Source organism: Dromiciops gliroides, chromosome 3, assembly GCF_019393635.1.
Source record: "Dromiciops gliroides isolate mDroGli1 chromosome 3, mDroGli1.pri, whole genome shotgun sequence".
NCBI lineage: Eukaryota > Metazoa > Chordata > Mammalia > Microbiotheria > Microbiotheriidae > Dromiciops > Dromiciops gliroides.
Window position 1 is genome coordinate 563409280 of NC_057863.1, and position 60948 is coordinate 563470227.

The following is a 60948-nucleotide window of genomic DNA, read 5'->3' on the forward strand; positions in this document are numbered from 1 at the left end:
CAACTATTAATGATTACTTCATGAGTGCTATCTTATAACAAAGGGAAATTATGGAGTAGAATTATGTAAAAATATGGAGTAAAATATAGTGACCTCATCTGAAAATGTATGCAACAATTCACATCTGTAGCATTCCCTCCAACATCTATTTAAAAGTTAAAAGAAATCTATTTCCCCTCACACGCCCACCTGAAAAAATCAATTTCTTATAACAAATGTCCATAGTCAAGCAAAACAAATCCTTTCAATGGCTATAGACAAATCTATCTAATCTATCATCTATCTATATAAATACATACATATAAATGTCTATATGTAATATATATATATATATATATATATATATATAATTTTTTTGGTGAGGCAATTGGGGTTAAGTAACTTGCCCAGGGTCACACAGATAGTAAGTGTTAAGTGTCTGAGGCCAGATTTGAATTCAGGTCCTCCTGAATTCAGAGCCGGTGCTCTATCCACTGTGCCACCTAGCTGCCCCTAATATATATCATTCTTAACTCTAAATCTATTAATGAAACCCTATTAGAAGTGATAGAAACAGGGGCAGCTAGGTGGCTCAGTGGATAAAGCACTGGCCTTCGATTCAGGAGGACCTGAGTTCAAATCCAGCCTCAGACACTTGACACAACTAGCTGTGTGACCCTGGGCAAGTCACTTAACCCTCATTGCCCTACAAAAAAAAAAAACAAAGAAAAAAAAAGAAGTGATAGAAACCTATGTTCCATTTAAAATTACTACAGAATGTGGTCACCTTATTAATATAATGGTGGACTAGACCTTTTCTCTGATAGCTATGAACTCTCAAACCTCTGTAAAACAGAAATGCTGTGTCAAAGATAAAGCAACTTCAGCTGTCTCCATGGTCTAGGAGACCAAGAAACCAAAATAGGGTTAAAAACAAAGAAAAAACATAGCTACCCTGAGCTCATTTAGCACACTCACTCATGCACACACACACACACACACACACACACACACACCACCCTGTCCAATGTGTACTGAATGAAAGGCTGTGCTAGTTGACCCAAAGACCTAACCAAAGGCCTTGCAACAAAACTCAACCCCAACCCTGATCTCTCTTGGGGATGTACCAAGAAAGGCACTCTTGCCAAATGCAGTGGAGATCTAGGCTCCAGGCTGTAGAAGATTACTAGGGCCTTAAGAGACAGCCAGTGCCTCAGTGGTGGCATTTTATGATACAAAACATCTCTGTAAGAGAATGGAGGAAAAGAAGGAGAGGGCCAGGACCATTATCATGCACTTAGGAAATTGATTTTTTTTAACCCTTTAGGATTTTATATTTTTCACTGTCATATTTCATCTTATTTGATTTATTGAGAATTTTTCGACTCCTTTAACAGTGTTAGTTATTCCTCCAAGTTTTGTGTCATTCTCTGATCTAGTAGAGATTTTATTATCCCTCATTTTGATTGATTGTTTTTTCTTCTAAATTGTTTCTTCAAGTATAACATATGCCTGTTGCGGGTAGGAACTCATATCTTATACCTACTTTGTGCTAACAGCGAGGGCAGCTAGTGGTAATTGGCACAGAACAGTAGCTGTATAACTATATAGTGATATGGTTACAGAGAGTTTTCTTCTCCCTCAACCATCCTGTAATGTAAGTCATGCAAATATCATTACTTTCATTTTATAGTTGAAACTGAACCTCAGGGAGGTTAAGACACTTGGCCGACCCCACAGCTTGGAAGCACCAGGGCCAATCTTTAAATTCTGACTTGACTGAGATCAGGGATACCAACATCACATCTGTTCTAACAGTATTTTTAAAAGTGTAGCTCATAAGATGAAACAAGATGAAATACTGCTGAGGATGTAATATCAACTCTTTGAAGTACAGCATAGAAAGCCAAGTATGTCCTCCAAAGATTTCATCATAGCTCTTGAGAAAGTTCTATTGTAAGAAAAAGACATAATCTGTTCCATCTGGAAGTTTTAAATATCAGTGGCTTGTTCCCCACATGCAACATTCAGCGTGTATCCTAAACTTACTAATATTCCTTATGTGCCTAAAAGTGCATTAGTTTTAAAAAGGAAACAGTTTTGTGAGTATTAAAAAAAAACATTAAGTCATCCTGCAGACAAATCCTGGGAATGTCTTCATCCCCATCCAAGAGATACTTAGAGCCAGGGATGTGCTAACTCAAACTGATTCAAAAGAGCTGGTTGTTAAATTTTCAGTTTATGAATCTACATCTTGGAAATGAGGAGAAGATACAAATCAGGGCTTGATTTACTGTTTTGTCTTTTGACTAAACTTAGCAAAGTGATGGAGAAAATATTAATAATGAAGATTAAACTTAAAAGTGTTCTTCTCAGAACACATTCATTTTTTTTTCAGAGGCAGTAGGTAAACATTTACCAGCACACCCCTGCTTAGTGTTCACTCTGGAAGCTCTCCTCCAGCTGTATTAAGGGACCTTATCCCCTTTGCAGGTTCCCTATTTCTCTTTCTCCTCAAAATTTCCTGGTGTTTATGGATTAAAGAATTCCATAAATAATTTTAGAATGGTTGAGCCCAGGAGAAGCAGGATTCAGCTCCCAAATAGAAGATAGTTCAGTACATTTAGAAAAGTGTGACAGAAAGAAAATCATGTATATTTTAGAGCATTGACCTGAGTTCAATGAACTTGAACTTTTAAAAAAATATTTGTGAATGAATGAATAAATAATTTATTGAGTGTTTACTATATACAAAATAAATATATATAACACATATAGATGTTTGTATAATCTGGGAGCAGCTGGTAACACAGTAAATAGAATTGGGCCGGGAGTCAAAAAGACTTTAGTTCAAATGTGGCCTCAAACACTAGCTTTGGGATCCTGGGCAAGTGATTTAGCCTCTTTGCCTCAGTTTCCTCAATTATAAAATGGGCGTAGAAACAGCACATATCCATTTGGGCTGTTGTGAAGATCAAATGATATGTTAATTGTAAAGTGTGTAACACAGTGCCTGGCATAGTAGGTGCTATATAAATGCTTATTCCCCATCACTTCTATTGATTATTTCAAATTTATCCTGCATATGTTTGTACATATGTGTTTGGGTCTTATCTCCCATGTAGACTAGAGATAATTAAAAACAAGGCCATTGGGGCAGCTAGGTGGCGCAGTGGATAGAGCACCGGCCCTGGAATCAGGAGTACCTGATTTCAAATCCGGCCTCAGACACTTAACACTTACTAGCTGTGTGACCTTGGGCAAGTCACTTAACCCCAATTGCCTCACTAAAAAAAAAACCAAAAAAACCAAGACCGTTTTTGCCTTTCTTTAGATCTCTAGTGCTTAGTACAGTGCCTGGAATATAGTAGGTACTTAATAAATGTTTACTGACTGGCTGGTAACTATCTCAATATAATTGGTTTCCTTAGGAGATGGGAAATCTGAGGCCCAGAGAGGTTAAGTTGGCTTCCAAAGGTCACATAATAGTAGAACCAGGATTTGAACATAGGTCTTTGGACTTCAAATCCAGAAATCCAGCATTATTTCCACTATACAACACTGACTTTGCTAAAGCCTAATGGTGTTTTTTCCCCCTGAGAGTTAGAGATGAGGGGATCCATTCCAGGCATGGGCCACAGCTGGTGCAAAGGCAGAGGACAGGCGCTGGAGTGCCCCGTATAAGGTATAGCCAGTAGGAGAGTTTGGTGGGAAGAGCATTAATTGATTTGAAATAGTCCAGAAAGGACCAGCAGTTCTCGATTAACATCTTGGCCCTGATATTTATTAATTGTTTGCCACGGGCATTTCTCTCTCTCTGCCTTTGTTTTCCCATTTTAAAAGGAGACAATTGAATGAGAGGAATTCAAAATGTCTTTGGACTCAAAAACCTATAAACCACAAACACTTATGTGTCCAAAACCCTGATCCCCCCTCATGGTTAGAAGATACTATTCCTTTGGGCAAATTCTGTGAAGGAAAAATTAGCTTTCTTATGTTCAACATATAAGATGACCGCTTTTTTTTTAAATTGATGATTTGACTACATGCACATTGTTCTTCTGGTGAGTTTTCTTGAACACTAGATATTCCTTGTACTTAGAACCACCCTGCTTATATAAAGGAAAAACTGTTCAAGCTTTTCCAATGACTCTATCTTTGGGGAGACCAATGATTTTTCATGAAACCACCACGATTGCAGAACAATCTTAAGCAGCAAACTGGCCTCACCATGGACTAAATTAAAGAGAAGTATTTCAAACCCTACAGTATGAACAGATTAATAAGAAAATCTGTGGTTTTAAAATCTCAGGAGAAGTATATATAATCCCTTGTTTGCTGGGATCTAGTAAACCAATGAAGAGTAAAAATAGAATTTAGAAGGTAGAGAAGGAAAGAAACAAATATCCATTAAGTACCTATTATGTGCCAGGCACTTTGCTAAGTGCTTCACAAATATCTTATTTAATCCTCACAACAGCCTTGAGAGGTGGGTGCTATTGTTCCCTTTTTACAGTTGAAGAAACTGAGTCAAATCGACATTAAGTGGCTTGTCCAGGTCACATAGCTACTCAAGTATTTGAAGGCACATCTGAACTCACCCCTTCCTGACTCCAGGCCCAGTATTCTACTCATTGTATCACCCAGCTGGCCCAAATAAATGAGAATATTAAAAGATAAGTGAAGAACAAAGACAAGATGAAAACATATGGTCATGGATAGAGAAGGGATGGGATTCAGGTAAACAAGATGACAATGGATGACTGTGAGAAGGTTTAACTACTCAACTCTTAATTTGCTCATTTTCTCTTCTAAAGAGAATGATCTTAGAACTGGGGACCACAGAATAAAAACAGTTAATAGGGAGTGGAAACCCAATGTAAGTGAGTTCTCAGGAAACAGCACAATTACTTAAAGTCACTAGGGACAGAAAAACTAAATCCTAAAGGACCCAAAAGATTGACAGCTATTATTGCAGAGCTGGAAAGGCCAGTGATCTTTGAAAGATCATGGGCAAGTGGCAGGACTAGGAGCAAATGTACCAATTTTCAAAAAAAAAGGGGGGAGATGGAGGGAAGAGGGTGAGTTTTGCAAATTATAGACCAAAGAGCTTGGATTCTATTCCTGGCTAGACTGTAAAACACATCTTTTGCCTATATTCATCCATTTTTCTGAAGTTTTCCCCCCTTAATCCTTTTTTAAAGGGATATTTTGTTAGATCTGGATACAAAGTGGATATCCCTCAATTAGAGAATAGCTAAACAAATGTGGCACATGCATATAATGGGATACATATAACTGTGCAATAACAAATGATGAATATGAGCATGAACCCTAACAAAGTGAAGTAAGCAGAGGTAGGAAAACAATATACGCAATGACTAACAGTGGAGAAAGAACAAAATAATTTTAAAAATGAGTAATGCAAAATTACAAAGAGCAAACTTGCCTCCCCCCAAAAGAGATATGAGACCACCTCCCCTTCCTCACTCTCCTCATTCCTTCTCATTGAAGAGTAAGGACACAAGTGTGGAACACTGCATATAATATTACATTATTTTGATGTATTAATCAGTTTTGCTGATTTTTTATCTTCCTTTTCTTTTTAAATCTTATAAAGGATGGTTCTTTTCAAAAGGGTAAAGGGTGAGAGATAGGGTGAAATCTAGGCAATATATAAACAAATGATATGAATAAAAACTTTTAAAATTTTATTATAAGGAATGGCTTGCTGAGAGAACTAGGAGGAAAATCTAGACAATGTAAAAAGGACATATTAAAATAAGAATCTATTTTAAAACTTCAAAAAATTCTAGAACACATTGTTACTGAGATGTCTTGTAATACTGGATTAACATAATTTCTTTTTTGACAGTATAACTAGACTGGCAGACAGATTAGGGAACTGTAGACTTAGTATACTTAAATTTCAGCAAATCATGGAATAAAACATACTATGTTTACAGTTAAAATGAAGAGATATGGGATAGGTGATAGACAAATGGAATTAGAAGTTGAATGACTGGTCTCAAAGAGTAATCATGATTTGTGATTCTTTCATGGAATGTCCAAGATCTATCTTTGACCTTTGGATGTTCAACTTATTTATTTATTTTTATGAGTAACTTGAATGAAGGCAGTTGCTATGATTGTCAAATTATCATATACCAGCCTGGTACAGTAGATAGGATGCAGACGTTGTAAAATTGGAAGATTGTGCTTCCTATCTCACCTCAGACATGTGTTAGTTCCTTGACCTGGGTGAGTTACTTAATATTTCTGAACCTGTTTCCTCATCAATAAAATGGGGATTAAAAATAGTATCTTCTGGGGCAGCTAGGTGGTGCAGTGGATAGAGCACCAGCCCTGGAGTCAGGAGTACCTGAGTTCAAATCTGGCCTCAGACACTTAACACTTACTAGCTGTGTGACCCTGGGCAGGTCACTTAACCCCAATTGCCTCACCCAAAAAACGAAAAGTATCTTCCTCACAGAGTGATTGTGAAGATCCAAGGAGATAATGTTTGCAAGCCTTAAAGCAATGTACAAATGCCATTTATCTTGGCGATGACCTTGGTCCAAAGCTTAGAGGAAGAACCATTTTAGAAAAACTATCTAGTTCTTATAGAAGAACTATTTCATTATAAGAATCATCTCACTAATGAACATATCTTATGCTTGAAAAATATTCATACCTGACTAAGGATTAATATAAAACTCTACACTTGTATCAAAAAAAAATTTCACATATAAAGAAGGGGAAAAGGTTCCAGTAACAAGGATCTGGAAATTAAAATGACCTGAAAATATAATATGCCATCCTAGGTCACATGAAGAAGGGTATGACATTCAGAACAAAAGAAGTAACTAACATAGGTCCATTAAACTCTGTCCTGTTCAGGCTATATCTGGAGTAGCATTCCATTCTGGCGCTAAATTCTAGGAAAAACTTAAACAAGCTAGGATGTGTCCACAATAGAGTAAATTGAATGGTGAAAGAACTGGAATGCCATTTAAGAACCAGGGATGGTCAGTGTAGAAAATAGAAGATTTTGAGTAGATGGTCTAGTTGTCTACAAATATTTGGAGGGTTCTCAAGTAGAATCAATTACACTTGGTCGGGTGTGCTTGCTCCCTGTATAGTTGCTATCTGTTCAGGGCAAAAATTCTACCTAGACTGTCTAAAAATCTAATGAGTGGTACCCATAAATTATAAGCTGTAGCAAGAGTTTAGACTTTTAAGTATTTATTAAGAAGCATAAGAATTTGGTGAGGAGAGAGAAAGAGGCCAAGATTCCTTCATCTATCTATCTCAGGGAGCCAGCATCTCAGCATCTCAGCTTCACTCAAACTGAGATCCCAGGCAAAAAAGAGTTCGCTCACTCCTTCCTCCTCCCAGAAGCCTCTTGTGAAACAGGAAACAGGGCCACACACACACACACACACACACACACACACACACACACACACACACACACAGCTCCAAGGTAATTGGTTGGCAGCCCTGACTGACAGAACTAACAGGCGGCTCTACAGATACCAAGTTCCGGACACTGGCCAACTTCCAGATGCTGAAGTCACATGGCTTGTTAATCACATGTTTTCTCCTCATGGAAGAGCTTCCCTACAGTATCTCTCCAGCAGGGGTGCCATTCCAACTCTCAAATCCCAAAGGACAGAGCTAGGAGGGATGGACAGATGTTGCAGAGGAACACTTCAGCTTGATGTAAGGAAGAACTTCCTGACATTTAGCAGTAACCAGATATGGAACAGACCATCTTAGGAGGTGATGGGCTCTCTTTCACTGGAGGCCAGTAAACTTGGGTTTGATGACCACTCATTGGTGATTTGTAGAGCTGATTATTAGTTAGGTACATGTTGGACCAGGTGGCATCTGGGGTGCCTTCCAACTAAAATTTTATGACAATGCATCTAATGAAATTATAGGGAAAATTAATGGCAAAATGACAAAGCCAACATGGTGCAATAACTGGGACTAACTCACAGTTCTTTTACTCATTCACTGTGCATCCTGGAACAATCCAATCCAATCAACATTTATCAAGTATCCCAGGTGTTGGGGATACAATCAATAAAAAGAAAGGCAGTCCCTGCCCTCAAGGAGCTTACAGTCTAATGTAAGGAAAGAACACACAAAGAGAGGCAGGAAAGGGGAAAGGGAACAGCAGGGGATACCAGGGCATTGTGTTCTAGGGAATTGAAACCAAGTGGCACAGCAGATACAGAGTAGAATGAGCCAAAAAGTCCAGTTTCTGCCCTCTATAAAGGAAGACATTGGGAGGAGTTTGGTATTCCACTCTTCAACCCTCCAACCAGAGGGGAGAGGAGACTGATGGAGGTGGTGTCAGTCAAGGCTTGAGTTAGCAGCATCACAGAGGTGAGATTAGAGGGGATGAGCTTAACTTGGAAGGGCAGAATGTTTTAAGAGCTGAAACCAGGCTTAACAGCTGACATGAATTCTGACCTTTAGTTTCCTCATCTGTCAAAGATTGGGTTGGTTTTAGATTATCTCCAAAATTCCTTCTAATTATGATTCTGCTTACAAAAAACTTATTTATGTAGTGGGCAAAGAGCTGACCTTGGAACCAGGAGCCTTTGGATTCTAGTCCCACTTCTGACACATATTCTCCTGTGACCCTGGGCATGTTATTTACCTTTTCAATACTCTAGGGAAGGCTATTGATGCAGAGAAGGTGTTAACTACATTAGTAAGAGGAAATTCCTCACAAGAAGATCCTGCTACAATAAAATCACAGATTTGGTTTCCATCCCAGTCCCTGTCCTATTTAAAAATAAATAAAACTAAATTGATTTATCCATGACTTTTCAAGCACATAAGCATTATATAAAACAAGGTGTGCTTGTTAATGTTTTGTTGAATTGTATTGTATTTCATTTCTTGAAGACTTTTTCTACTACTTTCAAATCAAAGTAGGATAAACACACATAGACATACCCTTAGAAACAAAATCAATTCACACAAGAAATGTTCTGATTCTACTAATTACTAGTCATGTGCACTTCAGGCAAGTCACCACAGCTCACTAGGTTCCAGGTCCCTGAGAATGGAGGTGAGGGGGTTGGATTTTATCACTTCTTTGTTGCAACTGTGTGTATGTAGTGGGAATAGACCTAATTCTATTTAAGGTTATTCTTACAATTTCCACAGAGTATATGTTTGCAATCACTTTCCTGATTTAAATCTTCAGAATGTAGATGTGACAAAAATGGGTAAACCAGGAAATGAGACCCGGATTCTAGTCCCAGGGTGTAGTAGAGGGCTGGGATTGGAGGTAGAAGCCCCGTGTTAAGATCTTGCTTCAGAAATTTAACAGCTATGTGACCTGGGGCCAAATACTTAACCTTTGAGCTTCGGTTTCCTCATCAGTTAATAAAATGGGATAATAATGGAATGTACTTCACAGAGTTAAGTTAAATCAAGTGACAATATATGTAATGCACCCCACAGACCTTAAAGCACTATGTAAATGGTAGCTATTACCATTATTATTAATAATCAGTTATGTGACCTTGGGCAAACCACTTTCCTCTCTGAGACTCAGTTTCCTTATTTGTAAAAGTCAGTGGGGTAGCTAACTTCCAAGGCTCCTCTGAATGATAAAAATTCATGTCTGTGAAATTACCCTGAAAAATATGCTTATACATTCAGAAGAGGGGAAAAAAAGCAATCCAAAGGGACAGAGAAGTCATGTGTTTCCATGTTTTATTTTTCATTTGAGAAAAAAAACCACAAAATACAATATATATATTACAAGTCAATATTAACCCCACAGCTTTAGTTAGAAGAAGCTAGTAGAAAGGCACTTAGAGGGGGAGGTTTGTACACTGGTTTTCAACATTTAACACAAACTACTGAGGACAGGGAACGGGAAAGACTCAAAGGTAGACAGTTAACTTTTTGTCATTGGTAACCATAAGCCATTTGGTGTGTGTCTCTGAAGAGCTAAGTCAGAGCCTTATTCCTGGGCTATCTCTGAATAGCACTTTCACTACTTTAAAGGCCTATGGGATAATCAGTAACTGTCATGCATTTCCCTCACCTGTCTACAAAAAGCAAAGAACCAAGGGATTCAGACCCTGACCCTCCTCCAACTTGATGGACGGTTATGACTAGAAGGAGTTGGGGTTTTGCAAAAGACTTAATTTTCTGAAAACTTGTAAACACTGAGTTGGTGACTTTTGAAAAGGGTCAATCATTTTTTCTCTCTTGCAGGACAGAGGGGCAAATCTTTGTGCTTTAGAAAGCATGTATTTCCCTATCCTGACATTCAACAGAAACAATAAATATCCAGTCACAGCTGATAGAACTACGGAATCACCCTCAAGAGATTCCCACAAATCACCAGCCTAGGACTTGGAGCAGCTGGAGCAGCTGGAGATCTTGGAGGAAGGAAGATGTGGTTTTATGATGTCAGTTTCCACGCTCTGCATCAGGTCACTCTCGTTGGCAAGTATGTGCTTCACCAGGCACCTGGAGGCTTCGTCGATGTTGATATTTTCCTAGTGAAAAAGAGAAAACGGACATTTGCTTAGGCAGTATACCAAAATGACCACACATGGGTTATAGTCATAGATCCGGCGGGATCAAGGTACGTGCTTTGGTGGTTAATTTGAAAAGCCCTTTTCTTGGTAATCTCAGAACCTCCCCACCTCCCTCTTCATTCTATTCTGCTTTCACTCCCATTTTCCCCATTAAACCATTCCAGATTTACTTTTTCAATTCAACAAATACCCATGAGCTACAAGGCACTGTGCTAGGTAATGGTGATACAAAGTCAATACAGCACAGAACCTTCTCTCAAGGGGACTAAAATCAAATAAGGAAGATGTAGCAAAATTATTAAGCCAGGGAAAGGTTAGACAAGTGCAAAAGAGTAGCAGAAAAGGGCTGAGAAAATCAGAGGAAGGAAGAATCATTTTGAGCTGGGGTGGAGGTGGGTGTATCTGAGAGGGCTACAGAGAGGAGGTGCTAGCTGAAACTTGACGGAGAATAACAGGAAATACATCAACAGACAGACCTGGATGTTTAAGGCAGTTGGGGTTGAGACTTGCCCAGGGTCACACAGCTAGTAGGTATCTGAGGTAATATTTGAACTCAGGGCCTCCCAACTTCAGGGCCAGTGCTCTATCCACTGTGCTGCCTAGATATTCCATAAGGCTTCTTCCACTTCTTTTTTTTTGTGAGACAATTGGTGTTAAGTGACTTGCCCAGGGTCACACAGCTAGTAAGTGTCAAGTGTCTGAAGCTAGATTTGAACTCAGGTCCTCCTGAATCCAGGGCTGGTGCTCTATTCACTGCACCACCTAGCTGCCCGCTTCTTCTACTTCTAAACTGTATAATCTCATGTGCAAAAAAAAATCTTTAAAATCATCCCATCATAAGATGAGTTAAACAGGCTTTTTTTTTCAAACATGGGAATTACATGATATCCATAAATGATATAAAGTTAATGTGGAAAGGATCAGTGCAAATCCATTTTCATTCCCCATAAGAAAAGTCACTAAAACTCTTGTCCCATTAATGTTGGGTCATCGTAATTGTCATCTTAATAGGAAAAACAGTATTCTGTAATGGAACTTTACCCAAGTCTCCAAAAGCTCAGCTAAGTAACAAAAGCAGGCAAAACATGGTCATATACACCATCTCATCTGAGTCTTCCAGCAACCCAAGAAGAAAGGGACGGCAGATATTATTGGCCCCTTTTTAATGAAGAAGGGCCCTGAGTCTCAGAAAGAAGAGGTTGATTTGTAAAAAACGACTACAGAGCTATCTAAGGGTCAGAGACAAGACTTGAATCCAGTTCTTAGAGTCTGCAGATGATCATTCATAAATCTGGTCCTATTCACTGGGTTTCCTGTGTGCAGACACACTGTCAGCCTAAATTGTGTAAAACAACCCGGTTCCTGCACTGGTATTTTCAGTCATATTTGTACCTATGAATAGATAGTACCGTGATCAGCAGCAAGATCTCTGTGTATGAACCGCCTACACACACACACACACACACACACACACACACACACACACACACACACATACAGTCACGCAGTGACTGGATAGGAATATGGATTATTTATGTTCATACAGTGTGAAGAGATACTGAGAATGCCTAATACCTTAGGCTGTCATCAGTCTGTTCACTTGCTGTGTTATGGCTTAATCCTTGCCTCTACCGAGAATGTGAGTTTTCATACACATGGATACCTTAAAAATAGGCTTTAAAAACCACCCACAAACTGTCCTTTAAAAACAGATGTGCTAAAAACCAATAAAGTGCAATATAGCTTGGTATTTAATTTTAAATCAAGATTGAACATAGTTTCAAATGTGTTATTTTTATATGCCACTGGCTGTAAGTTGCTGCGGGAAAAACCCACAAATTTGAAGTCAAAGAACATGGGTTCAAACACTTATTACCTTGTCTGACCCTAGGGAAATCTTTTACTTCTCTGGACCTCAGTTTCCTTTTCAGTAAAATGGGTTTTTAAATGTTTGAATTAGATATATAACTCACAGCACTGTTGTAAAGTTTAGCTGAGATAATGGACATAAAGAGATTTAAATATCAGCTATTATAGAGTCATAGGATGTAAGCAGGGAAATGACTTTGTAGAGTATCTGTTGCATTACCCTTATTTACTAGCTGTATGGTCCTGGGCAAGTGGCTTAACCTGTCTGCCTCCATATCTTCAACCATAAAATGAGGATCATAATAGCACCTACCTTCCAAGGATGTTGTGAGGACCAAATGTGATATTTCTAAAGACTTGAAAGTACAGTATCTGGAATATAGTAGGCACTTAGTAAATGCTTATTTCTTCCTTCCTTCCTCCACTGAACCTTCCTTCCCTGAAGCTCTCTCCCTTCTTCCCTTCCTTCCTTCCTTCCCTCCTTCCTTTTCTTCTCATATTACAGATGAAGAAAATGAGTCTGAAGTAATTTGTTCAAGGTCACAGGGTTAGTGTCAGAACTTGGATTAGAACCCAGGTTTCACATTTTCCAGTCCCTGGATTATTATTTTAAGAAATGGTATTTGATGGTTTGAGAACAGGAAACAGTTATTTTAATCTCTCTGCAGGGGTCCCTAACTTTTTTTGGATGCGTGTCACAGATCCCTTTTGTACACTATAGACTCTTCGGAGTGTTTTTAAATGCATAAAATAAAATGGGATTACAAAGTAAACCAATTAAGTTGAAATAGTTGTCTGTCTGTCTATCAGTTTAGGGAGGACAAATTAAGAATCTCTGTTGTATAGAGGGGACTATAAATAGTAGCTAACATATAGTGCTTACTATGTGTCGGCACTGTGCTAAAATGATAAATATATATGCAAAAATGCATGTGTATATGTATCTAGCATTTATAGAGTGCTTACTATGTGCCAGGCATTGTGCTAAACATGTTTACTCACAACCACCTTGGTAGGTAGCCATTATTATTACCATTTTAAAGATGAGGAAATTGAGGCAAAGGTTAAGTGACTTGCTCAGGGTCACTCAGCTAATAAATATCAGAGGCTGGATTTAAACTCTGGTCTTCCTGACTTGAGGCCTGGCACTCTAAGCACTTCCTGACCTACCAACTCCAGTACCAGATATTAAAAATTTATTGGTCTCTTTATGAGCTCATAAGCCCCCTTTTGAGGGCTCTAATTAATCTCAAAGAATCACAGAATCTCAGGAACATCAGAGGTCAATCTATTCCAATTATATTCCAATATTCCCAACAAGGGATTCGACTCATCCTCATGCAAAAAGATCCATGTTCCTCTCACTATTAGGGTCCTCTGGTCAGTTTCCAGCTTAATGGTTTCATGCCTAAAGTGGGCCTAACACTGAATACAATCCTGGGCAGTTCTGGGTACCAAATTTCTATTAATGGAGGCTAAGATCATGCTGTACTTTCTAGCTGGCCGGGACAATTGCTAAAAGATACTGAATTTATAATACACTGACCCCCTCTCCCCAACGCCTTCCCCAACATTCTTTTCACATGAAATAGCCAAGTTCCCTTATTTTGTACTTGAGAAGTTGAGTCTTTGAAACCAAGTGCCAAGTTAAGCTATTTGGGCCTTTAAACTATTTTGCCAAATGAAAACAAAACAAAACAAAAAAAACTTCCCTGGAACTTATTCAATATTTATATTTTGTGCTGCTTTAGTACTGTGATGCAAGAAAGCCTGGGACAAAACATTTACACTCAGTTAAAAGTTTATATGAGTTCATCTTTCTCCAAATAAACCAGCTGTAAATAAAACACGAGTCTTCTACATGGCTCTGGATCTACATTCCACAGCCCCATAGTAAGATTTTTCACAGCCCCGTGAAATTTAATTAACACAGACATTTAGAAAATGGCCCCACTTACAGTTCTGCAGTGAGAGAGGAATCTTTTCAAATACCACCACAAGTAGTCTTTCCCAGAAAACCCATCTTTCCAAAGTGCAGGACTGAAATATGTCACTCCCTCCATCCCCCTATTCAGTAAACTACAATGACTCGCTATTGCCCTTGTTAAGGGCTAAAATTCTAGCTAAACTGTCTAAAATATCTAATGAGTGGTCGCCAATAAATTATAAGCTTTAGCAAGAGTTAGACTTTTAAGCATCTGTTAAGGGCTAAAATTCTAGCTAAACTGTCTAAAATATCTAATGAGTGGTCGCCAATAAATTATAAGCTTTAGCAAGAGTTAGACTTTTAAGCATTTATTAAGGAGAATAAGAATTTGGTAAAGAGAGAGAAAAAGGCCTAGATTTCTATCTATTAAAGGGAGAACACATTTCTAGCTCCCTTCTCCACCAGAGTCCAGAGGAAAAGGGCCGAGACTGAGCGCCAGTCTCTTCCTTCCTCCTCCCACTAGCCCGCGTCACTTCCTGACTCCTGGTCTTGCCCTCAAAGACCTTCCCTTCATGGGCAGAACTCCTCTACAGTAAGTATCCAGCAGGTGGCGTTATTCCAATCGTTACAGTCCCCCCTGTTGTTCCTCAAGAAACAAAATGTTTCCTTGACGGAACACCCTCAAGATCAAATATAAAACCCTCTGTTTGTCCTTTAAAGCCCTTCACAATCTGGTCTCTTAGTACCTTTCCAGAATTCTTACGTCTTACCCCTCTTCCCCCATACTTGGTAATCCAGGGACAATCGCTTCCTTGCCCTTCCTTGTCCAAGACACATATTTCCTGACTATGGGCTTTTCCTCTGGCTGTCCCCCATGCCTAGAATTCTCTCTCTTATTCTCCTGTATTCCCCGATTACCCTCAGGGCCCAGGTGAAAACCTATCTTCTGCATGGAGCTTTTCCTGACCTACTTAGCACTTAAAGCTAGGCCTTCCCTCTAAGGAGATCTCCAATTTATCCTGTATGTAGAATCTTGTTTCTACATGGTTGTTTGCATGTTGTCTCCCACATAAGACCATGAGAATAAAGGATGGTTGTGTTGTCTTTTTATCTCCAGATTTAGTTCTGCGATTGGCACAGAGTAGGTGATTAATAAATGCTTGTTGACTTGACTTGATTTGACTCTTCCTTCTGGCCTGCATTGGCAACTCCCACAAGAAAGCATTAAACCAAAGCAAAATAGTTTTGCGGTGTGATAGGCAGAATGATGGACCTGGAGTCAAGAAAATTGGAGTTTGGGGCAGCTATGTGGTGCTGGAGTCAGGAGGACCTGAGTTCAAATCCAGCCTCAGACACTTGACATTAGCTGTGTGACCATAGACAAATCATTTAATGTCTCTGTGACTCAGTATTCTCTTCTATAAAATGAGGGTGTTGAACTCAATCAATGGCCTCTAGACCAATAAAGTCAAGTTCCCTTAAAGCTGTAAATCCATGCTCACTTGGAAAAGTTATTTTTTTTAAAATTAATGGATGGTTTCAGGTAGCTTTTCATGTTGAGGATTCATCTACATACCCAGAGGGAAGTGAAGAATGAAGACAGTTATTAACACATATCGTTCTTCAATATGTTACTGAAGAAGGCAGCAACAAGGATTTTACTTGGCTCATTTAAATGACTCCTCCACCAAAATTTTTCTCTGGTATCTCATCAGGCCTGGAGATTACCATAGGTTTTTGAGAGCTAGGCCAGCAAAATCATGAAGGTCATGTGAAGAAGGATTTTGTTTATGAGCCTAGTAAAAGGCTATTTGTCTACTGCTTGAGCATCAATCAGCCTGGCAACATCTGGAGAGCTTCATTACTAGGTTATGGTTAGACAGATATGGAATGGTAGCTAGATTACTGCATGGATGGAAGAAGATCAGAGTCCAAATCCTGCCTTAGATATTTACAGGTTGTGTGATCTTCAGCAAGACATAATCACAGGACCATAGTAGGGAAACTTGAAGGAAACCCAGTCTAACTAGTTATTTTATAGGTGAGGAAACTGGAGCACAGAAAGGTTGAATGATTTGCTCAGGGTTAAGGAGCTAGTAAGTGTGTGAGGCAGAATCTGGGGACCATTTTATTTCCAGAGAGTAGGCAGGCTAGACCAGTAAGAAGCCTAGGGCCACCTTTAGATAGGGCAGGCCAAGGATTCTTCCTTGGGTGGATAGGAGAATGAGGAGCTTAGCATTTTTCCTAAGGACGTGACAGGTTCAGGGCCCTTTACACAGGAGTTCAGTGATTTATTAATAAATTCACAAGTACTTCATAAATTCCTTTTGGATTGACTTGGTCCACATCTGAGGTGGAAGAAGAGGGGACAAAGGATATTCCATGTTAGGCTGAGGGACCAGAAACACAGGAGATGATGGGTCCCCAAGGAGCTAAGAGTTCCAGAGTCTTCCCTAGTATTTGGGTAACTGTAAACTAATCCTTTCTCTCTCTGGACTGGTTCTCTCCTCTATCAAAGGAAGAGAGGTGAATATGATGAGTAACTTTAAAGGCCCTTCCAAGTCTAAGAAATCATGCTCCTTTGATGCCTTATGTGGCAGTGATTGACCCAGGCCTTTTCTTTAGAGTCAGGGTTATCCCTAGAAGACAAGAGGGCAGAATGACCACTAAGAAGTAGTGAAGAGTCAGGAACCTTCACAAGGTTCGAGAAGGGCATGATTCAAGCCATGAATCAGGGCCTCCTCTGGGTCAGACTTTGTACTGAGCACTGAGGCTACAAAAACAAAACAACCACAAGAATAGTCCCTGATTCAAGTATCTCAGTCTCACTGAGGAGACAACATGCCAACAACTATATAAAGACAGTACACATTCGAGGACAAATTGGAGATAACAAACACGGAGAAGGAGCACACAGAAAGGAGGATCAGGAAAGGCTTCTTGCAGAATGCTGGATTTCAGTCCAAGATCACTCCTAGTGGTAACACACTCATTGGTGGCTTCTCCCCCAATCAAACCTCCCTTTGGGCACAATACAGCAGATCGATGTATTTGAAAACAGAAGTTCCGACATGGTCAACTCAGAAAACTTCAAGCCTAGGACTCCTCCTTTTTAAAATGGGGACACAATATTTATAATATGAATCCCACAAGGATACTCTGAGATTCAAATAAAACGCTACCACATGTAAAAATGCTAATAGCACAAATGTTCCATTAAACAGTGCTTTAATGCACTTTACATAGTATCTCATTTGATCCTCACATCCTAAGAGGCAAGTGTCATCATCATCACCTGATGATGATCCATCACCGCCACCACCACCACCACCACCATCACGTTATCCACGTTTTACAGATGAGGAAACTGAAACTGATAGAGGTTAAATGATCTGCCCAGAGTCACTCAGCTAGTAAGAGTCCTAGGAAGAATTTGAACTCCGGTCTTCCTGACTTCAATTTCAACATTCATTTCCCTGTGCCACTTACTTGCCTAAAGAGAACATTTCTGTTGTAAAGTACTATATAAAAGTGAAAATCATCATCATGTAATCAGAGAGGTAGCAGGATATAGAGTATAGGGCCCCTGAACTTAGGCTCAGGAAGACCTGGGTTCAAATCCTAGGTAAGAAACAGCTGTGTGACTATGGACAAGTCATTGAAACTAATTCTCTGTGGCTCATTTTCCTCATCTGTAAAATGAAAGGGCGGGACTCTGGCCTTTAAGGTTCATCTAGGTCAATCAACATTCATGATCCTGTGAACTATGTGACCTATGGGACATCAATGATCCTATATAGTTTCCTCATCTGTAGAAAGAAGGCTGTAGTAACATTTGGACTACCTAATTTCAAAGTAGCATTGTGAAGAAGACATTGGACACTAAAGCAGCAGGAGCTGTGTTTACTGATTCCAAAAGTTGACTTTCCAGGCTCCATTGGTGCTACCTTCACCTCCTCCCTTTCTAATGTATTTGACCAGGCCTTTATTTATGCAATGAGAATCAGAAAATTAGGGGGCTGCACTTCTGTTCACACCTTAGTTCTCAACCTAATGAAGTATTTTCTTGACAGTCATTAGCATATCCAATATTTTTACAACATATGCAATAAACACAAATGCAATTTATCACTTAAGCTGGCTTAACAGGCTTATTTTGATGTGTTAGCAGTTCTTGATGGAAAAGAGAAGTCATCAGTTAAACAAATATATATCTTTAGATTGAGTATGTAAATTTCAACATGGCATAATCAAGTCATTTCATTTTAGTGGACATCAGCTATGAAGTAGTTTCCGATTCACTTGTGTTGTGAGTTCAATGTTTTCACTGTTACTATATAAATACTATCTATGCTTAATGGTGTCAGTGTGTCTTAGAAGGTAAGTAAGCTTCCAGGGTTAGAACTGGTCCCAGATAGTTCTCTGTATAGCTACCAACAGTGGACTTTGGGGACACAGCTGCTTGCTAAAGGTACTAAATGGTGATTATTCTTGGAGGCAGAAGAATAACCAAACATGAAATGATTGAATAATGGATTGTTAGAGTTGGAAGAAACCTCAGATATCCTCTACCATTTTATGTGGAAGAAAAAATACAGATGTGTGGCTTCAAGATAAAATATTAATGGGGGCAGTGGAAAAAAGTACTGGATTGATTGCCAAAGGATTAGGGTTTAAATATGAATTCTATTGCTTACTTGCTGTGTGGCCTCTAGGAGTTTACTCCACTATTTACAAAATACTCAACTGATATTTATGTAGGTGGGGATCACCCATGTGACTTAGACCTCCATGACTCTGATTAAGTCCCTTTTTGTCTCTCTAGTCCCCAATTCCCTTAACTCTAAAATAAAGGGCTGGGACTAGAACTAGAAGACCTTAAGTATCTTTTAGGGCTAATTCTTTAGTCATAATCTCTTGACAATCCTAATATCTATTCCTCCCAATTTATAAAGCCAAGGGATAGATAATAATAAATATGCAAATTGTATATGTATATTATATACTATATATTACATTATATTATATTATATATAATTTGGTTAGATCAAAGGAAGAATATTCTGTTACCAAGGGCTTTTAGACACTGGGGTAGGGTGAGTGATTCCTGAAGATGGCATAAACCTCTCCCACTAAAGAGAATGAAGAGTGTGCCTGCCTAGAAATATGGTGATAAACTAGACCAAATTCATTAGGTTTACACCTATTCTAGTGCATTCGAAACAGCACAATATTATATATAACCAGAAAGGAACTTAAAGATAATTTTGTCTAATTCCTTCATTTTACATAGGAGGAAACTGAAGTTGAGCATGGCATAATAAATTGTTTAATAAATAACAGAGTCCAAGCCTAGCACTGGACTACAATTTGTAATTAGGACAGCTGGGTGATGCAGTCGGTAGAGTGACAGGCCTGGAGTCAGGAAGACCTGAGTTCAAAACCAGCTTCAGACACTTAATAGCTGCGTGACCCTGGGCAAGTCACTTAACCCTGTTTACCTCCATTTTCTCATCTGTAAAATGAGCCGGAGAAGGAAATGGAAAATTGCTCCTCTACCTTTGCTAAGAAAACCCCAAAGGTGGCCACAGAGAGTCAGACACAACCGAAATGACTGAACAACAACAGTAATCAGAGTCTTGAGGTGCTTCTATACGTGTGTGTGTGTGTGTGTGTGTGAAGATGTATTTAAGCACTTTGACAGGACTACATTTTTTCCCCAGAGTATGGATATGTACCACTAAGGATAGCGTGCCACTTTGTCAATTGGGAACCTGCAAATCAGGGGGTAATTGGGTGACCTACAAAGGAATCTCAGGGAAAAAGGACAAGCCCCCATAATTCTGAGCATGGCTCCTCAATGTCAGGGGCAGAGACCATCCAACCAGCTCCCCTGGCATTCCACTTTGGGAAGCTTTAGCCATAGAACAGGTCACCTTTAAACTACAGCAAGCAGTCTGACCATCTACATTTCATATAGAATTTACTACCCATCTGCTAACAATATGGACCCCAATCTTCTCCATGCAAAGATGACAACCATAGTCAGGATGCTCTAAGAACAACTTGACAGCACAGAGAAGACTAAGGTGAACTATTTGAGCTGTGGGAGTAATGTGTCTATCATGAAAGCCATATTGAGATTGTAACGTCTCCATTAGGGGGATGAGTGGTTAACAGCCTACAGCACATCAACCTTTTCCTTGAGAAGAGTAAGAGATCAATTTAAATTGCTTAGGAGCCAAGCTACTGAGCAGTCTCTTTCCTGAGGATGACCTACTTTTAATGCAATTTCATTCATTCAAATCAGATGCATTAAGTGCCAGCTGTGTAGAGTGTTGAGTACACAAAGGTACACAGAACCTGCTGTCAAGAAGCATATACTCTAATGGAGGAAGATATGCATAGATATCAACAATATGAGGAAGACTGGGGCAATAAGCCTCTGTGTACACAGATAGGCTAGTCTACCTCGAGAACTAAACCCCAGGCTTTCTAGCTCAGGAAATGTCTGCTTACAACTGCTGAAGCTGGGCACTCAGATGAGCATCAGGGATTCTGGCCAGACCCTGGGGGAAATCTAAGCCATCTTCGCATTGTACTCACTCCTCACATTCTCCAACCAGAGTAGCACAGACCTTCTGCAAGTTGTAGAGAGGTTCTTAAGAGACAGAGGCTGTGGACAAGTGGGTCCCAGAATAGTGTTTTTTCCACCTTCCCTTGTATAACAGTTCATGCCACTGGCTACCATGCCATGGGGGTGGGGGGGCGGGGGGGGGGTAGTGTGAAATGGCTGTATTTCCCTGGAAGTTTTGGGAGGTCCACAGGAGGACAAAGCAGTGCTAAGGGAAGATATGGGCAGTGATAAAGCATCATGGAGACCTGGCCTCAGAGCTATATATCTGATCCTTTGTGACCAATCTCTCATCAAAAGAGGTGGCATCTTCATGACTTTTAACAGTTTATGCTCCACTGGGATAACCTTTGAGATCCCTGTGTCATCCCGCCTCCCCCACTCCATGAAGCATAAAAGGGAGACTTTAGTGTAGCTCCACCCTACATTTTAGAGAAAAGCTGGACACCACTGCCTGATTCAGATGGTGCGTGTATCTATTTGCTGAATTTCTAGAACATCTTTCCTTTGGTTTTATGGAAAAGCACAGGACTAAAGTATATAGTCCTTCAAATACCAGTCAGCTCCTGTTATATGCCATTTAGAGGTTTTATTATAGCTGTTTACATTTCTAACATGCTTCACAAAGCATTTTACTTTGGCCTCTGGAAACCCCCAAGAGTAAAATCCAGCCATTTCCCCCAGCCCCTGGATAATTCTTCAAGGTGTTCGTTTGAGCCCAGAAAGCCTTAGAGGCAGACTTTTACCATTTGCCACAGAGTCATAAAGTGGATCCAATTTGCTATGGGGAAACCTAGGGGAATTCTTCCAAGTTCACAAACTTGTACGTCAGTCAGTCTGTTGTGCCTCTCATAGGAAACTAAGTAAATCACAGCTTCATATATCATCTATCATACCTAACATCCAACATAAATAAATGCAAGGTACAGAAGAGTCCAATTTTATAAAAATTGGAATCCATTTTAATTAATTTCATGAAGTTTTTTTTTTGTAAGATGCTTATTATGTCAAGGCATCATGCTGCATTCTAGCAATGCAAAGACAAAAAAAGGACTCTTCTTAGGATGGGGGGTGCAGGACAAAACATCTACCCAGGTAAATAAATATGTACTATATAGGTTAATACAAAGTCATTTCAAGAGGAGGACAGCACTCATGGACATTTTGGCATCTGTTTTGACTGTTGAAGTGATCTAGGTATTCTAAAAGGTGACGGCCTGTGCTAGGGTACAGAGGTGGGGCATCTAGTATTATTATGAATGAAGAACATCACAGAGGTCATTTTACAAATGAGGAAGCTAGGACCACAGTAAATGGCCTAACTGGTACTCAAACTCAGGCTTCTATTTGTAATGCATTGTGTTTTTCATTCTACAACAGGGCATCCAAATAATCTGCAGAAAATCTTTTTATATTTCAAGAAGGTAAGCATCTGAGGTGGGTTTTGAACTCAGGTCTTCTTGATTCCAGGTCCAGTACTCTAACCACTGTGCCATTCAGTCACTTCTAATATAACTGGCTGGTTCTTTTCTGAAAGGTCCTTTATGATGTAGCAGGGTAGTGTTTTCATATAATGGTCACAATATAGTTTATAGTGATTTGTGGTCCCCCTGTATCATTAATGTATAGAGTACATCTATATTCATTTCTAGAATTTTTATAAGGGATGAAATTGATATAGTGGAATGAGCCCTAGAGTCCAAAGTCCTGGCTCTGTCACTGTAAACCCATTGATAATAACTTGCATTCTTTAGTTTTATTTACTTTTTTTTTTTTAGTGAGGCAATTGGGGTTAAGTGACTTGCCCAGCATCACACAGCTTGTAATTGTCAAGCGTCTGAGGCCAAATTTGAACTCAGGTCCTCTTGAGTCCAGGGCCGGTGCTCTATCCACTGCGCCACCTAGCTACCCCTATAACTTGCATTCTTTAAAACAAATATAGTAATAGCACCTCCCTCACAGGGTTGTTGTGAGGATAAAATGAGATCAATGTACAGCACTATATCAGCTATTATGATGATAATAATACCAGACAGATGAGCTACCATTTTAGGCCAAAGGCAATAGGGAACCACTAAAGATTCTTGAACAGGGGAGTGACATAGTCATAACCTATTCTTTAGGAAGATTATTTTCTGGATAGTAATAATAAGTATTATTATTATTACTATAGAAAGCATATCATGAAGTGAGCTGTATCATATATCTTATATGTAATATCCTGCTGCATCAAAAAGGACCTTTCAAGAGCAGGCCAACTATAATGAGAGGCGACTAAGAAGCACAGTGGATAGTGCACTAGATTTGGAGCAAGAAAGACCTGAGTTCCAAACCCACCTCAGACATTTGCATAGCTGTATAACCCTTAAATCACTCTCTCGGCCTCAGTTTTCTAATCTGCAAAATGAGGATGATAATAATAGCACTACCTCACAAGGTTGTTTTTAGGATCAAACAAGATAATATAAGTTAAGCATTTTACAAGCCTTGAAGCTAGTTATTATTATTAGCTATTATAATAGATGGCAATTAAACTTTAGTTAATGAGAACTTTACTTTCTTTGAATGTGGAAGGGCTTTCCACTGACAATTCAGAGAGCTCAGAGAACTTTAAAAAGCTAGATAAAATTTTCTGTAGTAAGCGGCCTGGGCATTTTTGGCCATAAATTGCCACAGCAGTTTCTTTTAGTTCCAATAGTCCTGAATTTGGAGATGGGAACTGGGGAGTCTCATCCCAGATTTGCAACTTACAAAGCTATCTGACTATGGCCAAGACACTAAATAATAGGAATGATGTGATTATGATCATGACTCACATTTACATAATACTTCTAAGTTTACAAAGCATTTTTTAGGACAAGTCTGTGAAATAGGCAATGCCAGTATGATTCCCATTTTATAGATGAAAAAACTAAAGCTCAAAGAGATAAGTTTGTGATTATTTAGGAAGGGAAGCCATGATCACATAGCACCAGCATTGATTCATCAAAGACAAGTTATGCCAAGATTAGACATTTCTTTTTCTGATGAGGTTGCTAGACTGGTAAATCAAGGAGATGCTCTAGATATATCACTATTATTGTTGAGTCATTTCAGTCCTGTCCAGCTGTTCGTGATACCCTTTGGGGTTTTCTTGGTAAAGATACTGGAGTGGTCTGCCTTTCCTTCTCCAGCTCATTTGACAGATGAGGAAACTGAGGCAAACAGGGTTATGTAACTTGCCCAGGGTCACACAGCTAGTAAGTGTCTGGGGTTGGATTTGAACTTAGGTCTTCCTGACCCCAGACCCAGAATGCTATCCTCTGCACTATATTGCCAACCCCTTGCTCTAAATACAGCATACTTTATAGTCACTGAGCATTTGACAAGATGGAAGGGAGGAAGAAAACATTTATTAAGTACTAACTCTGTGTCAAGTACTTTCAAAATATCTCATTTGATCCTCACAACAACACTGAGCGATAGCTACTATTGTTCCTGTTTTAAAGTTGAGGAAACTGAGGCAGATAGCAGTTAAATGACTTGCCTACAGTCACAGAGCTATTAAGTGTCTTAGGGAGGATTTGAACTCAGAACTTCTTGACACCAGGCCAAGTACTCTATCCACTGTGCTACCTATCATCCTCTCTACAGGGTGGTACATTTATAAAGTGATATATAAATGCTAAAGCCCCATTATTCTTTCCCCATTTCCTCTGGCTGGTTTTGCCCCACAGGGCTGTGACTCTGCTGATGTCTTCAGAGCTGGTGTAGAAGGGAACCCAGAGGGAATAGATCACCTTCCTTTTCATCCACAACTGCTCCGCCATCTAGTGAAGTATTGATTTCTTAGAAGAGCATGCCAGAGGGAAAATCAATATTCCATTAAACATAGTTGAGGAGGAGACCTGTAATTCATCAGCAGCCTGTCCATTGTCCTAATGTTAGGTCAGCATCCAGAAATTGAGTTAGATTGAAGAGTTCAAGGATATTTGGGAGTAATTATATTATCTGTACAATCATGTGTCTGGAAAGCAACTGATGAAAAAACCCAAGAAGCTCTGAATCTCTTTCATTGAATGAAATCATAATAATTTACACTTAGACAAAAGAAGTTTCAGTTTGCAAAGTACATTCCTCCCAACAGCTTCTGTGCAGTTAGCAGTAACAAATAACATTACCATTTTACAGATATGAAAACTGATGCCCAGAGAGGTGAACAAATGAAAAATTTGCACATGGAGACACAACTAAAAAAGAGAGCTATTCCCTGATTAGTGCAAATAAGGAATTCATATGGAGGAGATGCATCATTTTAATTTACACCACATATTTCCATGGCACTGGAATCAATGAGCATAATTTTCATATAATTATAACTTCAAATAGTGCAAAATTCAAATATCAAAATCACTTAATGGGATTCCTTGTTCACACTGACTGGTACCCAGCTGAGCTGGGACTCTTGGGGGATCTTATGACTCCAAGTCTACCCGTCCTGTAACAAAGCAGAAGCATAGAGTAAAATTGAATTTAGATGTCAAAGCATGCTTGAAGGAAAGATGTATCAGTTGGAGATTTCTACAACTCTCTGCAACACTGAACTCCTAATTTAGACGCAGCAAGCTTTAGTGAAGGAAGAAACTCTGAACCTGGAGTCAAGAAACCAACTTCTTTGTTACCTCTGCAGGCATGGACAAATTACTTCATGATATCTCTCTCAGCCTCAGTGTCCTTATCTCTAAAATGGGAAGATTAACCTAACTTTTAATAGGTATGAAGAAAACACTATAAGCTTTTAGGGCTACACCATAAAAATATAAATAATGATTAACATTATTGTATTCTGAATCCAAACCCAATGTTCTTTCCACAATTCTACTGCGCATAAGACCAGAATCTTTCTGTAATATAGGTACAGCAACCTCCAAGCAACAAAGAAAAAATCATAAAAAAGACATAACTAGGTGACTGAGCCATGGATTATCCTATTACCTTCCCCATGACTCCTCCCCCACCCACCCCCCCCCACATTTTTAATCTCTCACTCCACATGTAGGTTCCTTCCCAGCTCTCTATAATCTTATTCAGGTTCACAGAATCTTGAAAGAAAAACAAAAAAACAAACAAAACCCAATCCCTTGACCCTGACAACCCCCTTACACCACCATCTCACATCTCTCAACCTCTTAATGTCTAAGTTTCTAAAAAGTAGTATCTCTTTTTACTTCTTATATTTGTTCACCACTCTATTGAAAAATCCCTTCTAATAGCTAAATCCAGTGGTCTTAAGTCAAAAAGCATTTATGCCAGGCATTGTGCTTCTAAGGGGCAGCTAGGTGGCACAGTGCAAAAAGCACCAGCCCTGGATTCAGGAAAACCTGAGTTCAAATCCAGCCTCAGACACTTGACACTTACTAGGGGTGTGACCCCGGGCAAGTCACTTAAACCCTGTTGTCCCACACACACACAAAAAGATACTTAAAGATTATAAACTTCTGAGAACAGGGGCCATATAGTTCTTATCATTGTATCCCATAAAACACTTCATAGAAAATACACTTAATAAATGCTTGTTGAATTCAATATAATTACTTTAATTTTATTTCCGTTTTATTATGGCCCAACCATGCTACTTCCCTGATCAATAAACTTTAGTGGCTCCCTATTATACCTAGAGGGTCAGAGTATATTGGGAATTCCTTTATAAGCCTCAGTAAAGGTAAACAGATAGAATAGTGCAATGAAGGAAAGGGAGCCTTTACAAGAACCAGAAACTATGACCCTAGGACACAAGTGTTCATGGTATACTCTAGAAGGACAACAATTACACATAAACTATAGTTACTGCTTGTTATGAGAATGACCCTCTAAGATCAGTGAAGACTCTCATGGGGTTGAGGCAGTTCAGGGCACCAAACAAAGCGTAAACATCTAGCTGTGTATTTCTAAGAGAGAGGGATCTAGAAAATAAACCTGGCTTCATTCATCTTGTCCTTGGTGGCACAGCCCAGTCATCAAATCAACAAGCACTTATTAAGCAAAAGAAAGACAACAGCCTATGCCCTCTAGGAGTTTACAATCTAACTGGGGAGATGACAGGTAAACAAATAAATAGAAACCATAAAAATACAGTAAAAATTAGTGATAATCTCAGAGAGAAGATAGTAGTGGTAAGGATTACTGCAAAAGACTTCTTGCAGAAGGTGGGATTTCAGTTGAAACTTGAAAAAAATAGAGAAGACTGAGGTAAAGATTATAAACTCAGAAAAAACAGGAAGAGAAAGAAGAGTGGTCACTCAGACCTGGTGAAGCTACATTCCCCCTAAGAAATCTTGTTAAAAAGTATACCCTCCCCCCCAAAACAGAGAAGACCAGTATCCTAATAGATCTGAAACTAAAGTGCAGAATGATCTTTTTGTAAAACTTTAGAAACCAAAGAAAACTTGGAAATGTGCCTTTTTAGAATGAAAGTGCTAAATCCAAGTGTTATTCCACAGCCTTAATTTCCATTGTTTTTTTTTTCCCTCTAACTTTTATAATAGGAAGGCATTTCAAGTAGGGGAACGACAACCCAAATGATACTTGGAAAAAAACAATTTTAAAGTTTTCAATTAAGATGAAGTGGAGGGAAGAGAGCCTGGAAACACAGGGAGGGATAAGTCAAGAAGCCACTATAGTAATGGCTTAACATACATACATACATACATATATATATGTCTTAACATATATATATATAATTTGTCTACCGATATATATATATATATATATATATATATATCGGTAGACAAATTAAGTGTTCAGTTCAAGTTATGACTGAGTCCTGAAAAAGTCCACCTTTATTTTACCAAAATATATGTCAGAGGGGCAGCTAGATGGTGCAGTGGATAGAGCACTGGCCCTGGAGTCAGGAGTACCTGAGTTCAAATCTGGCCTCAGACACTTAACACTTACTAGCTGTGTGACCCTGGGCAAGTCACTTAACCCCAATTGCCTCACTAAAAAAAAAAACAAAAAAAAAAAAACCCAAAATATATGTCAGAGCTTCTTAAATGGTGGGCTATAACCCCATATGGGGTCACCTAACTGAATGTGGGGGCCATGAAAAATTTGGCAACAGCAAAATGTTATGTATACTTCATACCTGGGGTCGCATAAAAGTTTCTTGGGTGAAAAGGGGTCATGAGTGGAAACAGTTTAAGAGGTCCTGGTCTCAGTGTAACACACCTACCCCCCACCTCCACCAGTTTACAGATGAGGAAACTCAGGTACTGAGAAATTAAGTGATATGTTCATTTAACTTGTAAGTGACAAGGCCTGGATTCAAACCAAGGTCCTCTGACTCCAAAGTACAATGTACTTTCCACTATATCATGCTTCCTTTAAAATAGTTTTCAAATTAAATAACATTCTGAAAGCACAACTAAAAATCCTTTGGACACTAATTAGCTAAAGACATGAAAAGTAAAAAGCTATTAATGGTTTGAACTGCTCAACTGGGCAAGATTTCCTGGAAGACTTTCAGAAAACTATTCCAACTTTCTATACATAGCCAAAAGGGTTGAATCTCTTGTCTAACCTGATTATTGAAAGAAATGTGATATACAAACCACAGCCACTGTCACATGGAACCATCTTGAATTTTCAGTACAACAAACATCTCTGGAAAAGATATCTAAAGTGTCAGTTTCTGTCTTAGGTTTGGACCCTCTTCTCCAATTTCAAAGTCATAACTGGATCCAGGACTTTATCAACTCAACCAAAAATATGAGGTGAATTATGTCCCATGAACCTTAAACTCAATGAAAGCATCAGTTCACATAGTGAATATCAATTTTGAGGTAAAGTGGAAGGAAGGAAGGAAAGAAGGAAGAAAGGAAGGAAGGAAGGAAGGAAGGAAGGAAGGAAGGAAGGAAGGAAGGAAGGAAGGAAGGAAGGAAGGAAGGAAGGAAGGAAGGAAGGAAGGAAGGAAGGAAGGAAGGAAGGAAAGCATCTGATTGGGGCATAGTACATCTGTGCTGCAGTGTTCTAGGAATGAAGTAGGGGAGCTTTTATCTACTCTCTGGGTTTCTCAAGAGAAATGAAAGGCACAAAATGCATTCTAGGGCACAGGAAGCACGGTTATCAGCTTTTCTTGGGCCAGCTTTCATTTTGCATTCTCTGCTACTGGGCACTTCAAACTGCTCCATTTCCCTTCTTCCCTGGTTCCTATGGAATGACCAACTGGGAACTGAGGGAGTAGAGGAATAGCACACAGAGGTAAGGAGGGAGAAAGAAACACACTAATAGTTGGAAAAATCAGTGGTAACCATTCCATTTTCCAAAGAACCTAAGTTCTGAGTCAAGGAAGGATTATTCTGTTGGATTCATGAGATCCTCATGACAGTTCCAGCAGTGTATCTGGGCATGAAACTTCACAAACTATTTCACACCCAATAAAAGTGGAGGGAAACAAACTTCCTTCTTCCAAAAGTCATAAGTTATGAAAACTCCTGTGCCATTATTGAACCCCCACACTCTCTACTCCACTCCATTCTCCAGCTGAGTTGCAAATGTGGGGATAGACAAAGTTCCAGGGTGGTACTAACTAGTATTTCTGCTTCTGGAGTTGCCCAGTTCTCTGCATTTCATATGGACAGGCTGGGCCATGTGGTGGTCTTTATGTCATCAGAAGCTATGGAAACTTTAAAATTTTCAATTGGAATTTGGCCATCTCACCTCGTTGACAATATCCAAGAGGAAATGAAACATTATTAAGTAACAAAAGAGAAAATTTGCTCTATAACTCAAAAGTAAGTCAAAGATTTCATCAAAATTTGGCTCCTGATGCCGGTCCCTTGACTTTTAAAGTTCCCTTTGTAGTGAACTAATCAATTTTTGTTGCTCTGGTAAATTACTGTGGTCACTAAAAATCTATACAGTCTCAGAATTATTTCTGGTTAGTTTAGCAACCTGTGGGTTGGGGGTAGGTTTTCTGAGCCTTTCAGTTTTTATCCATGGTACTAGCTTGCCTGAAGATGGGCAAATTACTTACCCTCTACGTGAGCTAGGCAATGCTCTAAGACTATAAATTACAAAGAAGGTGCTAATCTATGTTAGTAGAGGAGACTTCTTCACCTGGGGGAAGGTGGGTTCTCTAATACTAAAATGAATTACAATACGCAGGTCAGTCCAAAGATATTAGGAATGGAAGATCCAAAACTGAACACAAAACTCCCTCAGTGGTCTAATCATGACATCTCCAAATATAATTCTGGGGCATTTAAGGTAGGCTCCATTAAACACACCTGGCCTTTGTTCATGGGCCTCCTCACAAAAATGTTAGAAATTACAGAATTTCAATGTAGTTCATTTTTCCCTCATATTCTTATCCTTGGAGCATCCCTACAATTAACCCAAATGATCTGGAAGTCTGGTGACATACTGACAAGCCATTATGTAACATCCTGGTCTTTTAATTTAGGTTAAAGAACATACCCATCCTCACTGCCATCCCCATAATAAATTTTGGTTCAGCCCTGTGATATCTGTCGAGGCAATGTTAAAACACCAGTGAACAAGGAGAGGCAGAGTGGTCCAAATATTCATGCTGTAAAAAATAACCTGAATTATAGCACCCAAAGGACATTCCAAATATAGCACAACATTGCCTGGGAGACTGAAAGTGGAAGTCGCATCTGATTGTTCATTATTCACCAGCTCATATCCCACCTCTAGTTTCCAGGACCATTGTCACACCTGAAGAAGACACCTCTCTCCCCAGACCCCTTATTGGTAGTTCACTATGTGCTACATTGTGATGCTCCTGTTGTCTTCAAGGCCCCTTAAATTTTTCAGAATTCCTGAACTTAGGACAAGTTTAAGTTTGCTCTAAGTAGGCCATATGCTCCACAAAGACAGACATCGTCTCATTATTCTTTGTATCCCTCCCCATGCCTTAGAACTCAGCTCAAAGGTTATCTAAAATTGGCATTCAATACTGGAGCACATACCATTGTGGACAGCTAGCTATCCAAAGCCAAAAGGGATCACAAAGCAAATTACGGTCATCTATTACTACTAAACTAATATGGGTATCTGGCCTTGAACAATAATACACTGTCTTCTGACTGGCTGGCTCTCTCTCTCTCAAGCCTGGAATTTTCTTCCCCCTTATCTCCGCCTCCTGGTTTCCTTCAAGTGACAGCTAAAATCCCATTTTCTATAGAAAGCCTTTCCTAATCTCCCTGCCTTTCCCCTGTTGATTATCATCTCCACCTATGTTGCATAAATCTTGTTTGTATATCATTATTTGCCTGCTGTTTTCCTCATTAGACTGAGCTCTTGAGAACAGAGACTATCTTTTGTCTTTCTTTGTATCCCTGATGCTTAGCACAGTGCATGGCAGAAATAAGTAATAAATGTTTATTGACCAACTGGCTAAATTTCATGTTGGAAGAGACCTCAGGGGCCAGCGAGTCCAACCCATACCTGACAATTTTCACTACTGCATACCCACTATACGCCACAACACCACCAATGAGAAAGAACACAATGGCCTCCTTATATCAAGCCTAAATTGTCTTCTTTAAAATTTTTACCCGTTGTTTCAAGTTCTCCCCACTGAGGCAAGACAGAACACTGCTAATCCCTTCACATTCTGATAGCCCTTGAAGACAGCTGCCATATCCTCCCTGAATATTTTCTTCCTTTCAATAAATATCCCCAGTTTCTTTAACCAATTCTTATATGGCATAGACTCAAGGCTGTTTACCATACTGGTGATCTAGTTTATCAATATCTTAAAATGAAGCGCCCAGAACTCAACACAAAAGTCGATATACAGTCTAACCATGGCAGAATATAACAGAATACTGTTAAGGAGATTAACATCTCCTTACTCTCAAAAACTGGACCACTCTCAATGTAACATAATACTATTAGGTTTTTTTTTCTATAATGTCATCTCATACCTGTTGACATAGTCACCTGCAGCACACTAGATTTTCAGATCTTTTTCTAGATGAGCCTCAATGTAATCAATACCCTCTCATTTTTGTATTTGTGAGATTAATTTATGGAAGTTAAGACCAATAATTTATTCATATCAATCCCTATTAAATTTTATCTAATTTAATTTGGCCCAACCTTCTATTTGGCAAAATCCTGACCTTGTCTCTCAGTGCATTAGCTAAGTCTCCTGTCATATGTATGCCTTCTCTGTCTTTATCCAAGTCATTGATTAAAAAAAAAAATTGTTAAATCAGAAAAGGACCACATGCAACCATTCTACTACAGGGCTCCTTCCAAACCGACCTAGAAGTATCAATGACCGTTTGAACTGGAAATTCAACCAGTTCTGGATACACCCAGCTGTCGTATTATCTAGTCCATAATTCTCCATCTTCTCCAGAGGAATAGCAAAAGAAACTTTACCAAGTGCTTACTCAAATCTTGGTAAACTATATCTACACCAATGCTTTAGCCTACCAGTGTAGTAACCCTATCAAAAATGAGGAACTTAGGTTAGCTTGGCATGCCCTATTCTTAAAGAAGTGGTGATGGCTTGTTGTGATCATTGCTTCCTTTTCTATATGTTTATCAGTCAGCCATATAATAATCAGATTGAAATTTTGCTAGAAATAAAAGTAAAGCTCACTGGCCTGTAGTCTGCATATTTTATTTTCTTCCCTTATTTCAAAAATTGGGATATTTGCCGTTTTTCAGACATAATACATGACAATGCTCCTATTTTCCATAATCTTTCAAATTTCACAAGACAGGTTCAACAATAAAAAATAATTAATCAACAAGTGTTTATTAAGAACTTATTATATGCAATGTGCTATTATGTTATATGCTATATGCTATGGACTATATGCTGGGGATATAGAGAAAAATGAAAGAGTTACTGCCCCTCAAAAAGAATCTATCATCACATCTGCCGATTCTTTCAGTACCTAAAAAATGTAATTCATCTTGCCAAGTAACTTAAATTCATTTAGGGTGTTGAAAGCTTTTTAGGTTTTTAATGTGTGTCTATATGTATTATATACAAAGCAGTGGGTAGAGTGCAGGCCTGAAGGCAGGAAGACTCATCTTCTTCAGTTCAAATCTGGCCTCAGAAACTTACTAGCTGTATGACCCTGGGCAAGTCACTTAACTCTTTTTGCTTCAGTTTTCTCATGTGTAAAATGAGCTGGAGAAGGAAATGACAAACCACTCCAATATTGTTTCCAAGAAAACTCCAAATGGGGTCATGAAAAGATTGACTAACTGAAGCACCTCAACGATAATAAAAAAAACATGTATCATAGATGCACACAACATATATGTTTGTTTTTCAAAGACACCTAAACATATCCTTTCCAAATCGACTGTATAGGTCATCAATACAATTGCCTGAAAAGTTAATACCTATTTGCAATTCTAATAGTTTTCCTCTATTTTATTCTTAAATATTCTATATCTGTTTTTTTAAGTGGAAGAACAGATTTCAGACCTCCACTTTAGGAACTGGGAAATGTGTGACTTTATTGCATCTGATGCTTAGCAAGGATTTAAGCTTTTTGAAAATTATGTTTTACCTTTGCTGATGTTTCAAACCATCCCACAAAGCCATTTTCCTTGCAGAACTGGTCCATCTTGAGTCCATTGTTGAGGAGCACATCTTTCCCCTGGTCACACTTGTTGGCTAACAGAACTGCTGACACTGGTTTGCCATTAGGGAGAGTTAATTTGGAGTCCAAGTCATTTTTCCACTTTGTCACTGCCTCGAAAGTGGCTGGCCTGGTGACATCGAAGACTATAAATGCTCCCATGGCTTCTCGGTAATAGACCCTTGTCATGTTTCCAAATCTTTCTTGGCCTGTCAGAAACAAAGCAGAGAGCACATATTTGTAATTTTGTTAGAACTGTAATTCCTGGGTTGGATCCATCTTTTGTAGACCGGCAGGTTTTCAAGGTGTGATCTACATATCAAATCTAGAAGCATATTTTTTAAAATATGAGCTGGACATAAACAGTCCATTTGCCTGTTAGTAAACACCGATAAGCATTTATTAAGCACCTATTACGTGCCACATAATGTGCTAAGCAATGAGCATACAAAGATAGGCAAATGACAAGCCCTGTGTTCGAGGAGCTCACAGTCCAGTGGGGAGAAAACATATAACTATGTACAAATGAGATACACAGAAGGTAGATGGAAGATAATCTCAGAAAGAAGATACTAGCAGTAAGGGGGATCTTCTTACAGAAGGTGCGATTCTAGCCGAGATTTGAAGGAACATCAGGGAGGTAAAGGTGAGAAGGAAGAGAATTCCAGGCAAGGAGGTCAGCCAGTGAAAATGTCCAGAGTCTGGTTCTAGTGACATATGAAGGATGGCAAGGAGGTTTGTACCACTGGATCAAAGGTACATACACATGGGAAGTATTGTGTGAGAACAGCAGATAGGTAGGAAGGGGAAAAGGTTATAAATAAAGGCTTTAAAAGACTAACAGATGATTTTCTATTTGATCCTGAAGATAACAGGGAGCCAGTAGAATTTAGTGAGTTTAGGGATGGTGGGGAAATATGACATGGTCAAACCTGAACTTTTAGGAAGATGAATTTGACAAATGAATGGAGGAATGGTCTGGAATGGAGAAAAGACTTGAGGCAGGGAGACTCCAGAAGCAGGCTATTATTACAATAATCCAGGAGATGGGAACATGCATAGGGGTAGTAGCAGTGTCAGAGGAGAGTAAGAGCCATATACAACGGATGTTTGCAATGGTAGAATGGGCAGGACTAAGCAACAGATTATATATGGGAGGTAAGAATGAGGCATGGAGGGTGACATCTAGGTTCAAGTTCGGACATCCAGCTTCACTATTTATCTTTGAGTATGTGTGTGTCTATCTATCTGATATCTATCCATATTATTTCTTATATCGTATATAGATATATTATCTCTCATATCTATCTCTGTTATCACCTATCTGTAATATCTATCATCGATCTCTCATATCTCTCTTTTATCTCTAACACTAATCTTATATCTATCTCTACCATCTCTTATGTTTCTATTATATCTCATATATATAATCTCTCATCTATCTGTCTGTCTGTCCATCCTTCCAATCATGTCAAGGAAATGTAAAGAATTAATTGTTATTTGAGGTTTTTATGCCTCAGTGTGCACTGGACTGGGGCTCTGCAAACCGCATGGTGCTCCACTCACTGGTTGTAGCCGTTGCCAGAGCTCTGGCACCTCACGTCATCACCACTCGCCAACGCCTACATGGCCCTGGCAAAATTATAATGACTGGAAGCCTAGTGAGGGCAGTCATGTGACTGTCAGAGAGGCCATCCCATTGGCTGGGGCTGTGTGGGGTGTTTCTAGGTTTAGGGGAGGAGAATGGGGCATTTTAGGTGGAAGCTGGGAAGCAACAGTTCTGTTGCGTATTTTCAGCTGATTCCTGGGCGGTGGTATTTTTGAGGTATTATAATTTCCCTTTCCCCATTTTATTTTCTTTCCCTTGATCCTACTGATTCTGTTTGTGGGTTTTTTTTTTTTAAGTTCGTTCTTGTTAAAATAAATCTTGTTCTGTTTTGAGGGAGGCTGCCGGTCTCCTTCCTTGCCCCAATATTGCAGCGAGCCGCTTAGCTAGCACTCCCCAATTAAAAATTGGTCTGCACAGAAACAACTATCTTTTCTGGAGAATTTGGAAGGGAAGAAGTATTAGCCTTTCCATCAGGCTTCTGTTCCAGTTTATCTTTGTGATCCAACTTGCACACAAGAATAATGGAATCCCAGGCTGCTTATGAATTCATATGACCTACCTGGGATGTGAAAAGCCAAGGTTCCCAAGCCAATTCACAAAATATTAATAAATGCCTAGTATATTCAAGACACCATGGTCACAAATCATGAATTTTCAGAGAAAAAATGCACATGAAAAATTATATTGTCCTGCCTCCTCGTGTCAAAGATGCTGAACTTTCTTGGCAATGACCCAGCCAAGGCCACCCAGATAGAAATTAGAAGAACTGGGCTTCAAAAACAGTTCTCTGCGGCTCCAAATCCAGTTGCCTTTCCATAACACCTTTCCTCCCCCTACCCAGGTTAAGTGTTGGATCTCCATCATTTGTGCCATAACTCAAAACCAGAAATCTAATCAGGCTAGTAAAGAGTGAAGGAGGTTAGGGCAGCTAGGTGGCGCAGTGGATAGAGTACTGACCCTGGATTCAGGAGGACCTGAGTTCAAATCCGGCCTCAGACACTTACTAGCTGTGTGACCCTGGGCAAGTCACTTAACCCCAATTGCCTCACTAAAAAAGAGTGAAGGAGGTCTGATAGTTGTTTATTACTTGTAGATGATTCTATCTCCCACCTGCATGCTTTTGCATAGGTGGATCCCTCCCTCCTATAATTCACTCCCTCGTCATCTCTGCCTTTTAGAATCCCTGGGTTCCTTCAAAGAACAGCATGTGGGCCACCTCCTGCACAAAGGCTTTTCCTGATGATAACAGTTTTATTTTTTCAACCCACTTGGTATTGTGTTGTTGTATTTACTTATCTGTGTACATTCTATGCCCCCTTCCCAGAAAAATCAATCAATAAACTTTTATTAAGCACTATGTGCCAAGCACTATAGGACTCCTTCAGTATAAATACTATTTCATTATGTTTAACGTAATTATACGTGTATAACCTATATCAGATGGCTTGCTGTCTTGGGGAAGAGGGAGAGAGAAAAATTTGGAACTCAAAATCGTAAAAAAAAATTAATGTTGAAAACCATCTTTACATGTAATTGGAAAAAATAAAATACTATTAAGGAAAAATAAAGACCATTTCATCATTTTGTTTCTAAATCCTTAGTTTTGTCATTGTTCAATTATGTCTGACTCTTTGTGACCCCCATTTGGGGTTTTCTTGGCAGAGAAACTGGAATGGTTTTCTTTTTCCTTCCCCAGCTCATTTTATAGATAAGGAAATTGAGGCAAACAGGGTTAAGTGACTTGCCCAAGGTCACACAGCTAGTTATTATCTAAGGCCAGATTTGAACTCAGGAAGATAAGTCTTCCTGACTCCAAGCCTGGTACTCGATCTATCGTGCCACCTAGCTGCCCCCTATATCCTCAGCACCTAGCACAATACCCTGCATGCAGTAGGTGAATAATAAATGCATTTGAAATATGATGAACAGGGGGCAGCTAGGTGGCATAGTGGATAAAGCACCAGACCTGGATTCAGAAGGACCTGAGTTAAAATTTGACCTCAGACAGTTAACACTTAGTAGTTGTGTGACCCTGGGCAAGTCACTTAACCCTCCTTGCCCTGTAAAAAAAAAAAGAATATCAAAATACGATGAACTAAACCAACATACTATGGTTAACAAGGCAATATGCTTCAAAATGCCATATTCAGAGAAGAGAACTGTGAGGCGAGCACATGACATGATGGTCCTGGCAAACTTTACTGCAAGGCCTGTAACACAAAAGTAATATTTTTATTTCTGTATTTTTTAGTGTTGTCAATCAATGAACTGAAAAGTATGCAGGGATAGAGGAGGTGAAAGAGGAATTCATTCATATGACCCATAACCCCTCAAATGAACTTCTACCTTTTCCAAATTAGTTTGAGGTTTGTGAGTATGTGTGTGTGTCTGTGTGTTGAAGTAACACACTGGTTTCCTTTGATAAAGTTCATCGTGGTTGTGACATTTCAGGAAAAACGTACAGTCATTCAGAACTCTAATTGCTTCTGGGCTTTTTAATGGTCTTATGATCCATTTCCGTGAACTAATCAGATGAGGGGCTAAGTCATGTGTTACTCAATAATCTCCTTGTGAGGAGGTTTTTCACTTTAGAGTAAGGTGGCCTTTGAGAAGAAAGATTGTGTTTCATAGCATAAGTCTTATAACTTATTGTTTTTTCAGATTGTGAGAATCAAATGCCCATCTCTGTGTTCATATTCACGTACATGCAGGGAAGTAAAGGATATGGGGAAAGGGAAGTATAGGAAGAGGGATCATTTATTTGGGGGGAAAAGTAGTTGTATATTGAGGTCACTGGGATGGCTGTCTGAAGTTTGTCTTTCAAGTTTTTCAACAAAGAGGTTACACTCAGACCATAGACAGCATGGATACTCATACTTGGCATCACAGGTTTAGAATACAAAAGGATTTCTGAAGTCAATTGGCCTATCCCTTGCATTTTATACCTGGGCAAACTAAGGCTCAGGTGAAGTGACTGGGTCAAGGTCAAAGACATAATGGGTAGCAGCAGAACCAAGGGGATTTAAACTCAGGTGCATCCCACTTTGTCCTATCTACCATCATTTCAATTCAACAATTTAGTCAGTCAATAAACATTTAAACAATTAAGCCCCTACTATGTGCCAGTACCAATATGTGCAAGGTATGATTCCAGGTTCTGGTGGGGAAAAAAATGAAACAATCACCACACTCAAAGAACTCTTGTTACACCATTAAGCAGATTCCTCTCTTTTTTTTTGTCTGAAAAATTAAGTTATAATAAAAAGGACAATATGGCCCTTTTGTCATTCATTTTCTATGTGCAGGTAAAGATTTGAAGCAGATTATGCTGATTATTTTGGGGAGGGGAGCCCAACGTAAAAGGAGTTAAAAAATACAGGGACTTTTATTTTGCACTAGGTATCTTTACTGATCAAAATCATTGCACAACGATCCATTCTACCCATGTAGACACAAGCTATGCTTATGTCTACATGGGCCATGACAAATGATAAAACAATGAAAATAGCATTGGCTTCAGATTTTGTTTCATGAAGGTAAAGTGTTTAATCATAAAAATATACTTTAAAGAGTACACACTTCAGGGGGCAGCTAGGTGGCACAGTGGATAGAGCACTAGCCCTGGATTCAGGAGAATCTGAGTTCAAATCCAGCCTCAGACACTTGACAGTTACTAGCTGTGTGACCCTGGGCAAGCCACTTAACCCTCATTGCCCTGAAAAAACAAAACAAAACAAAACAAAAAGAGTACACACTTCAAAATGGTGGGCTTACTCTCATTTCTCTTCATCCTTTTTGATGCAAAGTATATAAAAGAATGTATAGTAAAAATCCAAGTTAAAATGATCTTTCAAAAGAATTTAAATAAATTTGTAATTTTTAATTAGAGCATGAAGTTAATTTTTGACAGCTTATAATTATGTTTTAAAATGCTTTGTTATCTTTCACCTAGGTATCTCAAAGTACTTTAATAATTAATGCTTAGGAGGCCGCTAGGTGGCGCAATGGATAAAGCGCTGGCCCTGGATTCAGGAGGACCTGAGTTCAAATCCAACCTCAGATACTTGACACTTACTAGCAGTGTGACCCTTGGCAAGTCAACCCTTACTGCACTGCAAAAACAAAACAAAACAAAACAATAATAATTAATTCTTATTCCACTGGGAGATGATTCCCCTTTTTAAGCCCCTCCCTATTCCATTCTAAAGGCACAGGGAAGTTGTGATTTTTCAAAAGGTACATGCCTAATTAGACGCAAAGGTGAAATTAGAATTCTAGGTGCTAGAGGCTTGTTCTTATTTCAGATTTCTAAAAGAAAATAAAATCTTTAGAAGCTTTACTAGAGTTACAACTTTTCTTTATAGCAAGTACAGGGAATATAATTTCTATATCCTTATATTCTAATATTAAACAACATATTCATCTCTATTAATATAATTATGAAATATTATTAACTGTGAACTTTACTGCTTTAGTGATGTCTAGCATATTTGTGAAAATGCTGAATAATGAAAGAAGAAGGAGTAGGAAAACTAAAAATGATAGAATAAGCAAAGAACTAAGAGTTAGGAGTAATGCATTCAAAACTAGTTCCCAACCCTTAGCTGTGTGATCCTGGGTTGTCATGAAGAAAGTAACTTCTAAACCATAAAGGGCCACAGAAATGTCAGTCATTAATTTTGAGTTGGAATGATATGGACAACATGGTATGGGGTACTACTAGTCTTGGACTTAGAAAGGTCTGGGTTCAAATCAAACATTTATAAAGTGCTTACTAGGGGGCGGCTAGGTGGCACAGTGGATAAAGCACCGGCCCTGGATTCAGGAGTACCTGAGTTCAAATCCGGCCTCAGACACTTGACACTTACCAGCTGTGTGACCCTGGGCAAGTCACTTAACCCCCATTGCCCCGCCCCCCAAAAATAAATAAATAAAGTGCTTACTATGTGCCAGGTACTGTGCTAAGCAGTGGGGGTGCAAATAAAAGCAAAATTAAATAGATCGTTTTAGAGGTGTAGTGAAAAGCTGAGTTGTCTATTAATAATAGCTTTAAAAATATATTGAATATGTATCAGAGATTTCAAAGAGAATTTTAAAAGATTTTAAATAGATACATGCACACCCTTTTAGCTTAAAAGAAGTAGGAATGGCATAGTAGATAGAATGATGGCTTTGGAGCCTGGGAGGGCCATTGGGATCCCTCTACCGCCCCCCCCCAATCATTAAAGGACCCTAGCTGTCAATAATCAACAAGCATTTATTAAGTGCTAGTTACTATGCTCCCTCCAGGTACCATGCTGAGCAGTGGGGATGGAAAGACAAAGTAAAATAAATAGGTTTAGATGAGATGTGTAGTGAGTTTCTGGAATTTCCCTAAAACTAATAAAATTACAGATCCTGGTATAATTTAAGATCTATTTATTGAATAAGCATTTATTATATATCAAGTGTATAGCAGGCACTGTTTTAAGTGTTGGAATAAAAAAACCGAAATCATCCCTGATTTTGAGATTACAATCTATTAGGAGAAAATAGTATATATACAAAAAAGTTAAATACAAGAGGTAAAAAAATTCAATGGGAAAGGTTTTTAATAAAATTGGCCTTATTTTACTTTGTCCTTGCATACTGGAAGCAATGGAATTATAGACAGAAACTGACCTAGATTTCTCCAGTCTGATCTACTGTGTAGTGATTACTCTATTCTTTGTGGGTAGGGAGGAGGTGGTCTGGGGATTTGGATGAAAATCCAACAAAAGGAGACTGATAAAAGGGCAGTCTGAGAGGAAGGAGGAAAAATCAGGTCAAAATAACCTCACAAAATCCCAAAGAAGAGCGATTGTCTAGAAGGAGGGCATGGGACGGGTCAAGAAGGATGAGGACTGAGAAAAGATGGTCAGATTTGGAAATTAAGAGATCCCTGGTAACCTTGGAAAGAGCAGTTTCTATTAAATGATAAGGTTGGAAGCCAGAATGTGAAGGTGTTGATAAGTGAGTGGGAGGTGAGAAAATGAACACTCATTGTAGAAATATTTTTCTAGGACTTGGACTGTGGAGGAAAAGAGAGATGTAAGACAACAGCTCCCAGAAATGGTAGTATCCAGTGAAGATTTATTAAGGACATTTGTTAGGAGTAGGAAGGAGCCAAAGAATAAGGAGAGAAGCAGTAAATGAAGGGGCTAGTTATCATAGAGGATGGGAAGGGATGGGGCCAAGGACACAAAGAGAGGGTTTATAAGGAAAAGAGACATTTCTTTGTCTGGGAAGAAAGGAAAGGAGGAGAGGGTGGGCAGGTGACATATGGTAATCTGAAGGAGGAGATGAGCGGGATCCTGAGGGATAGCCTCAGTTTTTTTAGAATTGAAGTTCACTACCAAAAGGGAATAGAGGGGCAGCTAGGTGGCACAGTGGATAGAACACTGGCCCTGGATACAGGAGGGTCTGAGTTCAAATCTGACCTCAGACACTTAACATTTACTAGCTCTGTGACCCTAGGCAAGTCACTTTAACCCCAATTACCTCACAAAAAAAAAAGAAAAGAAAAGAAAAAAGGAATAGAGAGGGTAGGTGTGGGTGACATGAGAGAAGAGAATACTTGAAACAGACACCTAGGGGAATGAAAGGGAAAGTAGTCAATCAGTCAAGGAAGAGTAAAAGGATATGGCAAAAAGCACTAAGGGCCTAGTTGAGTTTACTTAAATTTGATCTGGACCTAGTCAGTATAACAATAATAAAGGCAGGGGGGCAGCTAGGTGGTGCAGTGGATAAAGCACTGGCCCTGGATTCAAGAGAACCTGAGTTCAAATCCAGCCTCAGACACTTGACACTTACTAGCTGTGTGACCCTAGGCAAGTTATTTAACCCTCATTGCACCCCCCCCACACACACACACACACAAAACAACAACAACAACAACAAAAAAATGTGTAAGACCTTTGGAAGTTGAGTGACTTCTCCAGGGTCACAAAGTCAGTAGGTTTCTGCTCTTCCAAATCTGCCCTACTCCAAGGCCGGCTCTCTAGCCACCACAACAAGCTGCCTTAAATAATTCTCTAACCAATCAGAATTGGTAAACCATCAGTGCAAAGGTTGAGTTTCATAGATTTAGAGATGCTAGATCCTTCAGAGATCAACTAATGCAATCCTACCATTTTACAGATGAGGAAATTGAAGCCTAGAAGGGCTTAGTTATTTATTAAAGTTCACGAAGTCAGTTTAGTAGCAAAGCCAGAATTCAATTCTTGTTCTTTCTGACTTAAAAGCCACAATTCTTCCCATTGTAACATACTGTTAATACTTGGTTTCAGCTCGAAAACTACAGATTTGTGTCTCATTGGAAATGATGGGTTTATTTTAAAAAACAAAGTACAAATATGAGCACTAGCAGACCTAAACCAGGTCACACCAAGTGTCTCTGAATAATTATGTGCAGTTGAATCCTTACTTCTCTCTCAAAATGCAAACATGTAAAGTAAATCGCTCATTGTTTCAAAATATCATATGTATATACCATTCGAAGAATGAACCTTCCATCCCCTCTTATGCTATGAAAATGCATTATTTGCATTAGATTTCAAGATGCATTAAGTTTGTATTAGACAATGTGAGAGTACTTCATGTAGGAAAAATGCCAAGCAGAGTCTTCAAGGGCTAGTGATGAAATCATTTTGATTCTCTCAAGTTTTTTCACTTCAGCCTACATTCATGTGGGGAGGTTCATAGGAAGTAAATCAACTTTTTCATCACTTTTCAGGATAAGGTGGTAATAGGCAAAGCTTACAAGATAATTAAATGGTAAACCCAAAGGTGAACAGAGAAAGGTAAACATTTAATGGACAGATACAGGCTGCTGTTGTCACTGCTGATACCTGATCATTCATTCATTCATTCATTCATTCATTCATTCATTGCTTAAGATTTTTTTCCATCCTAACTACAATATTTTCTTACATGTGCTTTTATATCTGATTGCTTCGACCAGCCCCTTTAAGTAAGTATAGTTATCTACCAAAGACTGGGGGTTAATCCCCTGTTCTTTTTTCACTGTATGGCCTTCTCAGATCTTATCATTTTCATGATTCCTATTATCAGCTCTATGCTCCCAAACCTACACTCCTGTACCATTTCTCCTTAGATGTGGTTCTCTGTTTCCAAACCCTACAAGACAGCTCTACTATGATGTCTGAATCATCACTCCAAACTCAGCCTGTCCAACTGGTCTCCCTGAAACCCTTCCAACTGTGCTAATTTCTGTCACTACTCCCATCATTCTTTCATTGCCAAGGTGAGCAGCACTTCATCTCTCTCCTTCATCCAATATTACCAAATCTTCATGTTCCACAAGTAATGGAAGTAGGCCTTAAACTCAGGTTTTCTAATTCTAAGACCCAGGTTCTCTCTACTATAGCAATCTTCTACTTTTATTATAGCAGATCTTCATTACTACCAGTCAACAAATATGTAATAAGTTCCTATAATGTGTCAGACACTAACAATACAAAGACAAAAATAAGAAATGCCTCATTTTGAGGACCTTACATACAAGGAAGGGAAGACAATATTCACAAAGAGATTGTTGTTGTTGTTGTTGTTGAGTTGTATCAGTGGTGTCTGGATTTTCATGATACCATTTGTGGTTTTCTTGGCAAAGATGCTGGAGTGGTTTGCCATTTACTTCTCCAGCTCATTTTACAGATGAAGAACTGAGGCAAAGAGGGCGAAGTGCCTTGCCCAGGGTCACTCGACTAGTAAATGTCTGAGGCCAGATTTTAACTCATGAACATGAGTCTTCCTGATTCCAAGCCCAGTGTTCTATCCACTGTGCCACCTAGCTGCCCCACTTACAGATAGATAGATAGATAGATAGATAGATAGATAGATAGATAGATAGATAGATAGATAGATAGATCATACATACATACATGCATGTATGCATGCATAGAGATAAATATATAGATATAAGGTGATTCTGAAAGTAGGGCAGTGGTAGATCTGCTGACCAGGACAGGCTTCATGTAGGTGCTTGAGTTAGCCTTGCAGAAAATGATGGTTCCTGCAAGATAAAGGCAATGGATTCTAGGCACAAGATGTCACCAATGCATGAAGATCAAGTATCATTTTTGAGGAACAGAAAGAAGTCCAATTTAACTGGGCCATAGTGAACATAAAGGGGAGCAATATGTAAGCAAACTGAATAGGTAGGAAAGGGCCAGGGTTTTTTAAAGGCTAAAAATGCCAAACAGGAATTTATATTTGATTCTGGAGGCAATAGAGTGCCCCTGCATTTATCAAATAAGGTCTCAGCATATTCAGACTTAGAGTAGGCAGGAGGTGATAAGGTCCTGAACTAGGGTGGTAACAAGGTGAGTGGAGAGAAGGGAGCAGATGAAAGAGATGTTGTGGACAAAAACATGACCAGGCTTAGTAACTAGCTAGATTTGGGGGGGGGGCGGTGAGTGAGAGGGAGGATTGAGTGGGAACCTAGGTGACAAGGAAGATGGTGGATTCCTTAGAACAACTGTGGAGTCTGGAAGAGGGATAAGTTTGCAAGGAAACACAACGAGGGCTGTTTTAGACCCTTTGGAGATTGAAACTTCTCCTGGACCAACGGCCTGAAATGTCTGGTAGGCCCTTGGTGATAAGGGACCAGAGCTCTGGAGAGAGACCTTGAATCTGGTCTGCTGGCCATTCATTCTCCATTGAATCCTATCTAGCGCTATTGAAAGAAAGCTCCCTGAGCCATTCATACAATGAAGCTGCTCCCTCTTAGCACATGTCAGTAAAAGTAATTCATTTACGCCCAGGAGCTGTGCCTACAAAGAAACATTTCTCACTTATTGTGTATTCCTAACCCATGCATTTAGTATCTTAATCTGCTCTTTCACTCTCTAACAAAAAACAACAACAATCCATCCTGAAAAACTGATTGTGAGCAGTCTCTATCGATCTGCTCTAATGAAAAAAGTCCTGGAATGAGAGTCAGGAGACTTGGATTCTTGTCTTGGCTCTGACCCCAACTCCCTGACTGACCTTAAGCTAGTCACACCACACCACTGTTTCCTCGTCTGGAAAATGAGGAGGAACCATATGGTGTCCCTTAAAGTGCCTTCCATGGCTCTAAGCCTAGGATGTCAGCCCCTTAGAGCAGTATTCCTCTCAGTCTCATTCTCTCAGGAATTTAATGGGTTATCAAAAAAAGGAGACTTTCTAAAAAAGGTTTTGAAAAATATTCACAGAGTACTTCATTGATAGCCTTTTAAAAAAGGAATGAGGAGTGATATTAGAAGTAGATAATAAGAATTAAGCTATGATTTTAGGAAAGCATTCATTATATATACATACATATATACATGTACATACACAAATACATGCACACATACACACACACACACACACACACATACCATCTTTCTTGGTGTTTCCATTTAATCCAAAGCAGATGTAAGGAAATAATAATAATCACTTTTAAGTTTAATGTTTTCAAAACGCTTTCCTCACACATAGTGCAAGTATTATTACACCTATTATAAAGATGGAAACCCTGAGGCTCAGAGAAAGAAGTTAGATAATTTGCTGGTGGATGCCAGTTGCCAAAACTTGAACCCTGGACTCCTGAATCTAGGTCCAGTGCTCTTTCCACTGCATAACTTCTTCTCTATAGAGGATCAATTAGTTTCTAGCTACAAAGTCTTTTGGATGATAATCTGAGCTAATTGAGTGAACATGCATTTATTAAGTGCTTAGTATAGTGTGTACATCTTTGAGTCTTCTGGCTGTGGCTGGGGCCCACACTCTAGGATTAGAGGCTTTGGCTCACACTGCCAATGAACAATTGGGCAGAATGGAATATGAAGAAATTTAATAGGGGTAAATATAAGTAATGTCTCACGTTTGGGTCAAAAAAATCAAGTAGCTAAGCATGAGTCTATATGAAATATATCTCGCGGTCCTATTGAATTTAATGTTCAATACAAATCAACAGCATGCTATGGTAGCCAAGAAAGCTAATATGATCTTGGGCTACATTAATAAAGGTATACGTTCAGTTGTTTCAGTTGTGTCCGACTCTTCATGACCCCATTTGCAGTTTTCTTGGCAAAAATACTGGAGTAGCTTGCCATTTCCTTTTTCAGCTCATTTTACAGATGAGGAAACTGAGGCAAGCAGGGGTAAGTGACTTACCCAGGGTCACATAGCTAGTCAGGCTAGTAAGCGTCTGAGGCTAGATTTCAACTCAGGAAGATGAGTCTTCCTGACTCCAGACCCAACACTCTATCCACTGGGCCACCTAGCAGGCACCATGCCAATTTATAGTTGTTTACATGCTGTATGCCACTCTAGAATACAAGGTCGTTGAGAGCAGGGACTGTCTTTTACCTTTCTTTGGCTCCCCAGGACTTAGCACCATGCATGACATATTGTACATACTTAATATTAAATGTTTATGGACTGGCTGACTGGTCCTACAAGCCAAAAATTAGAGCCAGTGAGAGTGGATACTGCAAATTTAGGTTTAAGTCAAGGAAAAGCTGTCGAACAAATAGAGTCCTCCAGAATAGGAATGAGCTACATCAGAAGGCAGTGGGGTTGAACCTTAGTGAAGGGTACTGGGTGAAGTCTGTATCTTTTGTCAGGTGTGTGACCACTAAGATTCCTTCCTTCCATCTCTGAGATTTTGTGGATCTGTAAAATCTTCACTCTGGCCCCTTGTGCATGACTCCACCTCACTAAACTATGATGCTGCTCCTCAGTGAAAGAGGGGAGGTTTTCTACTTAACTGAATAAACCTGATTCTATCAAAGAAACCACTGTCTGTATTGATACATTTTTTGGCTCAACTATTTTCCTTAAGCAGGATACAAAGAGGAAAAGGGTTTCCAACAGATCACAGGTTTTTTGAGACCAGGACACTTGATTGTATTCAAAATTCATCTGTAAGATAACTGATCACAGTCCTCCATAGCTCCTCATTTCTCTGTATAGGGAAAAGGGGAGGGACTGGACCTGTGATTTTTAGAAGAGGGAGTTGAACCTAGGTTTTCTGGGATCCAAGCTCAGGTCTCTAGCCACCATATACAGAGTAAGCGGCAAGCACAGGTTGAGACTGACTATCAGAAAAAACTCATTCCTTAAAGAAGGTAGAGATAGCACCTCCACTGCTTTTTTCACACATGCTTTCCAGTGTATCAAAATTAATTCTGTAGGACACATAATAATGCCTCATTTCTACAAAATCACAGAATCTTCAAATTGCAAGGGAATTCAGAGCCTTATATAAATCATGACCGTCATCTATAATATCCCCATCAAAGACCACTAGTGGTGGGGAATTCATTACTTCTCTCCAACATTCTGCACACTCCAGACAACCTATTCCATTTTTGGACAACTCTCATTGATACGAAATTTTTTTCTTTATGCTGGCCTACGACCAGTTTCCCTGTAATTATCAATTGCCGTTATTAATAATATGTTATATTATGTATTTAATTAGTGAACCTACTCCCTTAATATAGATATGTTATATTCTCTATTCCAGATAGCTTTTTCTTATTGTTTTTCATATACCCCATAGCACCTAATTCAATATAAAGTAAATATTAGGAGTCTTTCATCAACTTAATAAAAATAGATCAGAAAGCAGTGTTGAATAGTGGGACTCCCCGCCATGTACTCTTTGACCCAGTGACACTGGCCTCTTGGCTGATCTTCAAACAAGACATTCCATCTCTCAGCTCTGGGCATTTTCTCTTGTTGTCCCCTGTCTGGAATGTTCTCTCTCCTCATCTCTGCCTACTGGCTTTCCTAGTTCCTTCAAGTCCCAACTAAAATCCCATATTCTATAGGAAGCCTTTCCCAACTTCTTTTAATTCTAGTGCTTTCCCTGTCTTAATTATTTCCTATTTATCCTGGATGTTGCTTATTTGTATATGTTTGTTGTCTGTTAGATTGTGAGCTCCTTGAGGGCAGGGATTGTCTTTTTTTTTCTTTTTGTAACTCCAATACTTAGAGCAGTGCCTGGCACAAAGTTGGCACTTAATGTTTGTTGATTGAATGAATGAATGAATGAATGAATACTAGACCAGGAGTAAGGAGAGATTTTGGTATTTTAAATTCTTACTAGCTGTATGGCCATATTTATTATACTGACCATACCTGGAATGTATTCCCTCCTTGTGTCCACCCCCTAGCTTCCCTAGCTTTCTTCTGATATCAGCTAAAACCCAAAGTCATTGTGAGGATCAAATGAGATAATATTTATAAGTCTTACAAGTCTGTCACATAATAGGTGCTTAATAAATGCTGATTTCCTTCCTTGAAGCAATAAAGTATTATTATTTTGCCATTCCGACTGTAAAAACTAAATAAGTACAGTGGCTTAATAATAGAGGCTACAAGATTGTGGCACACTCTGAATTTCCACTAGTATTGCTCATCTATGAAAACAGACTACTTCCCTTCCCAGGAGGCAATTGGGAAACTGTAAGTAGTCTATTTTCATCGCCTGTCCTTATACTAATTCTCTCCAATGCAAACTCAAGTTCTGTTATTGAGTCCAGGAACTGCATCAGCCAGGCAGAATTAAAACAAACACTGAAGTAAGGAGATCAGCAGAGAAGGGTAATGAGGTTGGACCAGTAACCACAAGGTCTGCAGAAATCATCCTGAAATCGAAGGTAGTAAGTAACCTTTATATAATATAGAGACACATATTATACACATCTACCTTCCCCAGACTCTCAAATACATTCCCCAGACAACTATATTCTACCATCTGGGAGTTCTATTTTCATTTCTTCAACATGCCCAGAGAATTCTGGAAGAATAAAATACTTCTTCTGTATCTTATAGAGAGATTGTGTCATTTTCTGTCTGGACCCCAGTAGTTATCCCAGTGCCTGACACACGGTAGGTATATAATAAGGAACAAATAAATTGTTGGTACTTATTAAATGGTCAGTTAACCGACAAGATCTTAGAAATCATCTAAGTCCAGCCCATTTTGTTTGATTAAAAATAAATAAATAAATTTGAGACTTAAGAGAAGCCAGCCTGATACTGGAGCCCAGGTCTTCTGAATCCTAGGCCAATATGCATTTATTTCTCTAACTATAACTCTTCACATTTATATAGTAGCTTAAAGCTCTCAAAGCCCTCTTCTGACACCAGTTCCGTGAGGTAGGTAGTGTAAATATTATCATTCTCATTATAGAAATGAAGATACTTGAGGAGTGTTTTTCCCAGCCTCATCACCTAAGACACAGAGGCAGCTAGGTGGCCCAATGGATTCAGTGCTTCACAAGGAATCAGTAAGATTTAAGTTAAGCCACTTTTACTAGCTATGTGACCCTGGATAAGTCACTTAATCACTGCCTGCTTCAGTTTCCTCACTGTAAAATTCTCAGGATTGCTGTGAAGATAAAATGAGATAAAATCTACAAAGCACTTTGCAAACCTTAAAGTGTTATATAAATGCTAGCTATCATGATTATTATTACATGAGTCCAAGTCTTTGGGCTCCCAATCTAGTGTGCTCTCCAGGACTCAACAAATATTTTCATGTTTTGGACAGGGCTGCACACTGAAGATACAGAGCTATAACTGCCACAGTTTGTCTGGATCCTCAAAGCTTAGACCCCTTTGGAGTTTTAAGGAAATCACAAGGAAGTAATAACTCTTGCAACATAAGAAGATAATGATCCATATGAGGTCAAGCCTGGGGTTCCCTAGCCCCAGTATTTTTGATAGTGACAACCTCAGATGAGTTATTAGTGAGCCTGAACAACCTGACCCTCAATAGAAATGTCTCATAAATATCCTAATTATCTTTCATAAAGAATGTTACCTGCTCACCTATGAAAACAGGCTGCCTACCCCAGGACAAGTCCCCAGTGCTCCATGACCCAAGATCTGGGACAGATAAACAAAAGCCCAGGGAAAATTAAATGATGATGAACCCCAACCCTGCCACCTCCAACTCCATTATTGCCTTTATATCATTCATTCCATGAATTATTTCTTCCCACCATAAAGGAAGATATGCTTCACCCGGGATCCTATAAACCTAGATTTATAGAATTCTGTACATCCCAGATAGAAAGAAACCTATGAATGAAGTACATCAACCCTGAGAAAGGCAGTGTGGGTGCAGTGGAAAGTCCCAGTAGTTCTGGGATCTGAGAACCTGCGTTAAAATGCCTCCTCCAATACTTGTGAGCTGTGTGACCATGGAAAAATCATCATATCTCTCTGAACCCCTACAGAAGAGAGTTATTAATGCCATTCTTACAGAGTTTTACTAAGACTCAAATAACAGAGGAAGGCTTGAAAGGACCAGAGAGGACACTTCATCCAACCCCTTCATTTTACAGATAAATAAACTGAGCGTCAGAAAAGTTCATTGATTGGCACACACCACACTGTTGCTAAGTATAAGAGTCAGAATAAGAACTCAGGTATTCATCAAATCTGGCATTCTTTCCTCTGCACCATATGTGTATATACATATACACATCTGTATGTATATACATATATCCATACTTATACATGTCTAGTATTGTACACGAATTTTGCACAAACATAGAAAAGTTCAGATGATCCATTCCAGTGGGGGAGGGCAGGGAAGGCTTTTTGGAGGAGGCAGCATTGAAGGGTGGGTAAGAATCTGAACAAGGAGAGATGAGGATGAGGGAGGAAATAGGATGGTGAAGTCACTCACCCAGTAGCCAGGAATTTATATAGTGCTTGGCACTTAGGGTCTTCAACGCTTAAATGGATGGATATATATCCTCTGGGTTCATGTCTGTTGTGGCTATGAAAACTACTACCTAAAAAGTTTCATGTGGCCTTTTCAGAAGAGAAGCAAGTTTCCACTGGAGTGTCCATTGTCCTTGTCTAATCATATCCCCTCAGTTTCTGCAACCTGAACCCGAGGACCACCACAAGTCTCATTCTGTTTTTAAATTGTTCCAGCCCCGTCCCCAACAAACAAAAAACACCCGCTTAATGCATGTTTATTGATTGATTATGGATTGGGGGAAGAAGGAATTGGCAGGAAGTTAGATGGGGTGGTTCCACCTAAGAATTTTGCTGTTGGAGATCTCTAGAATCTGGAATCTACCAAATATTTCCAAAGCAAGTGATAGCTAATAGTTCCACCTCTTCATTTACCAAATGTTTTGGCAGTAATTGATATTAACTTCATGGAATTATAGTAATAGCTAGCATCTATATATTGATTTAAAGTTTGAAAAGAATTTTACACATGTTAACTAATTTGATTCTCACAACAACCTAGTGGTGTCAGTGCTATCATTATCCATTTTACAGATGAGGAAATTAGGGCTAAGAAAGACCTGTCATGGGTAGCATAGCTGTGGGGGCCTGAAGAAAGATTCGAACTTGGGTTTTCCTGAGGCCAAGTCCTGCACTCTATCTACCTCCGTACCACCCAGCTGCCTCTAATTATAGATTGTTAGAACTACAAGTGACCCTAAAACATCTAATGGTGAGACATGGCTGTTCTCTATGCCTGGAACGGTCTCCCTTCTCTGTCTCAACTATTGACCTCCCTGGTTTCCTTTAAGTCCCACCTAAAATTTCACCTGCCACAGGTAGCCTTCTCCAACCCTTCTTAATGCCAGTGATTTCTCTCCTATTTATCCTGTGCATAGGTTGCTTTGTATGTATTTGTTTGCGTGTTATCTTCTCCATTAGATTATAAGCTCCTTGAGGGCAAGAAGTGTCTTTTCTCTTTTTGTATCCCCAGAGTTTAGCACAGTGCCTGATACATAATGCATGCTCAATAAATGTTTATTAAATTGAATTAAATGAAAAGTAATCAGAACTTGCAACAACCTTGGAGTCCCTCAAAGCTGGAAAGGACTTCAAGCGTCATCTAATCCAATAATGTCACACTCATATATAGAAAGAGGGGCCACTAAACCACATATAAGGATCCCTGTAGGCCACATAGTGATTTCAAACACCACATATTAACATTATCTATGTTTTGCTGTATTTTTATCTATCTTGTTAAATATTTCCCAAATATATTTTAATCTGGTTCAAGCAGCAGTGGGAAGTGTTGTGGAAAACTTGGGGCCATCAGCCACGTGTTTGACAAATCTGATCTAATCCAATTAGTACCTAAATGGGAATCTCTCTCTTCTGTAACATCTCCAGTAAATGGTTATATCACCTCTGGCTGAAGGCCTCTCATGAAAGAAAACCCTTTACCTCCCAGGGCAACGGCTTTTACTTTTGAGCAGAAGCACTGTGTGGTATGTAGCACACATTAGCTGGATTAAGAACACCAGGGTTCAAATCACTCTTCAGACAATTATTAGTTGTGGCCATTACAGTGACTCCCTCCTCACTGGAAGATTCTGCTTCATCTCTGAAATTACACTGGGCTTTGTCCTTATCTTGATTGTTTCTATGTGTCCACAACACTTCTGAATATCTCCAGCTGTTCCTACCCTTTTCTAGCTACCCTTCATGTACTAAGAATGTAAATTTATTGAGCGCAGGGAAGTCTAGTATGCTTTTATTTCTGTGTCCAGCCCTTAGCACACTTGCTAGTACATAGTAAACATGGTCACATTATGTGATATGGGTAAATTACTCAACTGATTAAAATCTTAGTTTCTCTATCTATAACCTGGGAATAATAATGTTCACATTACCAAGATCACAAGATTGTTATGAGGAAAGCAGCTAGGTAATGCAGTGGATAGAGTGCCAAGCCTGGAGTCAAGAAGACCTGAGTTCAAATCTAGCCTCACACACTTACTAGTTGGACCCTGGGGAAGCTATCAAAACCTGTTTGCCTCAGTCTCCTTATCTGTAAAATGAAATGGAGAAAGAAATGGTAAGCCACTCCAGTATCTTTGCAAGAAAGCCCTAAACAGGGTCACACAAGAGTCAGACATGACTGAAAAGTGATATAACAACAAATTTTTATTAATGCGAGTTATTATTATTCTGGACAGCTCTGTTAAAGAATTTTATTTTTCCTTACATGAAGCTTAAGTTTGACCCTGTAGTTTCTACCTGCTGCTTCTGGTTTGTCCTTTGGGGTTAAGAGGAGCAAATATAATCTCACTTCCACAAGACATCTTGTATAATGTTTTCATTTTTATATATACCTTCTTTATCCTGTCATTGGGCAGAGACATCCCAAAGTCCAGAAGACAGGATGAAGAGGTCAAAAGTCTTAAATGACTCACCACCTGAATGATCAGCTCCTTTAAAATCAAAAAGTGACTGAAAGAAATTGTTCTTCCTCATCATATCCTCCAGTTTAAGACAAATGAAGATTGACCCAGGGCTGTTTAAGCCCAAAGTAAAGAGTAGTGAGGCAGCTAAGTGGCACAGTGGATAAAGCTCTGGGCCTAGAGTCAGGAAGACCTGACTTCAAATATAATGTCAGACACTAATAAACTGTGGGTGACCCTGGGGCAAATCCCTTAACCTCTGTTTGCCCTCAGTTTCCTCAACTGCAAGATGGGGATAATAATAGCAAATGCCTCCCAGAGTTGTTATGAGGATCAAATGAGATAATATTTGTATAAAAAATGAAAGGACTTTTAGTTTGATACTTGGTAGGTACCATATAAATGCTTATTCCTTTCCCAGGGTTGTTGTACGAATTAAATGAGAGGGGCAGCTAGGTGGCACAGTGGATAGAGCACCGGTCCTGGAGTCAGGAGTACCTGAGTTCAAATCCGGCCTCAGACACTTAACACTTACTAGCTGTGTGACCCTGGACAAGTCACTTAACCCCAATTGCCTCACTAAAAAAAAAGAGAAGAAAAGAATTAAATGAGATAACTTACTGGAAACTTGATATATAAATGATAGCTAATATTACTATATAAATATTGCATATCATAAAAATATTATTATTATAGTTGTGTTCAGATAATTGAAGGGCTGTCATAGAATCACAGAATAATCTCTCCATCTAGAAAAAATCTGAGAGGCCATGAGTCCAATTTTCAAGTCCTTAGTACATTAATCATTTTATAGATTAGAAAAGTCAAGTGACTTGTCCAAGGTCAGATGGGTGGTAATTTGAATTTGACCATGCCCTCTTCATTCCTCTCCTCAACTCAGCCTCCAAAGCCCACTAGTGGTCCATCCACAGCACTATAACTGCCAGAAGGAAAGGACCTGTTCTGTTTGACTTCAGAGATGAGAATTATGGACAATGGGTAGAAATTACAAAGGGATAAATTTAGGCTTGATGTCAGAAAAAGCTGCTAATTAATGTCCTTCAGGAGATAATGAGCTCCTCCATGGCCGCTTAATAACTGAAGATGATTGAAAAGTGCCTTGACAAACTTTATCTGGAGCAACACAACAAGCCAGCCAGACAAGCACTACAATTATTGTTATTCACATTTTATGGATGAAGGGACCGAGGCTAAGAGACAAGTAAAGCAATTTGCCTCTGCCCATCTGGCTAGTAAATGTTAGAGGCAGGATGCCACTTTAGAACTATCCAGTGAACCGTACTGCTATTCACATCATTTGGCAGGTAAATCGTAGAGGGTCTACTTTTTCAGGTATGGATTGGATTTAGAGGGATGCTGAAGACCCTTCCAACCAGGACACACTGATTCTCTAATCTAAAATGAAGTTGTTTTTTAATATCCCCTAAAAATGCTCATATGGGAATGGGGGTGGGAGTGTGTACGCAACATTTCCCAATAGGGAGCTCGAGTGCTTTAAGACAAAAAAAAGTACTGATTTGGGGGAAAGGGGGAGTCAAAAGATCTGGGTTCAAGTCTCAGCTCTAATCTCTATCCCTTACCCATATGACCTTTGTCCAGTAATTCACCTGTTTTGAGTTTCTACTGCCCTATCTAAAATGGGAATATACTAAGACTTAGACTACCTACCTACACAATGTGGATCATTATGAAGAATACTATTTTTTTAAAGCAAGTATGTATGAACATTAGAGCTTAAATATTTATTTGACCAGAAGTTCGGCCTTTAAGACAGGAAGATATGAGCCCTGCCTCTGACTCAAACTGACTGTGGTGACCATGGGTAGATCAACTGACCTTCATCAGTGTCCCAGGCAACTAATTCTCTAAGATCATTAGGTTACACATATAGGTTTCCACTGTGGAAAGAGTTTCCACACTGGGAACTTCCCTCACAAATGCAATCACAGCTCCAGAGCGAAAGCCAAATCAAAACAAGCAAACAAACAAAAAATAAATTGTGAACTACCAGCCTGCCAAATAAAGAACAAGGCAGCTGCCTTTGGTGACACCTTTCTACGTGTAGTCATCACATAAAAAATGTTTGGTTCATCCTTTAAATTCTTGCTCACTATCACTTGGATTACATGTGTCAGCAAACTCAGCATTGCCTTAATAGAGCTTTATTTCATTATGTTCCTGAGATGCCTCGTTAAAGTGACAGGGATTTCCATCTATAGGACTAAAAATGTTCTTCCAAAATATGTTAATAATTGTTTTCACTTTAAGCCACAAAAAAATAAATCAATCAATCAAGCAGATAACTCCCAGATCTATATATCTAGCCTTAGTCTATTCTTATGCTCCAGTATTCCACAACCAACTACCAACTGGACATTTCAAATTGAATGTCCTGGGGGCACATCCAGCCCAACATACACAAAACAGAACTTAGTATCTTTCCCCTAAAACCGACTTCTCTTTCAAACTTCTCTACTTCTTTTGAAGGTGCCATAAACTTTTCCATTCTCCCAGGCTCATAATCTTGGTGTTATGGCCTGAAGACTTTCCCTCACCCCACATATCATATTAATTGCCACCTCTGGCCCTTTATAACTCTATAACATCATTCACTTTCAACCCTTTCTCTCTGCCTACACAGCTACCACCCTCTTCACTTCGAGATCAATGGTGTCAAATTCAAATAGGAACTGGGCCAGGGAGCATACATTGGGATCCCTTCTTGCTGCTACTGTCTTGGTTTTAATGTGATACTACCTTGTTTTATTGTATTTTTATTTATTGTGTCAAATATTTCCCAATTACATTTTAATCTGGTTCTGCTACATACAGTAGGGAGTGTTATGGGCCTCAGGCAGCCCCAGGCATTTTGTTTGACATCTCTGACCTAGATTATTGCACAACTAATTGGTCTTCCTGATTCATGTCTCTCCCTTCTCCAGTACATCCTTCACACTGTTGCCAAAGTGATTTTCCTTAAGCTTAGATCTGGCCATGTGACTCCCCTTCTCAATAAACTCCTGTGGCTCTCTCTTGCTTCCAAGATAAAATATAAAAACTCAAATGTTTAACTTTGAAAGCCTACAGGGGGCAGCTAGGTGGCTCAGTGGATAAAGCACAGGAGTACCAGAGTTCAAATCCAGCCTCAGACACTTGACACTTACTAGCTGTGTGACCCTAGGCAAGTCACTTAACCCTCATTGCCCTGCAACACAAAAAAACAAACGAACAAACAAACCCAACAAAAACAACAACAAAAAAAAGGGGGCAGCTAGGTGGCTCAGTGGATAGAGCACCAGCCCTGGATTCAGGAGGACCTGACTTCAAATCTGACCTCAGATACTTGACACTTACTAGATGTGTGACCCTGGGCAAGTCACTTAACCCCAATTGCCCCCCCCCAAAAAAAAAACCCAAACAAACCAAAAAAAACCCCACAAAACTTTGAAAGCCTACAACCACCTGGGCCCTGAATCTGGCTTTCCAGGTTCAGTTTATCACTCTCCTTTCTGAACTCTGCAATATAACCAAGTATGCATGTCTCTATTCTCCCCATTTCTCTTTCCCTCAGTACTGAAATGCATTCCCTTTTCACCTCTGCTTCAGAGAATCTTTCTTCCCTCAAGACTTGTGTGAAGCGTAACCTTCTACACAGTTTTTCCTGATGCACCAATGCTAGTGTTCTCCCCAGCTAAGTATTGTGTATTGAACTACATATAAATCCCCTTTATATTTATTCTATATATTCTCATATATGCACTTGCCTCATTGGAATTTAGGTTCCCTGAGAGCAGAAATTATTTGATTCCTTGTATAGGTGGTATAGTAGATAGAGAAAATCCAAGTTCGAATTGAGCCTTTGATGATACTAGCTGTGTGATCCTGGGCAAGTCACTGAACCCATTTGCTTCAGTTTCCTCATTCCTAAAATGAGAGTAACAGCACCTAATTCCCAGAGTTGTTGGAGTATTAATGGTATAATAATTACAGAATTCTTAGCATAGTGCCTGGAATATTTTATATCTATATCTACATAGATATAGATAGATATACAGATATAGATATATATGTGATATATATATGATTATAATGATACATACAAATATATATACATATACATGTGTATTTATATCTATGGCTATATATATGTATATATGTGTATACATAAATACATATACACACATAACAAAGGAGATAGATATAGATACACATATGTATATATTTGCATGTATCGTTATAATCATGTATATACATACATGCACATATGTATGTATACATATATACACACATATAACAAAGGAGATAGATATAGATACACACATATATGTATATATTTGTATGTATCATTATAATCATGTATATACATACATATATGTTATAATCATGTATACACATATATACACACATATAACAAAGGAGATAGATATAGATACACATATATGTATGTATCGTTATAATCATGCGTACACATACATATATGTTATAATCATGTATATGCATACATATATGTATGTATACACATATATACAAACATATAACAAAGGAGATAGATATAGATACACATTTTGTATATATCGTTATCATCATCATCATCATCATCATCATTATTATCCTCAGTACCTAGCACAATTCCTGGCACATAGTAGGCACTTGTCAAATGCTTGCTGATTAGCTGAAAGTGTTTTCAATACAAATATATCAAACACTGCGTTTTCAGTGAGGCATAGCTAGTTTTGGCTAGGCCTGTGATGTTGCAAACAGTCACATCAGCCCATTACTAAAGACGAATCATTCCATTTAGGAGATTTACAGTTAGTCACCAAGCACTCTGAATGATTTGAGGTGCTGAAGTTTCAGAACTCCAATTTCCAACCTAGGTGGAAGTTGTAGATTCAGATGAAAATGTGCAGTAAGGGGGGGGAACTTCCTAAAATAGAGATCCAAGTGTCCAAAGTGCAATGGGCTGCCTTGGGAGGTGATCGGCTGCTCTTCATCGGAGGTCTTCAATCAGTGCCTGAGTGACCAACTTGTTCCATATGTATGTAGCAGTCTAGGTTTAGTCTGGACTCTGTGGTTGCTGAGGACTTTAAGACAATAGGGTATGGGGGAGGGGGACAGGAGGAATGCCTTAATTCTGTAATTCTACATTGCAGAGGGATTCTTTCAAATTCAGATATGTTTGTGCTAGATGATCTCTGGAGTCCCATCTGACTGAAATTGTGTGATCTATAAATACTCACTATGGCCCTAGGCCTCAATACCTAACCTAAGTGCAGAAAACCCACCTGTGATTTCAAAAGAATGTCAAAAATCTTTTTTTTTTCCCCCTGATCTCTGCATATGAACTTCTGGGCTGAGTCAATAAATCCATGACTGGCTGAGACAGCAGGCTAGGGCATGCCTTCAAAATTTGCCTCAAAAGTATTTTCATCAAGTCCTGCCAAGACTTTAAAGTAAAAACAAAAAAAGGAAAAAAAAAATCTAGCAACTCTTATCTCCCTGACTTTGACTGGTATTTGAAATCTTTAATGGCTGAGTACACATAAACTTGCCAGCCCAGCTAGCATGGCTGATCTGAAGATGCGAGGGGTGACAACCCTACCAGGAGCACGTGATGAAAAATGCTAAGCAGGAACTGGATAAGCCCAACGGAGTTTCATCATAATTCTAGGAGCAAAATGCAGGTCAAGGCCTACTCTCCCTGACTTGAGGACAGCTAGGCACTTCAAACACAGTCAGCCAGTTCCTCCTCCCTACCACTCACTTGCCCTCCCCTGCAGTCCCTCAGTCAGTCACTGTCATGGGGCAGAGGACCTTTGGCAAGCAACTCTAAGGAGAAAATATGAGCAAACCTGGGTAGAGAGAAGGGAAGTGGGGTGCGGAGGGCTGGGACTAGGATTGCAACTCAGGTCTGTGTCTCTAGCAGTGGTACTGGAGAGATAGGGGGAAGGTGTCTGATTTCCAGAATTTCTAAACCTGACGTGTGTGTGTTAATGTGTACGTATATATGGTGGTCCACACTCATTTTTTGCATACATACATGCATTCGTGCATATAGACAAATATTGCTATATGTGTATATAACATACATACATTCATAGCTAATGCTGGAATTTGTTTTGTTTGCACGTTTTTTGCATATTTTTCCTCTCTTCCAATGAGAGGGAGGGGAGAGTAGACAGATTTTTGTTATTTGAAACATAAATCTGAACATCTAATTAAAAAATGAGAGAGCTCCAGAGCCCAGAGAAAGGGAACTCCTAGGAAATCTGGCCGAAGCAAACCTAAGAAACGAAATTGAGTCCTCTTTGCCCAGCTCTGAGTTGGGAGAAAACTTCATCTCTTTCTCCCCAAAGTTTTGCGCCAACTTTCTGAAGTTCCCCAGGAAGCAGCCGCCCAGTGCCTGGCAGATTAGCCCTAGGAGCAGGGTCGCATAAACCCGTGCTCAGCCCCCAGGGTCTAAAGGGAGCCTGGGCCCTAACCCCGGCCTGCGGGATGGCACGAGCCCTCCCGGGCGCACTCACCCGCGATATCCCAGAGCTGCAGGCGCACCACGGTCTCCGGGTCCCACTGGAGCACTTTCAAGGCGAAGTCCACCCCGATGGTGGCCCGGTAGTGGGAGGAGAAGTTCTGGTGCACATAGCGCTTGATGATGCTGGTCTTGCCCACACCCAGGTCACCGATCACCAGCAGCTTGTAGAGATGCTCCCTCGGCTGGCTCTGCATCCTGCCTCTGCGCCCCGGCCCACGGGCGCTGATTGCATGCCCCGGTCAGCCGGTGCTGGAGGGGCGCAGCTCCGGGACAGACCCTGGCGTGCGTGGGAGTGTGTGTGTGTGTGTGTGTGTGTGTGTGTGTGTGTGTGTGTGTGTGTGTGTATGTGTGTGTGTGTGTGTGTGTGTGTTTGTCTCTGTGTGTGTGTGTGTGCGTGTGTAAGTCTGTGTGTGCCCAAGAGAAAAACCGGGAGAGGAAGAGAAGAGAAACAGGGAGGAGAGAGGAGGCGGGGCAGGCGGGACTCCGCTTCCCCGGACCGCCCTGTCTGCTCAGGGGCTTTAATGCCCTTTAAAACTCAGCCCTATCCTAGAGGGAGATAAGGGAGAGGAGATGAATCCGAGGGATGGGGACACTGAAGCCTAGCACCTGGGGGACCGATGGAGGGGATGATGGGTAATTGAGGGGGTTCCTAAGAGCAAAGGGACAAGGAATGGAAACTCCAGAAACTCTCCCCTTTTATTAATCTTTGTATCTCTCCACATCTCCTGGACTTCACTAAAGACTTTGATGCCACACTGTGGTCGGGTGGTGACCTTGTGTAGGGGGAGAGCAACTTTCTCCCCAGGCTGAACTGAATGGAATTGTAAGTAAGCGCTTGAAGATATGTCTTCAAACACCACTCTGTCAAATTTTGGGGCGTTTCCTTGGTGGAATACCAGGGCTTCACCACTGCTGACAGGTTGCTAATCAAAGTCTCCCACTTCTCAAGAGAAAAGCAG

The 60948-nt window shown here is 39.5% G+C and overlaps 1 protein-coding gene across 1 annotated transcript; it reads right to left on the reverse strand.

Annotated features, from left to right (window-relative positions):
- Positions 1–9753: 9753 nt before the first annotated feature.
- On the reverse strand, positions 9754–60314 carry RAB38 (RAB38, member RAS oncogene family). Its single transcript, XM_043996905.1, has 3 exons — positions 59982–60314; positions 33538–33818; positions 9754–10520 (listed from the first exon to the last, which is right to left on the reverse strand). The coding sequence occupies exons 1-3, from the start codon at positions 60181–60183 to the stop codon at positions 10368–10370; spliced, it is 636 nt and encodes a 211-aa protein (XP_043852840.1). The 5' UTR covers positions 60184–60314; the 3' UTR covers positions 9754–10367.
- Between the last annotated feature and the right edge of the window lie 634 nt (positions 60315–60948).

Coding starts and splice junctions, on each gene's coding strand:
- RAB38 (XM_043996905.1), bottom strand. CDS start 60,183: ATGCAGAGCCAGCCGAGGGAGCATCTCTACAAGCTGCTGGTGATCGGT. Junction 33,819..59,981: donor GCAGCTCTGGGATATCGCGG/GTGAGTGCGCCC, acceptor TGTTTCTGACAG/GCCAAGAAAGATTTGGAAAC. Junction 10,521..33,537: donor GGTTTGAAACATCAGCAAAG/GTAAAACATAAT, acceptor CTTTTTCACTAG/GAAAATATCAACATCGACGA.